General features: G+C 38.3%; 1 long non-coding RNA gene across 1 annotated transcript; it reads right to left on the bottom strand.

Annotated features, from left to right (window-relative positions):
* Positions 1-15499: 15499 nt before the first annotated feature.
* LOC144581940 (uncharacterized) lies at positions 15500-68476 on the bottom strand. The gene is made up of 2 exons (XR_013533421.1): positions 68356-68476; positions 15500-18541 (listed from the first exon to the last, which is right to left on the bottom strand). It is a non-coding gene; the product is annotated as an uncharacterized LOC144581940 (long non-coding RNA).
* Positions 68477-72089: the final 3613 nt, after the last annotated feature.

Genomic DNA, 72089 nt, shown 5'->3' with positions numbered 1-72089 from the left:
GGCATACATCATTCTTAGCGAGTGCCTGTTCAGTCTCTGAGAATTCACTTATATTTTAGAGTCTGCTAAATTTACAATGGGCATACTCCTTTACATTCATGAATAAACAGTACTGTCTGTATAAAGAAGCCACTTCATCGGTTTTACATTTGAACATCTAGAAAACTCTATCACAGATTCCTCTGTGTCTAGAGGTTTCCTAATTATGCAAACTTGATTTGATTGGATGTATATGGCACAGCAGGTCGGAGAGGATATTTGAACAATAATATGATTCCCACACAGAAGATTTTCAACCTGTTTTCTAACAGTTCTCTCAATTCTCAATAATGCTTTTTCTCTATTTACAAAAGTAACACATACTTAAATAATTTCCAGTATTAGAGAAAATAAAAGCAGAATGAAGAAGGAATAGTCAGAGATATCTGTGTACTCCTTACATTGCAACAAATTTAATGTAACCTTTATATTATGTTATAAAGGTAATTACTCATTACAGTGTAACAATTATAATATAGCCATTTAAACTTTTAATACAGAAGTGTTACTACCACCACATCCAAGGGTGTTTGAAACCAAAGAACTGTTTGAAACCCACTATTTTAGACAGACATGTCTAACTTGGAGAAATACCTACATATGGTCACACCTGAGATTTTCTTCTCTAAAATAGTTAAGAAATATCTATCTTATACTTCCTTTTGCATTTTTATGCAGTTGCTTACTGATGTCTCCAATGGAATTGAACAATAAATTATGACCTTGTTCCAAGAAAGACTCTGATGATAGACTTTAGCTATCTTATTAGAAAGTAATACACATAAGTTGCCCACTATGTTATACAATGAACTATTTAATTATCTTGTTCAGTAGTACTAATTTAACATGTATTCCCATTTGGCTAATTGCCTAAGGAAAACACTGTTAGTGGATTAGTGGTTTCCTAGCTATCACTTAGAACAGCAAAATCTATCCTTGAGTTACTATGGAAACCAGTCTGTCTATCTATTAGTTAGTGTGAAAACTCTTCTGAATAATAGATTGGTGCTTTCCCTTTGGGGATTTCTTTGTCTATCATCTGGCTTCAATTTCTTCATGGGCTTTGTGCCTTGGTGAATGTATGTATCTGCTTATGCTTACCTAAAACACATAATTAGCCTAAACATATCACTGTGGATTCAAATATGTATGAATGTACATCCCTATATTTCAAACTAAGAATCTTATATTAAAAGACATAGTTATAAAGTCAGGATTAAGCTTATAAATTTCATTATAATTAAATTATAAAACATTTTGAATAATATAGTTCTATTAATGAACCTATGCTTTCTTAATGACAAGAACAGGTTTCTATGTGTTACTCACACCATACATCTGAAATTTATTAGCTTCTTTTTGTATAAATTTAATATATTAGTTCTAAAGTAGCCACTGCAAAACTAACAAAATGAAAATTAGAGACCAAGAGTGAGCCTAATTTGTATAAAATTAGTACAAACATTGTCATTCCACAAGTAGCTGCTTACCTCATAAATGTATTACTTTATTACAGATCTGTGTGCACTTATTAAATGCCACTATTGTTCTAGTCTTTAGAGATACAGCAGTGTACAAGATGGACCAAGTCCATGCCCTAGAGAAGCTTATAATCTAGCAAGGTAGACAGAGAAAATGGGTAAATAAATAATTACATAATTTCAGAGCATGATTATTTTTAAAGAAAAATAAAGCAGAACAGGGAATTTCAGAATAACTCTGGGGTAGAGGGTACAGAGTACATTAATAATATTTGAGCAGAGACCTAAATAAACTGATGGAGTTAGGCTTGCAGATGTATGAGGCAAAAGTGTATCAGATGGAGAGGAAAACAAACACAGAGGAGAAGCATGGTATGGTCAAGAATCAGCAAGGTAGGCCGGGCGCGGTGGCTCAAGCCTGTAATCCCAGCGCTTTAGGAGGCCGAGGCGGGTGGATCATGAGGTCAAGAGATCGAGACCATCCTGGTCAACATGGTGAAACCCCCGTCTCTACTAGAAATACAAAAAATTAGCTGGGCATGGTGGCGCGTGCCTGTAATCCCAGCTACTCAGGAGGCTGAGGCAGGAGAATTGCCTGAACCCAGGAGGCAGAGGTTGCAGTGAGCCCAGATCGCGCCATTGCACTCCAGCCTGGATAACAAGAGCGAAACTCCGTCTCAAAAAAAAAAAAAAAAGAATCAGCAAGGTCAGTGTGGTTGCAGGAGGAGAGTGGGAGGAAAGAGGTAAATACTAAGATACGTGAATTGGGCAAGAACGGATGGGGACCTCTCAGAACAGGGAGGAGAGGCAACAAAGAAGAATGAGAGTCAGTAGGGTAGAAGAGTGTAAGACCATGATAAAAAAGAGTTTTCAGAAATAAGTCATCTAGTGTGTTTAATGATGCTGAGAACCTAGTAAAACAGGGACCAAAAACTAACCATAGGATTGGCACACTGGAGTTCTTTCAACAGATAGGTGGAAACCCTTTCCAAGAGTTTTTCCTAAATAGAAAATAAAGAAAAGGAGTATCAGCTTCAAGGGAACATGAGATCAAGAGAGGTGTTTTTCTTTTCTTTTTATTATACTTTAAGTTCCAAGGTACATGGCAGATTGTGCAGGATTGTTTTACAGGTATACACCATGCCATGGCAGTTTGCTACATCCATCTCCCCGTTACCTACATTAGGTATTTCTCCTAATGTTCTCCCTCCCCAGTCCCCCCACCCCCTGCTATCCCTCCCCTACTCCCCCACCCACTAACAGGCCCCAGTGTGTGATGGTCCTCTCCCTTTGTCCATGTGTTCTCATTGTTCAATACCCATTTATGAGTGAGAACTGTGGTGTTTGGTTTTCTGTTGTTTTGTTAGTTTGCTGAGAATGATGGTTTCTAGCTTCATCCATGTCCCTGCAAAGGACATGAACTCATCCTTTTTTATGGCTGTGTAGTATTCCATAGTGTATGTGTGCCACATTTTCTTTATCCAATCTATCATCGATGGGCATTTGGGTTGGTTCCAAGTCTTTGCTCTTGTAAACGGTGCTGCAATGAACATATGTGTGCATGTGTCTTTATAATAGAATGATTTATAATCCTTTGGGTGTATACCCAGTAATGAGATTGCTGGGTCAAATGGAATTTCTATTTCTAGATCCTTGAGAAATCGCCACACTGTCTTCCACAATAGTTGAACTAATTTAAACTCCCACCAACTGTGTAGAAGTGTTCGTATTTCTCCACATCCTCTCCAGCATCTGTTGTCTCCAGATTTTTTAATAATCATCATTCTAACTGGCGTGAGATGGTATCTCAATGTGGTTTTGATTTGCATTTCTCTAATAGTCAGTGATGATGAGCATTTTTCATATGTTTGTTGGCCTCATATATGTCTTCTTTTGAAAAGTGTCTGCTCATATCCTTCGCCCACTTTTGGATGGGTTTGTTTGGTTTTTTCTTGTAAATCCGTTTTAGTTCTTTGCTGATTCTGGATATTATCCCTTTGTCTGATGAGTAAATTGTGAAAACTTTTTCCCATTTTGTTGGTTGCCAGTTCACTCTAATGATAGTTAAGAGAGGTGCGTTTCTAAGATGAGAGACATTATAATACATAGACAATGCAACAATGCAAGATCAACAATAACTAAGATAAATCTTGTGCCATTTATTACACTACATTAATATGTACATATCAGATGCATGCACGCACACACACACAGTTTCCCAAATATCAACTTGTTTAATACTAGTTCAGCTCTTTAACTTTCCATCCTTTTTTTTTTCTTTACCCTGTACCATAATCTATAGCATTGCTTCCCTAGGATAGTGTATTAACAACATAAATTGTTATATAAATTATCAAAATATGTATCATCTTGTGGAGAAACTCCAAAATAAGTTAAAAATTTCATTTCAGTCACAATTGACTGTTTTTATAGAATCTCTATCAGACTGTAACTGATTTTAATATAACTTTTTTACTCTGAGCACTGTTTTGGAGGAGGGATGTGTGTGTGTGTGTGTGTGTGTGTGTGTGTGTGTACGTACACAAACCAATTTGAAGCATGTTGGCAGAATATGTAAATCAGCACATATAGAAAAACAAGTGGTTTTATGGAAAGAGTACAAGTACGAAACCAGAGAGAACTAGGGTAGTATCCCAGTTCTGCCAGTTACTAGCATGTTACCATGGGCTCCCTGCACCTCAATCCCACCATTTGTAAATAGAGATAATAAGGAGGTAATAATGACCAGCTCATAGAGATGATATAAGAATCCACTGAGTAAAAAATAAAAGTAGAGGATCCGGCATATATACCATGTGCTTAATAAATAGTACCCTGATTTTTATTATTAATTCAACTAAGTATGCTTTGATATTATGTTATTACAGTTTTCCATTCTTTCTCTCAATATCCTCTATTGCATAGAAACACAATGGTGTATAATAAGGCATTTGATTATTAGGAATTCATTTCTTACAATCAGTTCATGCTGATAAACCATGAGAAAGCCATTATCTCTTGAGTGGTAACTAATCATTCTTTCAGAAGAAGGCAGAAAAATGATATGGGTCTTTGCACATTCAACTCCCTACCAAAATGAAAATCTGTTTGGGAAATAACGGTGTAGGAAATGTATCCTTGTAAATGAACTTGAAAGGCTATAGAGCAGTGGTTTCTAAAGTGTGCTTATCAGACCTAGGCATTCCTCTGGAGTGTCCCAAAGGCCAGAATGGGGGCAGGGAATGGAGAAATGATGCTTGGCAGTGGATGGGGTTCACTGATTCCATCAGAGTACCTCCACTCTCATCTGTGTATACGTGGAAACCACTATAAAGTTGACTTGAAGAAAAGGCTCCAACGCTAAAAGAACGTTTGAAATTCTTACTTTAAATAAAGAGTTAGAGGCTACAGTGATTCTCATGACCTCACTCATTCAAGTCCTTTTCACTATAATTCTGTGTCAACAAATAGGTTTTAAACAATCACTAAAACCAGACCAAAAATTAAATCACAAATACAATGCATAGTCCAAGTTAGAAGTGAGGCTTGAAATCGAGTAAGTGGCACTGAGGAGAGAGTTGGTAGATATCTCAGTGTTTATTCATGAAACACCACACCAGGGAAGACACAAGGAAAAACTTGCTTCGCTTCTTTTCTTGCATACCATCCTATACAGTAATCAGATTTCTTTCCTTCAACAATCCCCAATATAATGCTAAGCTGAAAAATTAACTCAAATTTTCCTCTTTTCAAAGGCCCGTAACTCATCCAACCCCTGAGGGAGAAATTCTCACACACTTTCTCAGGGAGAGGGCCATATGATTTCCATTGTTTTTAATAGAAGTCACACTTCTTAAATCCTACAAAAGGCTTTAGCAATTTAGGTATTCACATTTTCATAGCCAAAGCTGTGGCTTTTTAATTTCTCCTGGGTGTTTCTTTCTCCATTAAAACTATTGTAAGATATTTATGGTGTGTATCCATGAACAAAATACCTTATAGAGCTTTTTGTTCCTTCTCCCACTGTGTCTGTGCAGCATGCTATGGCTGCATCACTCTAAGACTCTTTTACTTCGAACAGGAAATATGTACAAGTCAGTTCATGTATGATAGACATAGTCCTATAATCATAGAGGATTATGAACTCATGTTGTTTATGACATCCAAAACTTTTCAAATATAAAGATCGTTTTAACTTCAAAAATATCTATGCATTTCCATTTAAAAGTAACTGTACTTTTGGTATTTGAACACTGAGAAAAATACATGACAAGAAGACATTAGGGATTATGTAGTCCTATTAATGATCCTATACTTTCTTAATTACAAGAATAGATTTCTGTGTGTTAATCAAACCATACATCTGAAATAGTACATATATATGTGAAATAGATTATACTTTCTGTTTACACACAAGGCTTAGCATAACCACAGATTTGCACAGCTTTCTTTACTAATTCTTTACTAATTCTCAGAAATCACCATACTACATGTTACAAACTGCTGGTAGAGGAGGAAGTACATGGTCTCCAGAGTCAGAAAAAACTGGTTTAAATCAGAGGTTAAATCTTTTACCAGCTACATGAACTTAACCCATCTGACTCCTAGTTTCCCTATTTAAAATCTGTACATTAAAATATATATAGCACTTGATTTGCAATAGTAATAATGGTTAATAATGATCATGTGTTTACCATGTATTATACACTGGGCTACAGTAAAATGCTTTAGACCATTTGCGTATCTGTACGTTTTAAGACATAAAACATAAAATTGTTGTAAACAACAATTCCATAAAGTATACTGTGGTGGTCAGTAGAATACACATTAGAGTCCAAACACCTGGGTCCAAATCCAGTCTCTGAACTCTAATACCCACTAGCAGCATGACCGGGTACAAGTTATTTAACTTCTCCAACATTTTTCTTCCTCATCTGTAAATGGGAATAATAATAATCTTTATCTTATATTAGTAACATTTGGCAAGTGCTTAACACAGTACCTGGAACATAGAATATATAAATATTAGATAATATTATAATTTTAAAGGTGAAGCAACTGGTTTCGGTAAATTAACTTGTCTAAGGTCACATCATTGCTAAAAGGCAGAGCTAGGGCTCTAATGCAGACCTGTCTCTCTAATACACATTCTATAGGTGATGGCTTACTCTTCTTTCCACTATTCTCCTCTAGGTTTAACCCTCCTGGACAATGACAAAGGACAAACAGCTCAATCTAAGCAGTAGGCAGCTATGAGGACTCCAGTCAGAAGCCAGCTTACCAGGAGAATAAACTCCCTTTCTTACGTGAAGCCCCTTCCAGGAAACAATGCATCCAGCTAGAACCAGTGAAGCCATGCAGATTTGCAAACATTGACTTAGTGTATTGGTTGCAACACAGCAGTGGGTGAAACAAGCAATAGGCACAGTACCCAGAAGCACTTGAACCCATAGACTCAATAAGTCCTATCACATACAACGCGGGCCCATACCCTATAATTTATCATTTTTCTCCCTTTCCATCACTTTTGACAAATTTCCCTCAAGGTAGAGGTAACCTAATCAGGTTTTTGCATCTTTCCTGAATATTAATCCATGTATTTACATAACTATTATCTCTCCATAATCTGATTAACAAAAGAAAATGCCAAGTCAGAGTAGTGCAGGCACAGTTGAGTCTCTGCAGAAACCTCATCTCATTCTTAGGGTACAAGTATCCAATGACAAAGCAGAACACTTTCTCTATATCTCATAGGCCAGAAGTTCCTTATTCCTAAAGGTACTTCCACTCAAAATCCCCAGCCCAATATACTTGAGTATTAATTCAATGTGAAACTAAAATTGAGAACCCAGCTTTAACGTCCTTCATATGACCTTCTACCTCATCCAAATGTGGCTTTTAATCCTTAAGCTACAGTTTTATTTTAATATACCCCACTTCTACCAAGTAGCCTTGATAAAAACATCTCTCCTCTAATACAATGACATCTACTTCTCATCAATGCTATATGGGATTTTCTATTTAAACTTGACCTCAGAAATATTTAAAAAATTCTAAGGCACAAACTATGGTAGGCCCAACAGACTCAGAGCTCAATGAAGCTCTCAGTATCAATGAACTTCTGAACATTAGTATGATGTAAAAACTAAACTTTGATTATATGACCCCAAAGACCTTCACAATCCACTTTCTATCTGTATACCCTGAAGAGTACTTAAACTATTTTTAGACATTCCTCCTTAAAATTATTCACAGATTAAATTTTGGGAGTTGGCCTGGAGCTTACACGTCTCCCAGAGACCCTCCTTTTTTGAACAATATCTTCCTTTGCATTAATAGACAATGTTTTCTGATAAGTTAATCAGTCCTGCAGCCTCATCAATCTGTGCCTCCATTTAACACAGTTGTCTGTTAACTATAAGCAAAGTGGATTGACAAGCCCTCAGTAAATGAGAGATGAATAGTGAATCAAAAACTAGGTCTTTATGACTACTGAAGTTGTCATTATAGTGTTTTTTTAAAACTTAAAAGTTGTGCCGGGCGCGGTGGCTCACGCCTATAATCCCAGGACTTTGGGAGGCTGAGGCGGGTAGATCACCAGATCAAGGGATTGAGACCATCCTAGTCAACAAGGTGAAACCCCGTCTCTACTAAAAATACAAAAATTAGCTGGGCATGGTGGTGAGCACCTGTAGTCCCAGCTACTTGGGAGGCTGAGGCAGGAGAATTGCTTGAACCCAGAAGGCGGAGGTTGCGGTGAGCCGAGATCATGACATTGCACTCCAGTCTGGGTAACAACAGCAAAACTCTGTCTCAAAAAAAAAACCCTTGAAAGTTCCATTAGAAATACAGAAAGCCGAGAGGACTCAAGATGGCGCTGTGAGAACAACCCAGGATTGAAGCTCTCGCTGGACGTACGGAAAGGGTGAGTCGGGGAAGCATTTCCAGACGGATCTTAGTTGCCCACAGAACGGGGAAATTCCCAGGTATAAAAGAGACGCGGGACGCCAGGCAGAGGTCTCCACTGGCGTAGCTGGCAGCCGGTGCGGCTCCGGCCCACGCCGGAGCGCAGAGGCGCTCCACAGCGCTCCATACAAAAGCGCACTGTTAAGGGTGACCTGTTGAACCGGCAAACTAAGACCCGAGAGGGCTGAACTTGAGACTGAACGGGTCTTGAACTGTGACCCAGCCCAGGAAATCCCAGGGACTCAGCCTTTGGGGGAGCGCAGTGCGACAAACAAAACAGCGATTCCAAACGCTCTCGGTGAATAGGTTTTTTTTTAAAGTGCAGCTCCGCGGGGGAGGGGCGTCAGCCATTACTGAGGCAATCAGCCCCTACTGAGGTACACGCCCATTGCTGACTCAGCCTGCCGCTGCCGAGGCAACCCGGTACAACAGAGAGACTCCACCGCAGGGCATAGCCCGTGGCAACAGGGCGGAGACCACAGCAGAAGGGTGGAGCATGCAGGAAAAGGGCGAACCTCACACCAGCAGGACTGAGCCTCCGCAGGCAAAAAGTGACTAGACTGCCTCCTAGCTGGGCAGGACAGTGAGGTGGACACTCACAAGGAAAGCCCCAACCCCCCCCAGACAGAGCATCTGAGGGAAAAAAAAGGGGTTTTCTTATGAGTTAGATTGCAGCAGAACTAAACATAGCAGCCTAGCAGCCCTGAATGAACAACAGAGCTCACAGCTCAGCACTTGAGCTCCTACAGACTGTCTCCTCAAGCAACTCCCTGACACCTTTATATCCATAAGACTGACATTTTGGCAGACATCATCCTGGGACAAAGATAGCAGAAAAAGAAACTGGTAGCATCCCTCGCTGTTCCGCAGCCACTACAGGTGCACCCCAGACAAGCAGGGCCTGGAGTGGACCTCAGCAGTCATACAGCGAAGGGGCTAGACTGGTAGAAGCAAAACCAAGTAACAGAAATACTTCATCATCAACATTCAGGGTGTCCACTCAGAGATCCAATCAAAAAGTCAGCAACTACACAGACGACAGGTGGATAAATCCACAAAGATGGGAAGAAACCAGCGCAAAAAGAAGGAAAACACCCGAAACCAGAACACCTCGCCACCTAGAAAGGACCAAAACTCCTCACTAGCAAGGGAACAAAGCTGGACGGAGAACGACTGTGACGAAATGATGGAATTAGACTTCAGAAGGTGGATAATGAGAAACTTTTGTGAGCTAAAAGAACATGTTTTAAATCAACGCAAAGAAGCTAAGAACCTTGAAAAAAGATTTGAAAAAAGATTTGAGGAAATGATAACAAGAATGGATACCTTAGAGAGGAATATGAATGAATTAAAGGAGCTGAAAAACACAATACGAGAACTTCGCGAAACATGCACAAGTTTCAATAGCCGAATTGATCAAGCAGAAGAAAGAATATCAGAAGTCGAGGATCAACTCAATGAAATAAAACGAGAAACCAAGATCAGAGAAAAAAGCGCAAAAAGGAATGAACAAAGTCTCCAAGAAATGTGGGACTATGTGAAGAGACCTAACCTACGTTTGATAGGCGTACCAGAATGTGATGAAGAGAATGAATCCAAGCTGGAAAATACTCTGCAGGACATTATCCAGGAAAATTTCCCCCACCTAGCAAGACAGGCCAACACTCTATTGCAGGAAATACAGAGAATACCACAGAGATATTCCGCAAGAAGAGCAACCCCAAGGCACATAATCGTCAGATTCAACAAGGTTGAAATAAAGGAGAAAATACTAAGGGCAGCCAGAGAGAAAGGTCGGGTCACCCACAAAGGGAAACCCATCAGACTCACAGCAGATCTCTCGGCAGAAACTCTACAAGCCAGAAGAGAGTGGGGGCCAATATTCAACATCCTTAAAGAAAAGAACTTTCAACCCAGAATTTCATATCCAGCCAAATTGAGCTTCAGAAGTGAAGGAAAAATAAAATCCTTTGCGAACAAGCAAGTACTCAGAGATTTAGTAACCACCAGCCCTGCTTTACAAGAGCTCCTGAAAGAGGCACTACACATAGAAAGGAACAACCAGTACCAGCCATTCCAAAATCACACTAAGTGCTAAAGAGCATCAACATAATGAAGAATCTACAACAACTAACGGGCAAAACAGCCAGCTAGCATGAAAATGGCAGTGTCAGATTCACACATAACAATATTAACCCTAAATGTAAATGGACTAAATGCACCAATCAAAAGACACAGACTGGCAAATTGGATAAAAATCCAAAACCGATCAGTGTGCTGTATCCAGGAAACCCATCTCACATGCAAGGATACACAAAGGCTCAAAATAAAGGGATGGAGGAAGATTTACCAAGCAAATGGAGAGCAAAAGAAAGCAGGAGTTGCAATTCTCGTCTCTGATAAAATAGACTTTAAAACAACAAAGATCAAAAGAGACAAAGAAGGCCATTACATAATGGTAAAAGAATCGATACAACAAGAAGAGCTAACGATCCTAAACATATATGGACCCAATACAGGAGCACCCAGATACATAAGGCAAGTTCTTAAGGACTTACAAAGAGACTTAGACTCCCACACAATAATAGTGGGAGACTTTAACACTCCACTGTCAATATTAGACAGATCAACCAGACAGAAAATCAACAAGGATATCCAGGGCTTGAACTCAGACCTGGAGCAAGCAAACCTGATAGACATTTACAGAACTCTCCACCCCAAATCCACAGAATATACATTCTTCTCAGCACCACATCATACCTACTTTAAAATTGACCACATAATTGGAAGTAAAGCACTGCTCAGCAAATGCAAAACAACTGAAATCATAACAAACAGCCTCTCAGACCATAGTGCAATCAAGCTAGAACTCAGAATTCAGAAACCAACCCAGAACCGCACAGCTTCATGGAAACTGAACAACTGGCTCCTGAATGTTGACTGGATAAAAAATGAAATGAAGGCAGAAATAAAGAAGTTCTTCGAAACCAATGAGAATGAAGATACAACATGCCAGAATCTCTGGGACACATTTAAAGCAGTCTCTAGAGAAAAGTATATAGCAATAAGTGCCCATATGAGAAGAATGGAGAGATCCAAACTTGACACCCTATCGTCAAAATTGAAAGAGCTAGAGGAGCAAGATCAAAAAAACTCAAAACCCAGCAGAAGACAAGAAATAACTAAGATCAGAGCTGAACTGAAGGAGATTGAGACACGAAAAACCCTTCAAAAAATCAATAAATCCAAGAGCTGGTTTTTTGAAAAGATCAGCAAAATAGACAGACCGCTAGCCAGATTGATTAAAAAGAAAAGAGAGAACAATCAAATAGATGCAATAAAAAATGATAAAGGGGAAATCACCACAGATTCCACAGAAATTCAAACCATCATCAGAGAATATTACAAACAACTCTATGCACATAAACTAGTAAACCTGGAAGAAATGGATAAATTCCTGGACTCCTGTGTCCTCCCAAGCCTAAACCAGGAGGAAGCTGAAACTATGAATAGACCAATAACAAGGTCAGAAGTCGAGGCAGCAATTAAGAGCCTACCACACAAAAAAAGCCCATGTCCAGACGGGTTCACAGCCGAATTCTACCAGACACACAAAGAGGAGCTGGTACCATTTCTTCTGAAACTATTCCAAATAATCCAAAAAGAAGGAATCCTACCCAAATCATTCTACAAGACCAATATCATCCTGATACCAAAACCCGGCAGAGACCCAACAAGATAAGAAAACTTCAGGCCAATATCCATGATGAACATAGATGCAAAAATCTTCAATAAAATATTGGCAAGCCGATTGCAACAGCAAATCAAAAAACTTATTCATCATGATCAAGTAGGATTCATCCCAGGGATGCAAGGCTGGTTCAACATACGCAAGTCTATAAACGTAATTCACCACATAAACAGAACCAAAAACAAAAACCACATGATTACCTCAATTGATGCAGCGAAGGCATTTGACAAAATTCAACAGCCCTTTATGCCAAAAACCCTCAATAAACTCGGTATCGATGGAACGTATCTCAAAGTAATAAAAGCTATTTATGACAAACCAACAACCAATATCATACTGAATGGGCAAAAACTGGAAGCATTCCCTTTGAAATCCGGCACTAGACAAGGATGCCCTCTGTCACCACTCCTATTCAATATAGTACAGGAAGTTCTAGCCACAGCAATCAGGCAAGAAAAAGAAATAAAGGGTATTCAAATAGGAAAGGTGGAAGCCAAATTGTCTCTATTTGCAGACGACATGATAGTATACCTAGAAGACCCCATCACCTCAGCCCAAAAACTCCTGAAACTGATAAGCAACTTCAGCAAAGTCTCAGGATATAAAATCAATGTGCAAAAATCACAAGCCTTCCTCTACACCAATAACAGACTTAAAGAGAGCCAAATCAAGAACGAACTGCCATTCACAATTGCTACAAAAAGAATAAAATACCTTGGAATACAAATCACAAGGAACGTAAGGGACCTCTTCAGGGAAAACTACAAACCACTGCTCAATGAAATCAGAGAGGACACAAACAGATGGAGAAACATTCCATGTTCATGGTTAGGAAGAATTAATATCATGAAAATGGCTATACTGCCCAAAGTAATTTACAGAATCAACGCTATCCCCATCAAGCTACCATTGACTTTCTTCACAGAACTGGAAAAAACCACCTTGAACTTCATATGGAACCAAAAGAGAGCCCGCATAGCCAAGTCAATTCTAAGCAAAAAGAACACAGCGGGGGGCATCACATTACCGGATTTCAAACTATACTATAAGGCTACAGTAATCAAAACAGCATGGTACTGGTACCAAAACAGAGATATAGATCAATGGAACAGAACAGAGGCATCAGAGGCAACACAACATAGCTACAAGCATACAATCTTTGATAAACCTGACAAAAACAAGCAATGGGGAAAGGATTCCCTGTTCAACAAATGGTGCTGGGAAAACTGGCTAGCCATGTGTAGAAAGCAGAAACTGGACCCCTTCCTGACACCTTACACCAAAATTAACTCCAGATGGATTAAAGACTTAAACATAAGACCCGGCACCATAAAAACCCTAGAAGGAAATCTAGGCAAAACCATCCAGGACATAGGAGTAGGCAAGGACTTCATGAACAAAACACCAAAAGCATTGGCAACAAAAGCCAAAATAGACAAATGGGACCTAATGAAACTCCACAGCTTCTGAACAGCAAAAGAAACAGTCTCTAGTGTGAATCGGCAACCAACAGAATGGGAAAACATTTTTGCAGTTTACCCATCTGACAAAGGGCCGATATCCAGAATTTACAGAGAACTCAAACAGATTTACAGGAAAAAAACAAGCCCATTCAAAAGTGGTCAAAGGATATGAACAGACACTTTACGAAAGAAGATATATATGAGGCCAACAATCATATGAAAAATTGCTCATCGTCACTGGTCATCAGAGAGATGCAAATCAAAGCCACATTGAGATACCATCTCACGCCAGTTAGAATGGCGATCATTAAAAAATCTGGAGACAACAGATGCTGGAGAGGATGTGGAGAAAAAGGAACACTTTTACACTGTTGGTGGGAGTGTAAATTAGTCCAACCATTGTGGAAGACGGTGTGGCAATTCCTCAAGGCCTTAGAAATAGAAATCCCATTTGACCCAGCAATCCCATTACTGGGCATATATCCAAAGGACTATAAATCGTTCTACTACAAGGACACATGCACACGAATGTTCATTGCAGCACTGTTTACAATAGCAAAGACCTGGAATCAACCCAAATGCCCATCGATGATAGACTGGATTGGGAAAATGTGGCACATATACACCATGGAATATTATGCAGCAATCAGAAATGATGAGTTTCTGTCGTTTGTAGGGACATGGATGAATCTGGAGAACATCATTCTCAGCAAACTGACACAAGAACAGAAAATGAAACACCACATATTCTCACTCATAGGCGGGTGATGAAAAATAAGAACACATGGACACAGGGAGGGGAGTACTAAACACTGGGGTCCATAGGGGGGAAAGGGGAGGGTCAGTGGGAGGGGGAGGTGGGGAGGGATTGCCAGGGGAGAAATACCAAATGTGGGTGAAGGGGAGAAAGCAAACAAAACACACTGCAATGTGTGTACCTATGCAACTGTATTGCATGCTCTGCACATGTACCCCAAAACCTAAAATGCAATAAAAAAATTAAAAATAAAAATAAAAATAAAAAAAAAGAATTTGCAGGGCACAGTGGCTCATGCCTGTAATCCCAACATTTTGGGAGGCTGAAGTGGGCAGGTCACTTGAACTCAGGAGTTCAAGACCAGCTATGCAAGATGGTGAAACCCCGTCTCTACAAAAAAATACAAAAATTAGCCAGATGTGGTGGTACACACCTGTTGTCCCAACTACTTGGGGGACTATGGTGGGAAGATCGCTTGAACCTGGGAGGCAGAGGTTGCAGTGAGCCGTGATCGCACCACTGAAATCCAGCTGGGGCAATAAAGCCAGACCTTGCCTCAAAAATAAAAGAAAACAAAATAATTGGTAAAAGAAAAAAAAAATAGAAAAGTAAAAACAATACCTGGCAACTTTGTCACCTCCAGGACTCCACTGCATCAATGGTGTGGTGACTCTGCCTGGAAGGCCTGGCATATTCCCGCCAAAGTCACATGGCACCAGGAAAGAGAGAGCCATCAGAAGGAACAGCTGTGCAGGGCTGGGTGCTCTGAGTGACAAGGCCTGCAGGGTGGTTCTACCTGGGCAGTATCTAGGTGACCAGAGGACAAAGTGGGTCAGTCAGGCCCAGAGGAAGAAGTCACCCTGTAAGCTACCAGACCATGACTCCCTGGGGATTCCTAGCTACATCCACAGAAGGACTATTCAGAGAACCTGGAGCTCACATGAGTTTGAAGCAAGACTCAGGGAAAAAACTGGTGCAACACAAAGTTTTGCCTTGGAAAACAATAGCTCCTGAAGAGATCATGAAATTTATATGACTAAAATTACTTGTATAACTTTCTTGCTTTATTGAAATAAATAAATCATGTTTTAGAAAAAAAAAAAGAAGAAATACAGAAAGCCCTCTTTGTCAAATTGAAAAGGACAAAACTGGTACAAAGAAAAGTTTCCAGTTTCTGAAAGGTCATTATAAACAAAATTTTTTAAAAACTATTAAAATTTTCACCACAGCCCTTTGAAGCAAGTTGACAGACCAAAGAAGCTATCATGTGAAGCCTGGAACCAAGAACCAGGATGCTCAGGCAGCCAGTTCTTTATAAAAATAATCCCAGAATCAGCATTCTTGACTTTCAAGTCTGAAGAGTTTTCTTTCGATTCGCTTCCTTTCAGTGTGGGCGGCTCCACAGTACTCTGAAGGCGAGCTTGGGACTTGAGATAACTAATAACAGGGCAGTTTCTCATGGGCAAGCTTCTAAGAAGAGGCGGATGGATTTCCTCAATTCAGAGCTCGTTTCTCAAGGAGTCCCAGGATCTAACCATCCGAAAAAAGGGGTCAGGAAGCAACAAAAGGCTCATTCTGGTGACACATCCAGTCAAAGCTATTTTCTTCTCTCAACATTTGCTCAGAACAGTCGTGCAACTTTTGTTTTTTCATGTTAACTCACTGAATTTTCTGCTTGTATACATAATCCCACCAATGGCTACATTTAATCACTAATTCAACCACATGATTGACAATTAAGTCAATCACTATTATGGATTGCACAATACTATTATGCAAGGTCGCTGTAGTCACAGAGGAGTTTCAAAAGTGCCTCTGTTCAGCTAAAGCCCAAGAGAGTCAATCAGCCTTGCATAGGCATATCTTAGGAAGTGGAGGAAAGAAATTTTTGTATTCTTATAATCAGAATTCCAGGCAACTCAGCTTGTAAACAAGGTTGAAAATTAATCAGCTGGCCTGCCAATCTTGCCAATAATCTATCTTAAAGTTTAGGAAGATAGCGTGTAAGAAGTGATAATTTATTTTAAAAGCTATACCAGGCATCACTCTGTTAAAACGAAATAGAAATAAGGACTGTGGACTAAAAAAGCTGATGATTAAGAGTAAAATGGCTTCCTGGCAAGTCACTTTCTAAACAAAATCCTGTTTTTCTAAATTACTGAATGGTCAGCACCATCCCCAACACACACACACACACACACACATGCACACATATTCTTAAGTCACTAGCTACCCAATTCTACCAAATAATAACAATGATCATATATTGAGCACCAGGCAAATGCTTCCCATGTTTTATATCATCTAAATTTTATAACGCCCCCAGAAGGGAAATCTTTTTTTTGAGACAGAGTCTCGCTCTGTCACCCAGGCTGGAGTGCAGTGGCTCGATATCAGCTCACTGCAACCTCCACCTCCCTGGCTCAAGTGATTCTCCTGCCTCAGCCTTCCGAGTAGTTGGGACTACAGGCCCGTGACACAACGCCCAGCTAATTTTTTGTATTTTTAGTAAAGACGGGGTTTTGCCATGTTAGCCAGGATGGCCTTGATCTCCTTACCTAGTGATCCGCCCACCTCGACCTCCCAAAGTGCTGGGATTACAGGTGTGAGCCACCGCCCCTGGCTGGGAAATGATAGATGAGGAACATGAAAACCAACTTGTAGAGAAGTTAAACAACTTCTTACTAAGCAAGTTTGCTCAGGTAGTAAGTTGCAAAGGTAATATTTGGACCCTGGTTTCTCTGGTTCCCAAGTCACCTCTAATTACAATTAAGTCTAAAATAAGAAATAAGTATCTAGTAAAACCTTATAACAGTATACTTCACTTTTATAATTTCTTATCGTCTTAATATCACATCATGAAAGAAAAGGCTTCAAACAGAAAAACAGCATTTTTTAACATGCTCAAAGTGCTCCTAACATGAATTAGCATCAACAAATCATAAGCTGTGGGTTCTAATTTGACTGGCAAAAAGCTTATCGCTCCTAATCTCAGTACAAAAAAACTCTTCGGGGACATTTCTGATTTGTAAGAAAAGAGATATCATTCCAGTGGCTGAGTTTCAGGGGCAGTGGAAAAATTATCTATTTCTTTTTTTTTTTAATTGTACTTTGGGCTCTTGTGTACAAGTGCACATCCTGCATCCTGCATATACCCCAGAGCCCAAAGTACAATTAAAAAACAAAACTTCCTTCTGACAACTAAAATTTTTTAATCCTTAATTGGGGCAAGCAAACATATCTTAGTATGAATTAGTTGTGTGTGTATACACATATATATAATGTATGTATACACATAAATTGTGTGTGTGTATATACACATAATGTATATAACGAGTTTATGAACTCATTCATACTAAGATATGAGTGACAGCTCACACCTCTTCTGAAAACGTCTTTGAGATGGAAGAGTGAATCGGGGCTGCAGAACAGTGGTTCTGAAACTTTAGTGTCTATCCAAATCACCTGGAAAGCTTCTTAAATACAGCCTGCTGGGCTTTACCCTCATTACCAATTGAGTACATTTTGCATAATAAGGCAAATAATTTGTATTTCCAAAAAGTTCCCAGGTGCTTCTGATGTTGTTAGTCCCAGCACTACACTTGTAAAGACCTCTACTGTAGAACACTGGAGTCAACTGAAGCAGAGGTTGTGTTTCGGAAGATGCCAAATGCAGATGTCCCAGAAAAGCTTTCAAATTCCATGTAGATATGTGCTGGTCTTGTCCTGCTTTAAATGTGTGAAAATTATCGCCCTGAGTAATCTGGGGCTCTGACCCCACACTCAAGTTGTCGTTTGCCTGAAGCCTCTTTTTCTACCTCCGAGGCCTACTCAGTTTTCTAAACTGGGCACATCTCCTCCCTGCATGTCTTTAAGTCACAGTGCCCTGCAGCGTGCCAACAACAGGCATAAATTGTTTCACCCAGTTCTTCATTTGTCAGCAATTCCAGGTGTCAACTTCGTCTGTAGTTGTCTGTTCCTCACATTCAAAGGAAGGGCAGGGGGGAGGACAAAGGAGCAGTAAAATTCATCAGGGGAAAGAGAGCACTACTCCAGAAGGCCTGTGAAATTGTTGTTACTGCTCCTGAAAGAGAAATGGGTTTGAGATGAGCTTAGCTTATAATATGGGCCTTACTATTTATAGTTTGAACTATGTCATCCTCTAATATTACCAATTTTTAATGTGAAAAAACTTGCAAAAATTTATTGGTCAGGAGGCATCAATTGTTGGTCATTCATTGAAGCACCGGAGACCAACATTTTTCTTTCTTGCTCACGAATATGAGAGTAGGGAAACCCTCCATGGAATGCACAACCACAAGTAAAGTCAGTTAAGGCTTCTTGTAGGGAAGGACTGATCCTACGTTAACATAACGTATTCCTGACAAGTCTGGGTTTTGACAATATAGAAAATTTTTCCTTTAAAGATGAATTATGTAATTGGAACAAATAAAATAGAAAACAAAATTTTGTATGAACTTTTTATTTCTTATTTCTAAAAATAGCTCTAGCGTTTCCTCTTTCTTGGTCTTTTATGTTTCACCTCTCTTTAAATTTGCTCACTCCAATACTAAATACTAGTTGACAGAATATTTATTGGATACCTGAAGCAACAGCACAACCAAAAATAACTTCAGAATACCCAATAAAAGCAGACACCTTCATTTGTTCATTCAATAAGTGTTTACTCAATGCAGGGCATGTGGGCCAAGTGTGGGCTGGGCATAAGAGAGCCAGTGGAGAGCAAGACTGACCCAGTCTCTGACTTCAAGAAGCTTTCAGTCTAGTAAAGCATCCAGATACTCTATAAGTAAATTGATAAGTGAGGAAGTATAGATTGTAATAAATGCAATGAACAAATAAGCTGAGTGATAGAGAAGAGCTGGAATAGGAGAGAAAGAAAGACACAAGGGCTGCTTTTATCTAGTAGTGAGGAAAAGTCTCTTTGAGCAGGTGATATCTGAACACATTCTTAAGAGAAGAGAAGCAGGCAACCCTGTTGGGAGGTAAGAAGAAACGGTACCAAAAACCCTGACATAAGAAGGACTTGAAGTATTCTATTAACAGAAAGAAAGGCCAGCAAGGCATAGGTCATGAAGGTTGGTAAGGTCAGCAAGGGACATCAAGCCCAGGGCAAGGAGTTTAGATTTTATTCTAAAAGCAATGAGAAGTTACAAACAAGCAAGCTATTCTGAGATATAACGTAATGTATTTCTGGCTGTGGTGTAGAAAATGAATTGTGAGGAACAAGAGGAGAGGCATGGAGACCCATTAGAAACTATGGCAATAGACAAGATAGGATGATGGTGTTGATTACAGTCCTGTGACAGATAATTAATTGTATGTGTCAACTTGACTAGGTAGGCCATAAAGTGCCCAGACATATGGTCAAACATTATTCTGAGTGTGCCTGTGGAGCGTTTTGGGATGAGGTTAACATTTGAATTGGTAGACTGAGTAAAGCAAATTGCCCTCTTTAATGTGAGTGGGCCTCATCTGATCAGTTGAAGAAGACCTGGATAGAACCAAAAGGCTTCAGATAAGAAAGAACCCCACCTGCCTGACTGCCTTCAAGCTGGGGCATAGGTATTCTATACCTTTGGACTCAAACTGAAAAATCTGTTATTTCTGGGTCTCCAGCCTGCCAGCCTTCAGACTGGAACCACACCTCAGCTCTCATGGGTCTCCACGTTGTCAACCCACCATGGAACTTGTCAGCCTTCATAATCGTGTGAACAAATTCCTTAGGATAAATTTTCCATTTTTTTCTATTGGTCTGTTTCTCTGGAGGATCCTAAGAATACAAATGAACCTGGGGAGACATGGACAGATACAGGACATGTTCTGGAGACAGAATTAATCAGGACTTGGTTTTGCATTAATGTAGGGATGAGGAAAAGTTCATATTAGTGTCTAAATAATGAAGTCTTTCTCATTTTTACCTACCAGTCAGTGATATGTTCTTAACCCCATGGCTTTTAAAGAGACTAAAGAAAGTATCTTTGCACAGTCCTTGACAGCCACATTCTATTTCTGCCACCCAAATGATCTACTCTGTAACCTCAGGCAAATATTTCTCTAAAACTTAGGGAGTAAGGGGAAGCATATGCTATCTCTACTTAAAAACTAGACATCCCCCACAAAAGCCATGTGATACTCCTTTATTGATGTTATGATGAACTCCTTAAGAAATTACTCAAACAAAATCGCAAGTATTTCAGACTTCTTTTATCCTTTGTTATGTACAGAGTAGAGCATCCCTAAAGTGCAGTGAAACATGAGAGTCATGTATGACTGTACATGGTGGCAAGCAATGGACCGTCTCCCCAAGTATGAGAGCATCACAGTATAACTTAAGGCTCCAGAAGCCAAGAAATTTGGCTTATTTTATAACTGTTTCCACAAGTATAGAGGCCAGAGCTCACAGATACATACATGCAGCCTTTTAAAGCCATGTAGGCATTTCTGATACATGTCTACAGTGTCATTGGTGAAATTAGTGGAATCCTAACTCAAGAGAGCAGGAGCTGCTGCCAGTTTTCCAGGCTCTCCCCTTAGACCCCTCTGGGTCTCTTGGACCTCAGGTCTTACTATGAGCTGCCCAAATAGTAGCTAAATCTATTTTAAAATAGTAATTTGAAAAATACTACTTCCTTGTATCAAAACACTTCATGCTTCACCAGGAGTTAAAGGGAGATAGGGGATGGCCCATTTAACCACAAATAGAGAAGAATTAAAACGCAGAAGCTTGGATTTCTCTGGGAATAAGTGTGTTTTTGGTTGCATTGTGTTTATTCTTGGAAAAATGTGGCATCCCTTTTTCATTCTCAAAGGGTTTTACATGCTTATTTAAAAATGTTCTTTGAAATCAAATAGCTCTGTAAAGGCTGCATTTTGATGATTTGATTGTAAATGAATGAAAAGCATATGGATTAAGTCACACATGGTTTTAAAGAATTACAGGCAAAAGTGTCTAACAGGACACATTGCAAGTTTACCAAATTCAAACAGTTGAAAGAAAATGTCACAGGCAGAGGAAAACAAGCTGACTTTATGCTAATTGAAAGGCTTACAGATGTGAGTACCTACATCTTAAGAGTTTGATCACCACCATTAGGTATCTCCATTTATCATATCTGCCAAAAGTCTAGTATATTCCACATTTATAGTGTTCTAGTTTAAGATGACCACCCAAATGTATAATTATAAAAAAGAAATATTATTCTAAAATGGGGTTAAGATTAATATTTTTCCTTCCAGCCATGGCTGAAATTCAGCTCAGGGTGGCTATTGTATTATGATTAATAAATTATCTACATGTACAAACACATGTGGAAAAGAATATTTTCAGTTGTTCATTAATGCTGTTTTTTCTCTTAGAGATTTACTTTTTCCCTTCCCAAATCACATACAAAAGCAATACTCTCCCGTGCTTATTGCAAAGTGAAAGGCTAAAACACAGCAGAAGAGATTCAAAGGGAGGATCTACTTGGCTTTGTATTTTAAAAACAATGAATTTAGGAGAACCAAAAAATAAAAATATAAAGGGTTAAAATTAGGGGCTTAAACAGATAAGGTTTCTAAGTGTGTAGGGAAGGAAGTGGAAGACATATAAAGATAGAAGGGAGTAGCCAGGCTAAAAGGCTGGACCTAAAAGGACACACAGATAGAAATACAGAACCCATCATAAAAGCAGTCAGCATCTGGGCTCTACTTGAGTGAATGCTGAACATGACCTCCACTCCTTAACACTGTCATTCTTCCCTGTATGATAGTTATAGTACTTTTGCTTGTGGTGTCTTTAATATGACTGATTTATTCCCTTGGTTTATTTTTCATGGTGAATCTTTCCAGAACTACATAAGTACGTTTCTCAAAGAACCAGATTTTGGTTTTGATGATCATCTCTGCTGGTTTTTAGTTTTCTGGCAAGCAAGCTTGCTTTTTATGTCATCTTCATCCTTTCTTTTCTTCTACCATTTTTGTGTTTCTTCTGTGTTCTTTTTACAGCTTTGTGAGCTAAATATTTAATATGTCTATGCTAATTTTTTAAAGAAATGCATCTTAGGCTATAAAGCTCCCTCTGAGTGCTGCTATAGCTGTATCTTGCTAATTTCAACATGCAGTAGTTTTATATTGCCATCTATTACAAATATTTCAAAATTCTAATTTTTATTTCATCCTCAACTTTTACTGTTATGTTTTCTAAATTCTAAATGTGTAATTGGTTAAATATATTTTATTATTGATTTTTAATCAAAGGTTATTTGGACAGAGAATATAACCATATTATTTCTATGAAATCAAATAGTTGAGCAGATTTTATGTATTTTCATGTTGTACTTAGAAAAAATGTGCTTTCTAATTTTTCAGCTTACTGGTATCTACATGTTCTCTAAATCAAGCTTGTCAATTGTATCCTTAACATTTTCTATATGTTTACTAAATTTTGCTTTATTGATCTATTATCTGTAATCCCCTCTAACTCATATGTGAGCAATTGTATTAGTTCCTCTTTTATTTCTCCTGTATTTCTTTTTGCAAGTATAAATAGATACATGTAAGTTTTTTACTTCCCCCTTTTCTTAAACAAAAAAATTTGTGTGTATACAAACACACACAAAGTGTGTGTTAATTTTTTGTTTAACAATGTAATCTAAAAATTACTCCATATAAGTTCACAGTAGAATCTTAACTCAGGATCCTTATCTTTTTTTATAGCTACATTGTGTAAATGTGCCACAGTTTAGCCAACTAATCTCTAATATATGGACATTTAGGTTGTTTGCAGCATCCTGCAGTTAAAAATAATGCTGCAAAAAAAAATTCTATGCATACATTGTTTATATTTTGGGAGGCTAATTTCAGAGTAAATTTCTAGAAATTGGGTTGCTGGGTCAAAGAGTAAATATATATGTAATTATGTTATATATTGAAAAATTCTCCTCCATAGAGGATCTTTCATTTTTGTATTCCCATCTACAGTGGAGAAGATGGGATGTTTCCTCATAGCCTTGCCAATAGAATGTGTTGTTATATTTTTTAATTTTTGCCAACCTGAGAAATATTATCTCAATGTAGTTTTGATTTGCATTTTTCTTATTATGAGAAAAGTTGAATGTGTTTTCATATATTTGAGAGCAATTTTGTATCACCTTTGTGCTGTCAGTTCATACATCTTGCCCATTTTTCTTTTGAATTTCTGATCTTCTTTCCTTAATTATTAATATTTGCCTATATATTAAGGATGTCAGCACTTTATCTGTGATACATGTTGAGATTTTTTTTTTTATTGCATTTTAGGTTTTGGAGTACATGTGCAAAACGTGCAAAGTAGTTGCATAGGTACACACATGGCAGTATGTTTTGCTGCCTTCCTGCCCCTCACCCACATTTGGCATTTCTCCCCAGGCTATCCCTCCCCAGCACCCCCCGACTGGTGTCCCTCGCCATTCGCCCTAATAGACCCCGATGTGTAGTACTCCCTTCCCTGTGTCCATGTGTTCTCATTTTTCCTCACCCTCCTACGAGTGAGAATATGTAGTATTTCATTTTCTGTTATTCTGTCAGTTTGCTGAGAATGATGTTCTCCAGTTTAATCCATGTCCTTACAAAGGATACAAACTCATCGTTTTTGATTGCTGCATAGTATTCCATGGTGTATATGTGCCACATTTTTTCAGTCCAGTCTATCATCGATGGGCATTTGGGTTGGTTTCAGGTCTCTGCTATTGTAAACAGTGCTGCAGTGAACATTCATGTGCATGTGTCCTTATAGTAGAACGATTTATAGTCCTTTGGATATATACCCAGTAATGGGATTGCTGGGTCAAATGGAATTTCTATTTCTAAGGCCTTGAGGAATCGCCACACTGTCTTCCACAATGGTTGAACTAATTTACACTCCCACCAACAGTGTAAAAGTGTTCCTTTATCTCCACATCCTCTCCAGCATCTGTTGTCTCCAGATTTTTTAATGATCGCCATTCTAACTGGCATGAGATGGTATCTCAGTGTGGTTTTGATTTGCATCTCTCTAATGACCAGTGATGATGAACATTTTTTCATATGTTTGTTGGCCTCATGTATGTCTTCTTTTGTAAAGTTTCTGTTCATATCCTTTGCCCATTTTTGAATGGGCTTGTTTGTTTTTTCCTGTAAATTCGTTTGAGTTCTTTGTAAGTTCTGAATATCAGCCCTTTGTCAGATGGGTAAACTGCAAAAATTTTTTCCCATTCTGTTGGTTGCCAATTCACTCTAGTGACTGTTTCTTTTGCCGTGCAGAAGCTGTGGAGTTTCATTAGGTCCCATTTGTCTATTTTGGCTTTTGTTGCCAATGCTTTTGGTGTTTTGTTCATGAAGTCCTTGCCTACTCCTATGTCCTGAATGGTTTTGCCTAGATTTTCTTCTAGGGTTTTTATGGTGCCAGGTCTTATGTTTAAGTCTTTAATCCATCTGGAGTTAATTTTAGTGTAAGGTGTCAAGAAGGGGTCCAGTTTCTGCTTTCTGCACATGGCTAGCCAGTTTTCCCAACACCATTTATTAAACAGAAAATCCTTTCCCCATTGCTTGTTTTTGTCAGGTTTATCAAAGATTGTATGGTTGTAGATAAGTTGTGCTGCCTCCAATGCCTCTGTTCTGTTCCATTGGTCAATATCTCTGTTTTGGTACCAGTACCATGCTGTTTTGATTACTTTGATTACTGTAGCCTTGTAGTATAGTTTGAAGTCTCGTAGTGTGATGCTTCCTCCTGTGTACTTTTTGCTTAGAATTGACTTGGCTATGCGAGCTCTCTTTTGGTTCTGTATGAAGTTCATGGTGGTTTTTTCCAGTTCTGTGAAGAAAGTCAATGGTAGCTTGATGGGGATAGCGTTGATTCTGTAATTTCGTTGAGCAGTGTTTTGTAGTTTTCCTTGAAGAGGTCCCTTACATTCTTTGTAAGTTGTATTCCTAGGTATTTTATTGTTTTTGTAGCAATTGTGAATGGCAGTTCATTCTTGATTTGGCTCTCTTTAAGTCTGTTATTGGTTTATAGGAATGCTTGTGATTTTTTCACATTGATTTTATATCCTGAGACTTTGCTGAAGTTGCTTATCAGTTTCAGGAGGTTTTGGTCTGAGGCGATGGGGTCTTCTAGATATACTATCATGTCGTCTGCAAATAGAGACAATTTGGCTTCCTCCTTTCCTATTTGAATACACTTTATTTCTTTTTCTTGCCTGATTTCTCTGGCTAGAACTTCCAGTACTATATTGAATAGGAGTGGTGAGAGAGGGCATCCTTGTCTAGTGCCAGATTTCAAAGGAATGCTTCCAATTTTTGCCCATTCAGTATGATATTGGCTGTTGGTTTGTCGTAAATAGCTTTTATTACTTTGAGATACGTTCCATCGATACCGAGTTTATTGAGGGTTTTTAGCATAAAGGGCTGTTGAATTTTGTCAAAGGCTTTCTCTGCATCAATTGAGATAATCATGTAGTTTTTGTTTTTGGTTCTGATTATGTGGTGAATTACGTTTATAGACTTGCATATGTTGAACCAGCCTTGAATCCCCGGGATGAATCCTACTTGATCATGATGGATAAGTTTTTTGATGTGCTGTTGCAGTCGGTTTGCCAGTATTTTATTGAAGATTTTTGCATCTATGTGCATCATGGATACTGGCCTGAAGTTTTTTTTTCTTGTTGAGTCACTGCCGGGTTTTAGTATCAGGATGATGTTGGTCTCATAAAATGATTTGGGAAGGATTCCCTCTTTTTGGATTATTTGGAATAGCTTCAGAAGAAATGGTACCAGCTCCTCTTTGTGTGTCTGGTAGAATTCAGCTGTGATCCCATCTGGACCTGGGCTTTTTTCGTGTGGTAGGCCCTTAATTGCTGCCTCGACTTAAAACCTTGTTATTGGTCTGTTCATAGTTTTGGCTTCCTCCTGGTTTAGATTTGGGAGGACACAGATGTCCAGGAATTTATCCATTTCTTCTAGGTTTATGAGTTTATGTGCATAGAGTTGTTTATAGTATTCTCTGATGATGGTTTGAATTTCTGTGGAATCTGTGGTGATTTCCCCTGTATCATTTTTTATTGCATCTATTTGGTTGTTCTCTCTTTTCTTTTTTATCAGTCTGGCTAGTGGTCTATTTTGTTGATCTTTTCAAAAAACCAGCTCCTGGATTTATTGATTTTTTTGAAGTGTTTTTCATGTCTGTATCTCCTTCAGTTCTGCTCTGATCTTAGTTATTTCTTGTCTTCTGCTAGGTTTTGAGGGTTTTTTTTTTATCTTGCTCCTCTAGCTCTTTCAATTTTGACAATAGAGTGTCAATTTTGGATCTCTCCACTCTTCTCATGGGGGCATTTATTGCTATATATTTTCCACTAGAGACTGCTTTAAATGTGTCCCAGAGATTCTGATATGTTGTGTCTTTGTTCTCATTGGTTTCGAATAACTTCTTTATTTCTGCCTTCATTTCATTGTTTATCCAATCAACATTCAAGAGCCAGTTGTTCAGTTTCCATAAAGCTGTGCAGTTCTGAGTTAGTTTCTGAATTCTGAGTTCTAACTTGATTGCACCATGGTCTGAGAGACTGTTTGTTATAATTTCAGTTGTTTTGCATTTGCTGAGGAGTGCTTTACTTCATACTATGTGGTCAATTTTAGAGTAGGTGTGATGTGGTGCTGAGAAGAATGTATATTCTGTGGTTTTGGGGTGGAGAGTTCTGTTAATGTCTATCAGGTTTGCTTGTTCCAGGTCTGAGTTCAAGCCCTGGATATCCTTGTTAGTTTTCTGTCTGGTTGATCTGTCTAATATTGACAGTGGAGTGTTAAAGTCTCACATTATTAGTGTGTGGGAGTCTAAGTCTCTTTGTAAGTCATTAAGAACTTGCCTTATATACCTGGGTGCTCCTGTATTGGATCCATATATATTTAGGATCGTTAGCTCTTCTTGTTGTATCAATCCTTTTACCATTATGTAATAACCTTCTTTGCCCTTTTGATCTTTGTTACTTTAAAGTCCATTTTATCAGAGACAAGAATTGCAACTCCTCCTTTTTTTTTTTTTTTTTTTTTTTTTTTGCTCTCCATTTGCTTGGTAAATCTTCCTCCATCCCTTTATTTTGAGCCTTTTTGTATCCTTGCATGTGAGATGGGTTTCCTGGATACAGCACACTGATGGGTTTTGGCTTTTTATCCAATTTGCCAGTCTGTGTCTTTTGATTGGTGCATTTTGCCCGTTTACATTTAGGGTTAATATTGCTATGTGTGAATTTGATACTGCCATTTTGATGCTAGCTGGCTGTTTTGCCTGTGGTTGATGCAGATTCTTCTTTTTGTTGATGCTCTTTAGCATTCGGTATGTTTTTAGAATGGCTGGTACTGGTTGTTCCTTTCTATGTATAGTGCCTCTTTCAGGAGCTCTTGTAATGCAGGCCTGGTGGTGACAAAGTCTCTGAGTACTTGCTTTTTTGCAAAGGATTTTATTTTTCCTTCAGTTATGAAGCTCAGTTTGGCTGGATATGAGATTCTGGGTTGAAAGCTCTTTTCTTTAAAGATGTTAAATATTGGCCCCCACTCTCTTCTGGCTTGTAGAGTTTCTGCCGAGAGATCTGCTGTGAGTCTGATGGGCTTCCCTTTGTGGGTGACCCAACCTTTCTCTCTGGCTGCTCTTAGTATTTTCTCCTTCATTTCAACGCTGGTGAATCTGAGGATTATGTGCCTTGGGGTTGCTCTTCTTGTGGAATATCTTTGTGGTATTCTCTGTATTTCCTGGACTTGAATATTGGCCTGCCTTGCTAGGTTGGGGAAATTTTCCTGGATAATATCCTGAAGAGTATTTTCCAGCTTGGATTCATTCTCTTCATCACATTCTGGTACACCTATCAAACATAGGTTAGGTCTCTTCACATATTCCCACATTTCTTGGAGACTTTGTTCATTCCTTTTTGCACTTTTTTCTCTGATCTTGGTTTCTCATTTAATTTCATTGAGTTGATCTTCGACTTCTGATATTCTTTCTTCTGCTTGGTCAATTTGGCTGTTGAAACTTTTGCATGCTTCGCGAAGTTCTCGTGTTATGTTTTTCAGCTCCTTCAATTTATTCATATTCCTCTCTAAGTTGTCTATTCTTGTTATCATTTCCTCGAATCCTTTTTCAAATCTTTTTTCAAGGTTCTTAGTTTCTTTGCATTGATTTAGAACATGTTCTTTTAGCTCACAGACGTTTCTCATTATCCACCTTCTGAAGTCTGATTCCGTCATTTCGTCACACTCATTCTCCTTCCAGCTTTGTTCTCTTGCTGGTGAGGAGTTTTGGCCCTTTGTAGGAGGTGAGGTGTTTTGGTTTCGGGTGTTTTCCTCCTTTTTTGTTCTGGTTTCTTCCCATCTTTGTGGATTTATCCACCTGTCATCTGAGTAGTTGCTGGCTTTTCGAATGGGTCTCTGAGTGTATGCTCAGATTGTTGATGTTGAAGTATTTCTGTTACTTAGTTTTCCTTTTAACAGTCTAGCTCCTCTGCTATATGACTGCTGAGGTCCACTCCAGTCCCTGCTGCTGTGGGCTCCGCCCTGCTGCTGTGGGCTCTGCCCTTCTGTTCTGGGCTCTGCCCTATTGCCTGTGTGCTCTGCCCTGCTGTTGTGGGCTCTGCCCTGTTGGCAGAGTCTCTCTGTTATGGCGGGTTGCCTTGGAAGTGGCAGGCTGCATCAGCAATGGGCGTGTACCTCAGTAGGGGTGGAATGCCTCGGTAGTGGCAGATGCCCCTCCCCCACGGAGCTGCACCATCTTGTATTCAGCTGTGCCTGCAGTGAAACTCTCAACCCCAAGTGTTTCGAATTGCCATTTTGTTTGTCCCTACGGGGCTGGGACCTGCGGAGCCTGATCACCTGGCTCCCTGCCTCAGAGCCCTTTTTCCCTCTTTTTTCTTTTTTAAGTTGAATGGATGACTCTCTCCCAGGTCTTTTAGTTGCCTGCTGGTAGGGCACTGGGATCTGTGTGATTTCCCATGCAGGGGCCCACTGCACCGGTTCAAATGTTGCTTCCCGGGAATCTCCTTGTCTGGCTCACTGTCCAAGTCCTGTTTAATCAGATGGATATGCTAATCTGCCCTCCCAATTCTCAGATTGCCAGTTTAACGGGGCACCCAGACCAGCGCGTTTTGTGCAGGGTGCCACTGCACTGCGGCACCAGCCGAAACCGCTGGCGCAAACCGAGAGGGCTGTGCTGGCTTCCCGTGACTCTCCTACACCTGGGAATTTCCCAGTTCTGTGGGCAACAAAGATCCATCTGGAAATGCAGCTAGGACTCACCCTCTGCACCTTCAGTGAGAGCTGCAATCCCGAGTTGTTCCTACTGCGCCATCTTGTTCTTTTTTCCTGAGATATTTTTTCGCAACTTGTCATTTATCTTTTAACTTTGCTAACCAGACCTTGTTTGCCTGGGAATCAACAGCAGAGGCTGCAGAATAGCAAATATTGTTAGACAAAATACTAGCTAGAATAACCAGTTTAGAGAAGAACATAAACAACTTAATGGAGCTGAAAAACACAGCACAAGAATTTTGTGAAGCATAAACAAGTTTCAATAGCCAAATCAATCAAGTGGAAGGAAGGATCTCAGAGACTGAAGATCAACTCAATGAAATAAAATGAGAAGATAAGATTAGAGGAAAAAAAAAGAGTGAAAAGAAATGAAAGAAGCATCCAAGAAATACGGGATTATGTGAAAAAACCAAATTGACATTTGATCAGTGTACCTAAAAGTGAAGGAGAGAGTAAAACCAGGTTGGAAAACTCTCCTCAGGTTATTATCCAGGAGAACTTGCCCAACCTAGCAAGGCAGGCCCACATTCAAATTCAGGAAATACACAGAACACCACAAAGATACTCCTTGAGAAGAACAACCCCAAGACACATAATTGTCAGATTCACTAGAGTTAAAATGAAGAAAAAATGCTAAGGGAATCCAGAGGGAAAGGTCAGGTTACCCACAAAGAAAAGCCCATCAGACTAACAGCAGATCTCTCTGCAGAAACCCTACAAGCCAGAAGAGACTGGGGCCAGTATTCAACATTCTTAAAGAAAAGAATTTTCAACCCAGAATTTCATATCCAAACTAAGCTTCATAAGCAAAGGAGAAATAAAATCCCTTACAGACAAGCAAATGCTGAGAGATTTTGTCACTATCAGGCCTGCCCTACAAGAGCTCCTGAAGGAAGCACTAAACATGGAATGGAAAAACCAGTAGCAGCCACTGCAAAAACATACCAAATCGTAAAAACCAATGATGCTAGGAAGAAACTGTATCAACTAATGGGCAAAATAACCAGCTAGCATCATAACAGCAGGATCAAATTCACATATAACAATATTAACCTTAAATGTAAATGAGCTAAGTACCCCAATCAAAAGATGCAGACTGGCAAATTGGATAAAGAGTCAAGACCCATCGGTGTGCTGTATTCAGGAGACCCATCTCACATGCAAAGGCACACATAGGCTCAAAAAAAGGGATGGAGGAATATTTACCAAGCAAATAGAAAGCAAAAATAAAAAGCAAAGGTTGCAATCCTAGTCCCTGATAAAATAGACTTTAAACCATCCAAGACCAAAAGAGACAAAGAAGGGCATCACATAATGGCAAAGGGATTAATGCAACAAGAAGAGCTAACTATCCTAAATATATATGCACCCAATGCAGGAGCACCCAGATTCAAGTTCTAACTCTAAGCAAGTTCTTAGAGACCTACAAAGTGACTTAGACTCCCACACAATAATAATGGGAGACTTTAACACCCCACTGTCAATATTAGACAGATCAACAAAACAGAAAATTAACAAGGATATCCATCCAGAATTTGAACTCAGCTCTGGACCAAGCAGACCTAATAGACATCTACAGAACCCTCCAATATAAATCAACAATACATTCTTCTCAGCACCACATTTTTGTCTTGAGATCTATTACATAGCAAATCATATTAATAAATTTTTTAATATTAAATCATCTTTTCATTATTTATATAAATCACATTTGGTCATGATTTATTGCCTTAATGTGATAATTGACTCTATGCATTAATATTTTTTTAATTTTTACATTAATATTCATGAGTCATATAGTACCACTATTTTATCAGACTTAGAGATCATTTTACTCACTTTAAAGAATTTGGATGGTCCTTATTTTCTTCATTGTCGGTGCTCTAAAACAAATTAAATAGCATCAATTTACCTGATGTTTAAGATCTGGCTACAATTCCCCATTGAAAACTTCTAGGGTTGGTGGTTTCTTGTGTGTTAGTTCCTTGATAACTTTCTCTGTTTCTTCTAAGAACATTATTCTATTAAAACTTTCTCTTTCTACTACAATCAATTTTGGTAAATTTACTGTTAAGTTTATTTGCATAGAGATATGCAAATTATTCTTTAAAGATATATGTTTCCTCTTTATTAATAATTATTTTCCTTTTTTTATTTCTTAATTTGTATATCTGTATATTTTTCTTGATTAATTTAGCTATTGGTGATTGTATATTTATGATTTTTGAAAATAATTAGAATTTTTATTTATTCATTTGTCCTGCTATTTCTCTGTTTTCTTCCTCATTAAATTCTGCTTAGAATTTATTATATCCTGGTCCCTGGGCAAGATGACCAAATAGGAATAGCTCCAATGTGCAGCTACCAGCGAGATCAACACAGAAAGTGGGTGATTTCTAAGTTTCCAAAGGAGGTACCTGGTTCATCTCATTGGGACTGGTTGAAGAGTGGGTGAAGCCCCAGGAGGGTGAGCCAAAGCAGGGTAGGGCGTTGCCTCACCTGGGAAGCACGAGGGACCAAGGAATTCCCTCTGCTAGCCAAGGGAAGCCATTAGGAACTGTTCCCTATATTCTAGCCCAGATACTGTACTTTTCCTGTGGTCTTCACAACCTGCAGATGAGGAGATGACCTCTGGTACCTATACAACCACCAGGGCCCTGGGTTTCCAGCACAAAATGGGAAGCCATTTGGGCAGAAACCAAGCTAGCTGCAGCAGTTTTTTTTCATACCCCAATGGCACCTGGAACACCAGAAGACAGAACCTTCACTCCCCTTGAAAGGGGGCTGAAGCCAAAGAGCCAAGTGGTCTGGCTGGGTGGGTCTCACGCCCATAGAGATCAGCAAGCTAAGATCCATTGGCTTGAAATTCTTGCAGCCAGCACAGCAGTCTGAGCTTGACCAGGTAAGTTTGAGTTTGGTGTGGGGAGGGGCAATCAACATTGCTGAGTCTTGAATAGACAGTTTCAACCCCACAGTGTAAGCAAAGCTGCCACTTCCGGGAACTGGGCAGAGCCAAACACAGCTCAGCAGCTGCAGGCAGTCTGTCTCACTAGATGTCCTCACTGGGCAGGACATCTCTGAAAAAAGGCAACAGCCCATCAGGGACTTATAAATAAAGCCCCCACATTCCTGGGACAGAGCACCTGAGAAAAGTGGTGGTAGTGGGTACAGCTTCAGCAGACTTAAATGTCCCTGCCTGGCAGCTCTGAAGAGAGCAGTGGATTTCCCCACACATTGCACCTATTCTAAAATTGACCACATAATTGGAAGTAAACCACTCCTAAGCAAATGCAAAAGAATGGAAATCATAATAGTCTCTCACACCACAGTGCAATCAAATTAAAACTCACAATTAAGAAACTCACTCAAAGCCTCACAACTACGGTGGAAACTGAACAATATGCTCCTAAATGACTACTGGATGAATAATGAAATGAAGGCAGAAATAAAGATGTTCTTTGGAATCAATGAGAACAAAGACACAATGTACCAGAATCTCTGAGACACACATAAAGCAATGTATAAAGGGAAATTTAGAGCACTAAATGCCCAAAAGAGAAAGCAGAAAAGATATAAAATTGACACCCTAACATCAAAATGAAAAAAACTAGAGAAGCAAGAACAAACAAATTCAAAAGCCAGAAGAAGACAAGAAGTAACAAGATCAGAGCAGAACTGAAGGAGATAGAGTCACAAAAAAAACCCTTCAAAAAATCAATGAATCCAGGAGCTGGTTTTTTGGAAAATAGATAAACTGCTAGCCAGACTAATAAAGAAGAAAAGACAGAAGCATTAAATAGGTGTAATAAAAAATTATAAAGGCAATATCATCACCAATCCCATAGAAATACCAATTACCATCAGAGAATACTATAAACACCTCTAGCAAATAAAACAGAAAATCTAGAAGAAATGGATAAATTTCTGGACACTTATATCCTCCCAAGATTAAACCAGGAAGAAGTCAAATACCTGAATAGGCCAATAACAAGGTCTGAAATTGAGGCAGGAATTAATAGCCTAACAATCAAAAAAAGTCCAGGACCAGATAGTTTCACAGCCTAATTCTACCAGACATTCAAAGAGGAGCTGGTATAATTCCTTCTGAAAGTATTCCAAACAATAGAAAAAGAGGGAATCCTCCCTAACTCATTTTATGGGGCCAGCATCATCCTGATACCAAAACCTGGTGGAGACATGACTAAAAAAGAAAATATCAGGCCAATATCCCTGATGAACATTGACATGAAAATGCTCCATAAAATACTGGCAAACCGAATCCAATAGCACATCGAAAAGCTTATCCGCCATGATCAAGTTGGCTTCATCCCTGGGATGCAAGGCTGGTTCGACATATGCAAAACAATAAACATAGTTCATCACATAAACAGAACCAAAGACAAAAACTACATTATTATCTCAATAAATGCAGAGAAGGCCTTCAACAAAATTCAACAAAGCTTTATGCTAAAAACTCTCAATAAACTAGGTACTGATGGAACATAACTTAAAATAATAAGAGCTATTATGATAAACTCACAGCCAATATTATACTGAATGGGCAAAAACTGAAAGCATTCCCTTTGAAAACTGGCACAAGGAGAGGAGAGAGAAGATGGCGCTGTAGGACCAACTCAGGATTGCAGCTCCCAGTGAAACTGCAGATGGTAAGTGGACGCCACATTTCCAGACAGATCTTTATTGCCCACAGACCAGAAGATTCCCAGGGGTAGAAGCCCCACGGGCTGTCAGCGCGGCTGTTTGGGCCAGTGTGGTTGTTTGGGCCAGGGCTGCAGCGCAGTGGCACTCCATACAAAATACACTGGTTTGGTTGCCCTGTTAAACCAGCAATTGGAGATTTCAAAAGGCAGATTAGCACATTCATCTGATTAAACGGGACATAAACAGAAAGCCAGGCCAGGAGATTCCCAGGCAGCAATGTAGTTCCAGCCGGCGCAGTGGGTTGCTGCATGGGAAATCACACAGATACCGGCACCCTTTCAGCAGGCGACTGGAACACCTGGAAGAAAGTCAACTGTTCAACTTAAAAAAAAAAAAGGGGGGGGGCTCTGAGGCAGGGAGCCAGGTGACCAGGTTTGGCAGGTCCCACCCCCACAAAAACAAACAAAACAGCAATTGGAAACGCTCAGGGTTGAGAGTTTCACGGCAAGCACAGCTGAACCCAGGATGGTAGAGGTCGGAGGGGGAGAGGCGTCTGCCATTACCAAGGCACTCGACCCCTACGGAGGTACACTGCCATTGCTGATGCAGCCTTCCATTGCCGAGGCAACCCGCCATAACAGAGAGAGTCTGCCACTACACAGGTGGGCCATCATCACCATGGCAGCTCTAACCACACCCATATAAACAGGACTACAGGGAATTACACATGGCAGCAGGGAGGAGCACATGAAAACAGGGCAGAACGCACAGCAATAGGGCAAAGCCCACGGCAGCTCAGCATAGGCACTACAGGCAGGCAGTGATTAGACTGCCTCCTTGCTGGGCAGAACAGTGCAATGGATACTCATAAATAAAGCCCTAATCCTTGGGTCACAGCACCTGAGGAAAAAAAAGAAGCTTTATGAGTTCTGCTGCAGCAGACTTAAACGTACCTGCCTAGCAGCCCTGAATGAACAATGAAGCTCACAGCTCAGCACTTGAGCTCCTATAAAGTACAGACTGTCTCCTCAAGTATAAAGTACAGAAAGTCTCTTCAAGCAGCTCCCTGACCCCCGTATATCCAAAGAGTCACCTCACAAAGGACTGATCAGACTGACATTTGGCGGGCATCATTCAGGGACAAAGATAGCAGAAGAATAAACGGGTAGCAACCCCCACGGTTCCACAGCTGTGACAGGTGATACCCAGGCAAGCAGGACCTGGAGTGGACCTCAGCAGTCCTAAAGCAGAGGGGCTAGACTGTTAGAAGGAAAACTAAGAAACAGAAATACTTCATCATCAACAATTTGGATGTCCACACAGAGATCCAACTGGAAAATCAGCAACTACTCAGACGACAGGTGGATAAATCCACAAAGATGGGAAGAAACCAGTGCAAAAAGGAGGAAAACACCTGAAACCAGAACACCTCTCCTCCTACAAGGGACCACAACTCCTCACCAGCAAGGGAACAAAGCTGGAAAGAGAATGAGTGTGATGAAATGACAGACTCAGACTTCAGAAAGTGGGTAATGAGAAACTTTCGTGAGCTAAAAGAACATGTTCTAACTCAATGCAAAGAAACTAAGAACCTTAAAAAAAGATTTGAGGAAATGATAACAAGAATGGACAACTTAAGAGAGGAATATGAATGAATTGAAGGAGCTGAAAAACACAACATGAGAACTTCACGAAGCATGCATAAGTTTCAACAGCCGAATTGACCAAGCAGAAGAAAGGATATCAAAAGTCGAAAATCAACTCGATGAAATAAAAGGAGAAGCCAAGATTAGAGAAAAAAGTGCAAAAAGGAATGAACAAAGTCTCCAAGAAATGTGGGACTATGTGAAGAGACCTAACCTACGTTTGATAGGTGTACCTGAATGTGATCAAGAGAATGAATCCAAGCTGGAAAATACTCTTCAGGATATTATCCAGGAAAATTTCCCCAACCTAGCAAGGCAGGCCAATATTCAAGTCCAGGAAATACAGAGAACACCACAAAGATATTCCACAAGAAGAGCAACCCCAAGGCACATAATCCTCAGATTCACCAGTGTTGAAATGAAGGAGAAAATACTAAGAGCAGCCAGAGAGAAAGGTCGGGTCACCCACAAAGGGAAGCCCATCAGACTCACAGCAGATCTCTCAGCAGAAACCCTACAAGCCAGAAAAGAGTGGGGGCAAATATTCAACAGCCGTAAAGAAAAGAACTTTCAGCCTAAAATTTCATATCCAGCCATACTGAGCTCCATAACTGAAGGAAAAATAAAATCCTTTGCAAACAAGCAAGTACTCAGAGACTTTGTCACCACCAGGCCTGCATTACAAGATCTCCTGAAAGAGGCACTACACATAGAAAGGAACAACCAGTACCAGCCATTCCAAAAACATACCAAATGCTAAAGAGGATCAACAAAATGAAGAATATGCATCAAGTACAGGCAAAACAGCCAGCTAGCATCAAAATGGCAGTGTCAAGTTCACACATAACAATATTAACCCTAAATGTAAACAGGCTAAATGCACTAATCAAAAGACACAGACTGGCAAATTGGATAAAAAGCCAAAACCCATCGGTGTGCTGTATCCAGGAAACCCATCTCACATGCAAGGATACACAAAGACTCAAAGGGATGGAGGAAGATTTACCAAGCAAATGGAGAGCAAAAGAAAGCAGGAGTTGCAATTCTCGTCTCTGATAAAATGGACTTTAAAGCAACAAAGATCAAAAGAGACAAAGAAGGACATTGCATAATGGTAAAAGGATCGATACGACAAGAAGAGCTAACAATCCTAAATATATATGGATCCAATACAGGAGCACCCAGATATATAAGGCAAGTTCTTAATGACTTACAAAGAGACTTGGACTCCCACACAATAATAGTGGGAGACTTTAACACTCCACTGTCAATGTTAGACAGATAAACTAGATAGAAAATTAACAAGGATATCCAGTACTTGAACTCAGAACTGGAACCAGCAAACCTGATAGACATTTACAGAACTCTCCACACAAAATCCACAAATATACATTCTTCTCAGCACCGCATCAAACCTACTCTAAAATTGACCACATAATACGAAGTAAAGCACTCTTCAGCAAATGCAAAAGAACTGAAATCATAACAGTCTCTCAGACCATAGTGCAATCAAGTTAGAACTCAGAATTCAGAAACTAACTCAGAACTGCACAGCTTTATGGAAACTGAACAACTGGCTCTTGAATGTTGATTGGATAAACAATGAAATGAAGGCAGAAATAAAGAAGTTCTTCAAAACCAACAAGAAGACACAACATACCAGAGTCTCTGGGACACATTTAAAGCATTCTCAAGAGGAAAATATATAGCTACAAGTGCCCACATGAGAAGAGTGAAGAGATCCAAAATTGACACCCTAACATCAAAACTGAAAGAGCTGGAGGAGCAAGATCAAAAAAACTCAAAACCTAGCAGAAGACAAGAATTAACTAAGATCAGAGAAGAAATGAAAGAGATAGAGACACGAAAAACCCTTCAAAAAATCAATAAATCCAAGAGCTGGCTTTTTGAACAGATCAACAAAATAGACAGACCACTAGCCAGATTGATAAAAAAGAAAAGAGAGAATAGCCAAATAGATGCAATAAAAAATGATACAGGGGAAATCACCACAGATTCCACAGAAATTCAAACCATCATCAGAGAATATTACAAACAACTCTATGCACATAAACTAGTAAACCTGGAAGAAATTGATAAATTCCTGGACACAGGTGTCCTCCCAAGCCTAAACCAGGAGGAAGCTGAAACTATGAATAGACCAATAACAAGGTCTGAAGTTGAGGCAGCAATTAAGAGCCTACCACACAAAAAAGCCCAGGTCCAGATGGAGTCACAGCTGCATTCTACCAGACACACAAAGAGGAACTGGTACCACTCTTTCTGAAACTATTCCAAATAATCCAAAAAGAGGGAATCCTTCCCAAATCATTTTATGAGACCAACATCATCCTGATACCAAAACCCGGCAGAGACTTAACAAGAAAAGAAAACTTCAGGCCAATATCCATGATGAACATAGATGCAAAAATCTTCAATAAAATACTGGCAAGCCAATTGCAACAGCACATCAAAAAGCTTATCCACCATGATCAAGTAGGATTCATCCTGGGGAGGCAAGGCAGGTTCGACATACGCAAGTCTATAAACTTAATTCACCACATCAATAGAACCAAAAAAAAAAAACCACATGATTATCTCAATTGATGCAGAGAAGGTCTTTGACAAAATTCAACAGCTCTTTATGCTAAAAACCCTCAATAAACTCAGTATTGATGGAACGTATCTCAAAATAATAAAAGCTATTTACTACAAACCAACAGCCAATATCATACTGAATGGGCAAAAACTGGAAGCATTCCCTTTGAAATCTGGCACTAGACAATTTCTGTACTATAGACTTCCTGTACTATATTGAATAGGAGTGGTGAGGAGTGGTCCTCTCTCACCACTCCTATTCAATATAGTACAGGAAGTTCTAGCCAGAGTAATCAGGCAAGAAAAAGAAATAAAGGATATACAAATAGGAAAGGAGGAAGCCAAATTGTCTCTATTTGCAGACCACATGATAGTATATCTAGAAGACCCCATCGTCTCAGCCAAAAAACTCTTGAAACTGATAAGCAACTTCAGCAAAGTCTCAGGATATAAAATCAATGTGCAAAAATCACAAGCATTCGTCTACACCAATAACAGACTTAAAGAGAGCCACATCAAGAACAAACTGCCATTCACAATTGCTACAAAGAGAATAAAATACCTAGGAATACAACTCACAAGGAACATAAGGGACCTTTTCAAGGAGAACTACAAACCACTGCTCAACAAAATAAGAGAGGACACAAACAGATGGAGAAACATTCCATGTCCATGGTTAGGAAGAATCAATATCATGAAAATGGCCATACTACCCAAAGTAATTTACAGACTCAACACTATCCCCATCAAGCTACCATTTACTTTTTTCACAGAACTGGAAAAAACCACCTTGAACTTCATATGGAAAGAAAAGAGAGCCTGCATAGCCAAGTCAATTCTAAGCAAAAAGAACACAGCAGGAGGTATCATGCTACCAGACTTCAAACTATACTACAAGGATACAGTAATCAAAACAGCATGGTACTGCTACCAAAACAGAGGTATAGACCAATGGAACAGAACAGAGGCATCAGAGGCAACACAACATATCTACAACAATACAATCTTTGATAAACCTGACAAAAACAAGCAATGGGGAAAGAACTTGCTGTTTAATAAATGGTGTTGGGAAAACTGGCTAGCCATGTGCAGAAAGCAGAAACTGGACCCCTTCCTGACACCTTACACTAAAATTAACTCCAGATGGATTAAAGACTTAAACATAAGACCTGGCACCATAAAAACCCTAGAAAATAATCTAGGCAAAACCATTCAGGACATAGGAGTAGGCAAGGACTTCATGACCAAAACACCAAAAGCATTGGCAGCAAAAGCCAAAATAGACAAATGGGACCTAATCAAACTCCACAGCTTCTGCATGGCAAAAGAAACAGTCACTAGAGTGAATTGGCAACCAACAGAATGGGAAAAATTTTTGCAGTTTACCCATCTGACAAAGGGCTGATAGCCAGAATTTACAAAGAACTAAAACAGATTTACAGGAAAAAAACAAACAAGCCCATTCAAAAATGGGCAAAGGAAATGAACATACACTTTACAAAAGAAGACATACATGAGGCCAACAAACATATGAAAAAATGCTCATCATCACTGGTCATCAGCGAAACGCAAATCAAAACTACATTGGGATACCATCTCATGCCAGTTAGAATGGTGATCATTAAAAAATCTGGAGACAACAGATGCTGGAGAGGATGTGGAGAAATAAGAACACTTTTACACTGTTGGTGGGAGTGTAAATTAGTTCAACCATTGTGGAAGACAGTGTGGCGATTCCTCAAAGACCTAGAAATAGAAATTCCATTTGACCCAGCAATCCCATTACTGGGTATATATCCAAAAGACTATAAATCATTCTACTATAAGGACACATGCACATGAATGTTCATTGAAGCACTGTTTACAGTACCAAAGACCTGGAACCAACCCAAATGCCCATCAATGATAGACTGGACTGGGAAAATGTGGTACATATACACCATGGAATATTATGCAGCAATCAAAAATGATGAGTTTGTATCCTTTGTAGGGACATGGATGAATCGGGAGAACATCATTCTCAGCAAACTGACACAAAAACAGAAAATGAAATACCACATATTCTCACTCATAGGTGGGTGATGAACAATGAGAACACATGGACACAGGGAGGGGAGCACTACACACTGGGGTCTATTGGGGGGAATAGCAGAGGGATAGTGGGGGGGGAAGTTAGGGAGAGATAGCATGGGGAGAAATGCCAGATGTGGGTGAAGGGGAGGAAAACAGCAAATCACACTGCCACGTGTGTAGCTATGCAACTATCTTGCATATTCTGCACATGTACCCCAAAACCTAAAATGCACTTTAAAAAAAAAAGAAAAGAAAACTGGCACAAGAAGAAACCTTAGGAGAAAACCCAGACAATACCATTTAGGACATAGGCATGGACAAAGACTTTCTGACTAAAACACCAAAAGCAATGGCAACAAAAGCCAAAATGGTCAAATGGGATCTCATTAAACTAAAGAGCTTCTGTACAGCTAAAGAAACTATCATTGGAGTGAACAGGCAACTTACAGAATGGGAGAAAATTTTTGTAGTCTAGCCATCTGACAAAGGCTAATATCCAGAATGTACAAAGAACACAAACTAATTTACAGGAAAAAAAAACAACCCCATCAAAAAGTGGGCAAAGGATATGAACAGACACTTGTCAAAAGAAGATATTTATGCAGCCAACAAATATATGAAAAAAAGCTCATCAACACTGGTCATTAGAGAAATGCAAATCAAAACCACATTGAGATAATATATCACACCAATTAGAATCGCGATCATTAAAAAGTCAGGAGATAAAAGATACTGAAGAAGATGTGGAGAAATAGGAACGCTTTTACACTGTTGCTGGGAGTGTAAATTAGTTCAACCACTGTGGAGATAGTGTGGCAATTCCTTCAGGATCTAGAATTAGAAATACCATTTGACCCAGCAATCCCATTACTGGGTATATACACAAAGAATTATAAATTATTCTATTATAAAAACTCATGCACATGTATGTTTATAGCAGCACTGTTCACAATAGCAAAGACTTGGAACCAATCCAAATGCCCATCAGCGATAGACTGGATAAAGAAAATGTGGCATATATATGGAATGCTATGAGGCCATAAAAAAGGATGAGTTCATGCATGTCCTTTGCAGGGACACAGATAAAGCTGGAAACAATTATTCTCAGCAATCTAACACAAGAACAGAAAACCAATCACATGTTCTCACTCACAAGCAGAAGTTGAACAGTGAGAATACATGGACACAGGGAAGGGAACATCACACACTGAGGCCTGCCAGGGGTCAGGGGTCCAGGGAAGGGATAGCATTAGGAGAAATACCTAATGTAGATGACTACGTGATAGATGCAGCCAACCACCATGGCAAGTGTATACCTATGTAACAAATCTGCATGTTCTGCACATGTACCCCAGAACTTAAAGTACAATTTAAAAGAAAAGAATTTATTATATCCTGCTGGATGCTTTCTTTTTGCTTTATTGTTCTGTTTCTGGATTTTTTTTACTTAGGATTTAATATGTTTCTTTTTATTCCTTCATTTTTATTAATACAGATGTTCGGGACTATTCTTAATAATTGTTTAGTCTGATCGCTGCTCTAAATATGTCTCACAGATGTGTTTATGCAATGTTTTATCATTATTTTTCAGAAATTCTGTAAATGCTGTTTGCAATTCCCCTTTCACTCAAGATTTGTTTTTTTCAAAGGCTTTCTAATATCCACATAAAATATTGTTTTTGGTTTTGAACTCCTTTAAAATTTCTATGTTCTTTGGCTTTTCTATATTCTTACCTTTTCCTTTGTCTACTTCATCTATTTGGTATTTTGGGTGGTGAATTCTAGTCTCATTATTAATATGTTTCTATGTATTCTCCCTTTATCTTTTGTAGTTTCTGCTTTATAATACTGATAATTGTGCTGTTTAAAACAGAGGTATTCATAACTATTATTTCTTAGCTGTAAACTGTGGCTTTTAGTATTACAAAGTGTTTTTTTTAATCTTGATTAATTATTTCTGGCATGAAATCTGTTTTGCCTGATAATAGGTTTACATCAGCCTAGTATAAATTTGCCCATCATTTTATTTTTAGCTTTTTAAACTCCCATTGCTTTAAGTATGTCTTTTCTAATCAGCATAGAGTTAGGGTTGCTACAAGAGACAATAAGAAGCTTTTTTTTTTATGGACAAGTCTATTCACATTTATTGACACAGTTGATCTAAACATAATCGTCTTACTTTATGTTAAAATTACTGCAAAGTTTATGTAAAATTGACTGTGTATCTTCTATATAGCATGTCTTACTTACTTTGTTTCTTAATATTTATTCTCAATTTCCTGATATTTAGGAGGATTTCAATTTTGTTCTACTGGTTGCCTTTGTACTTATGTTCTAATTCCCTCTTACTTTTTCTTATCATCAGTAATCAATTTATAAAATGGTATCCCTTGACTCCTACCTATTATCTATAGAGCGGTCAATGACCTTACTCCACTTTCCCTCTCTCTCACCCCACTCTTCCCATGTTTAGTTGTATTCTTCCTCCTCTATATAGTGTTTGCATACCGTCCTTTCACCCACATCACCAGCCTCCTTTAGTCTTAGGTATACGACTAAATTTATTAAATATCCAACATTAGTCCTCTTGCTAAAGCTTTTCCTGTCATTTTTCTGTTAAATAAGCTCAGTGAAATGAAGTTAGACTTCTTAAATGTTATTTCTCTGTTAATAAAGCTAGATTCCTCAGTAATAGCTTGTTAGTATTTTCAGAGTTCTTGTGATTTTTAAAAATATGTATGTTTATTAAATATATAAATGCTTATATATTTACTAAATATATATTTATTTATATATATTATTTACTAATATATATTTCATATAATTAGTAAATATATAAATATATATATTTAGTATATAAATATTTTATATACTAAATATAAAATATAAATATATGATTATATATAAATATATAAAATAGTATATAACTATATATTTACTAAATATATAAATATGTAAATGTATATTTATTAAATATATAAATATATATTTAGTAAATAGTAAATTTTAATATTCAGTAAATATTTACTAAAATGTACATTTATTAAATATAAATATAAATATATATATTTAGTAAACATATTTATATAAATATAACATTATTAAATTTATATGTTATATTAAATGTTTGTTTATATAAATATATATTTAGTAAATATACATTTTATAAATATATATTTAGTAAATATACATTTACTAAATATTAACTATTATGTTTGTAAAAATTTAATATTTATATATAAACATATAAATATATATACAATATCTATATTTATATATTTATTAAATATATACATTTTTGCTTTGGCACTTCTAGTGGGTTGAATTGTGACCACCAAGGAGATATGTCCAAGTCATAATTTCCCACATCTGTGAACATGATCCAATTTGGAAACAGGATTTTTGCACATGTAATTAGTCAAGGATCTCAGATGAAATCATCCCAGATTGAGAATGAGCTCTAAATCCAATGACTTGTGTCTTTATAAGCATAAAGAAGGTAGATTTAGGCATAGGCACATAGAGAGTGATACTTTCTCTCTATAAGAAAAAGTCCATGTGAAGATAAAAGCAGATTGAAATGATATAGCCACAAGCCAAGAAACGCCAAGGACTGCCAGAAGCCACCAGAAAAGCTAGGAAGAGGCATGGAATATTCTTTCTCGGAGTCTTCAGAGGGCACGTGGCCATGCCAACACTTTGATTCAGATTTCTGCTTTCTAAACTGTAAGAGAATACATTTCTGTTTTATACCACCAAGTTTACAATAAGTTGTTAATGTATCCCTAAGAAACCAATACAGCACTTAGATATAACTTGGCTGAATATAAAAACACTTATCTCTCATTCTTCTTGAGTTATCCGAAGTGCTGCTCAACTGTTACCTTATTTAGATAAATCTGATACCAATTTAATTTTTTAATAATTTGGACCTGAGGATTTTGAATTAGTCTTTAGAATTTAGTAACTTTACTAGAGTTTATTATTTCAAATTAAATTTCTCAAGTTCACCATAGGTCTTTTCAATATTTAGATTTAAGCTTTCCCTAATTTTTATAAAGTTTTCTTGGATTACAGCTTTAACTATTAATTCTATTTCATTGTTATCTCATTTTAGTTTTTAAGTAACTCCAATTATATTTAATTTGGATTTTTATTGTCTTTTTAATTTAACCACCCTTTTACTTTCTTTTTTATATCATTTAATCTTAGCTGTTTTTCTGTCTTCTTAAAATGCCTCTTATTGAATGGCCATTTGCATCTACTCTCCATTGGATAGCTTGCTACTTAATCTTCATTTCTGAGATTGTTTTTACCCCTTTAATTTATTTCCAATTTCAATCAACCCTCATTACATTTGTTACTTTTTAAAAATAGTTTCTGTTCTTATTATTTGAATGTTTTATTCTGTTTGTTTTCATAATAGCTTCAAATGTTTACCTGATTATATTAAATTCACTGTAGAGTATGATTCAGCTTAATGATTGATTCTTTGGTGGAAATTTTCATCAGTTGAAGTACTTTCTTTTCATTTTCTAATTTTCTTCTTATAGTACCTTTTATGGTGTTAGTCTGATTTTTCTGTGTTAGACCTAAGAATTGCTAGTTCAGTATCATCCCCCCTTCCATCAAAATAGTGAAGCACAGTTTCTGTAATGAATAACATTAGTTGTTGGGAGTGTGAAATCAAATTTAGCCTAAAGCTGTTGCCTTACATATTTTAAGTTCTGCCTAAAGGTTTTCCTGTACATTGGGAACTATAACAAGTGGAAGGGTAAACAGACCATAGCTTACGCTTGTGCCAATCACTGAGTTTTGGCCAATAAAATGTAGCCAACTGTTCAAACCGTGTTCAAATAAGGCAAACATTGAGCTGTAACCAATCTGGCTGTTTCTCTACCTCACTTTCCTGTTCTGTACATCACTTCCTTTTTTGTCCATAAATCTTCCACCACATGACCACACTGGAGTCTTTGAGCCCGCTCTGGCCCAGATGGCTACCCAATTCATTCCAAGTCATTCATTGCTCAATTAAATGCCTTCAAATCTAATTCAGCTGAAGTTTTTCTTTCATCAGGAGGAAGAGAAGAGCTTTTCTTTTCTGTATGATTCTTAATTTTCCCCTTGCTGCTTTCTTTTCCCTCCATGTTTCTTCCCTAAAAGAAAATCTTTTTCTATTTACCTGCTTTTCCCTCAAAAGGAATGCTTCTCTCAGCCTGCTACCTCCAATTTCACTCACATTCCAGACCCCCCTTTGTAGCTGGTGCTGTGAACAAAGTCCCAGACCTTAATTTAATAAATTAGGACTTTTTGGTACAGTAGATTTTGGTTATTGTTCTTTTAATCTATGCTACATCTATGACCTCCATGTTCCTCCCTCCCACCATGGGCACCCACAGACCACCTGTAGCAGTGAGAACTGCAATGGTAACTCCGTATGAACTGGTATTTCTCTACGTACAGGTAATTTGGAATTTGTAATATTTTGTTTCCTACTAAGGCTGTAGGCATACATCATGTACAGCTCCTTTGGGTTCATTTTTAATTTTAGGATATGATGGAGAGTTTTTGGAGACATCTAGATTTAAGTGGCCATCATTTTTCTAGAGCCAACCAAAACTCTCTATTATCCCTTTAAATGTTTTCTCCCTCTTTTTTCTCCCTTCTCTCCTTTTAGACCCCTTATTATATGTCTATTAAACTCTCTCATTTTGCTTTCCATGTCTCTTGTTTCTTTGCGTTATATAATTTTTCTTCTGCATTTTTTCATTTTTATTTTTTCTCTGTATTTCTGTTGTGTAATATTCTCTAATAAATCTTGTGATTTATTCCTCCTCTTTTCAACTGTGGCTAGTCTAACATTTAACACTCCAATGGAGATTGTTTCCCAAGTTATTGTTTCATGATTAATGGCTTTAAGATAACAATAGTATATACTTCATAGGATTATTGGAAGCATTAAGAATTTTAAAAGGCTACAGTGCTTCAAATAGTTCTGGTACATAGTTGGTATTTGTTTTAGACCATTTAGGCTGCTATAAAAAAATACCATAGACTAGTTAGCTTATAAAACAACGGCAATTTCTCACAGCTCTGTAGGCAGGGACATCCAAGATCAAGGTACCTTTAGGTTTGGTGTGTGGTGAAGGTCTGTCTCCTCGTTCATAGATGACACCTTCTCCTGTGCTTTCACATGGTGGAAGGGGCAAGGCAGCTCATTAGGGCCTCTTTTATAAGGACACTAATCTCATTCATGAGGGATCCATCCTCCTGGCCTAATCACCTCTCAATGGCCCCACGCCTAATACTATCCCCTTGGTGATCATGTTTTGACATCTAAATCTGGTAAGACACAAACTTTCAAACCATAACAGTACTCACTAATTGTCAGCTATCACTATTATATATTTTGGATACTCAACTCTAGCTCTCATTATTATTATTATTATTTTTTTTTTTTTTGAGACAGAGTCTTGCTCTGTCGCCAGGTGCCAGGCTGGAGTGCAGTGGCACAATCTCGGCTCACTGCAACCTCCATGTCCCGGGTTCAAGCAAATCTCCTGCCTCAGCCTTCTGAGTAGCTGGGACTACAGGCGTGCACCACCACGCCCAGCTAATTTTTATATTTTTAGTAGAGATGTGGTTTCATCATGTTGTCTAGGATGGTCTTGATCTCTTGACCTCGTGATCCGCCCGCCTCGGTCTCCCAAAGTGCTGGGCCACCACACCCAGCAAGCTCTCATTTTTATAGGACCTTCAACCTAAACTTCTCTTCCACTCCTGATGTCAAAATCCCAGGCCATAGCCATTTAAACCTTTAACTACTTCCTGTAACTCCATCATCCAATTTAAATTCAACTCCCACATACTCCTTTAACTTTATGGATTTCTTTTGGATTCTAGTTTGGCTACGTGTCCAAAAATTTATTATATTTTATAATCATGATAATAATGAATTATAAAAGATTTATAGCACTTTTCGTAGCATCCATTTGAAGCCCAAGGTAACTGTCTTTTCCATTCATATCTGATAAGAAATTCCCTGCAGCAGCACTTAGGACTTAGTTTGAACGCTGCCCAGTGGAATTTATATCTGTCCAAACTCTGAGAATATATCTGGCCCCTGTCTTTCCCAATCATTTTGAATAATCCTTTTGCAGTATCCTAGAACAGTCTAAGTTCCAAAGGAGTAGGTGAAACTCTTGACAGCTGCATGTAGGATTAGTGGGGATACCCCCACTCCCACATGTGTGTAGGACCAGCTTAAGTATTTTCAATATACTTGCTTTATACTATAATTTTGGCCAACTATACAAAAAGCACTTTATTAAGAAAAAAAAGTTCACACTCAAATTCCCTTTAGAGAAATTATTTTACTTTTTTTGAAACATGAAAACAAGTCATTTGAGCCAAATAATTGATAAAAAATAAATTGGCATCAAATAGAAGATTAAAAAAAAAAGAGATGGAATAGAAAAAAGAAAAGGGCACTTCCAACATGCTGTAGTGTAAGGATCAGGGAAAATTTATCATATCCATTTTGATCAACAAACTTTGCTGTAAAACCTTTTCTTAAGTCAAAGTCAGCCAGGTTTCCAGATAAAAAGGGAACTTATTATGAACAATGTGGAGAAGAAAAAGAGGAGTCAAAAAAACCAACACTAGTACTGGGCAAAGGATAAGGGAAAAGATGATGCTGGAGGCCAGGGCTCTGAAGGAAAAGGAAACAAACACTTGAGCTATTGTAATAGGGATGTGTTAAAGTGAAATGCAAAATAATATGAAAACTATCAAAAAATAAGCTTGGATTTTGTTTTGTTTTTTTTTTTTGTAAAACCCAGTGAAAAGACTGAGTTTTGCATCAAAGCTTACATAAAGCTGAAAAGAATTCCATGCAGATAGGGAGAAATTTCTACATCTGGGTTATGGTAGAAATTAGGTCTCTTAAAAGGTTATAATAGACATTGTGTCTTGACATAATAAAAATTTTAACATATGTAGCGAGAGGAAATAAATGTTTTATGCAAGAAAAGATGAAAAATCTAGAAAACAACATTATAAAATGTTGCCATTATTGTTGTTTTACCAGGGCCTCTTTTTAAAGTTCCCCCAGTGGCTTCAGCTAGGGACATTGGCCCTGAAACACTTTTGATAGGTATTGAAATTATTGGTTCCATCTCCTGGGACCATCATCAGTAGGAATAGAATTAATCCTTGCTAATCAGCCAAGCACTGTATTTGCCTTAAGCAGTACAGGTGGCCACATCTAAATGAAATGCAGAAATTACACATCCCTTCTATTCCTGTGTGTTCTTGCCTAGTAATCTGTAATTCTCCAGTCTATAAACTGTTCCTTTCTAGCAACAACATGCGATAATTTCACTGGCCATTCTTATTCATTAATACCAGCTGCTTAGCAGTGCCTGAAGGTATCAGAAGAAATATGTGTAGATGGTTTTACCATATGGTTGTTAAAAGCTGATGAAGCCCTTTCATGTAAAGCTAGGGTCAACCGGACACCATATGCATGAAGCAAAGGCCAGCAATATGAAATGAGGATCAAGGTTAGCTACAAAAAAAGAATTCTTTTCTCTTTGTCACTTTTGACTTATGACCTTCTTTGTACCTAGGCATTAAGTATAACTACTACAAACATCTAAGGCACAGTCACCACTGTGAATTTAAACGTTGTGTTCCACAGATCACACTTTATTGCAAACACTGAAACTAAAGGCACAGGGTATGATAAATCAAGAAAAATCAAAGCTATTACAAAGTCATTTTAGGATAACAGTCTGACAAGTGGACACTGTTCTGATCACAGTAAGAGTACTGGACTTTATGCTGAGGTCAAATGGGAAGCAATGGGAATAGGGGAGTGACTTGATGAGGTACACATCTTCAAACCATCCCTCTGGAAATAGTTGGAAAATGTGCTGAAAAGGAGTAAGAGTGGATGAGTTGCTGATGGTTTGGACTAGACAGTAACTGTGAAGATGGAGAAATGTTGCAATCCTCTGAAGTGTGGGAACAACAAATTGCATTTCAGTTCCCAGGCACTGATTTCTCAGTTCTGCCAAACATCTCCAACCCTGAAACTACAGTCATTATTTATCTCATTATCTGTGCTAAAAAGGCCCTGCCAGGTACCAGCCACCATGGCTACTGATAATAAAAAGGCCAGAGCCTCAGCTGCAGCTGCCAGAGCAAATGGAACTAAAGCAGATGAAGGCAAGGCCTAAAGGAACAGGATTATGTTACTTACTGTGAAATCAGAACAGAGATGACAGCAGCTAGAGGAAAGGAGTCAACAGAACAAAGAATCAGCAGGGTACCAGTCGCCCTTATCTGTTCCCCAAACAGTGATAAGAAGGGCATTCCTTTGATCAGTATACACCTAGGAAGCCCTACACAGCCAGATTTCCTTCTGCAGAATAGGTCTTAAAGCCTTATTGAATATGATTATCTAAAAAACACTCTCTGTTATAAAGATCTAAGAAAGTAAAAAAAAAAAAAAAAAAAAGTCAAAACAATCCAAAAAACTTCTTTGGGAAGCCATTTGACATTATGGGAGCTGGATATGGGACCAATCCCAAGACTACTGAAGACCTTTCATTTGATAAAAGTACTAACTAACCCTCCATATAATGCAGAGACCTAGACATGAAAAATCCAGATTCATCCAGCTTATGCACTTATGCACTGCTTATAGAAACTGATGAGTTTTTGTTAACATGGGATTATTAATTATTTTTGTAAGAAAAAATGCTGAATGTTACAGTACAACAAAAGTTTAATTTAAAAAAACAACCCCAACCACTTAAGCTTCCCTAACTAAACAAGAAATCTCAACAATCAGAAATAAAAACAGCAATTACATGCACACAGTGTGGCGAGGACTTCTAGCCAGAATTTCATGTTCTCCATTTGAGAATCATGAAATTAACCACATAAAACAGTATTTTCTCCTTTCATGAAAATCAATCCTAGGTTAAGTTTCTCCTCGAGTTGAAATTCCCCAATACAGTTTAGACAAAACCAAAAGCATTATTTTTTCTTGTCATTTCTTGGTCTCAAGATAGGAAATTGAAATTATTGATTAGGTACATGCATTTGTTTCTTACATTTTCATTGGTTGCAATTAGGAGAATGTGTCACTCTACAGAGCAGCTATGGAAAAAAAATAGCCACAAATCTGGCTTTCTTCCCAACCATGCCACTTCCTTTTAAATCTGAGCAGGCTAACTGCATGGATCAACAGATAATAGAAGTGACATTGTGGTGGTTTCTGTGTCTAAAAGACATGGAAGCCCCAACTTCCGGTCTCCTCAAACACTTACTCTAGGGAATGCCAAAGACCATGTAAGAATTTGAGCTTCCCAAGATTCCCATGCTGTGAGAAACCTCAAGCTAGACATGTGTAGATGCTCACTGAAGAGCACTGAGTCAAACTAGCCCACGCACATGACATGGAATAAAAAGCTATCTTGAACATCAGTTCAATTAACCTCTCAGATGACACCATCCTCATTTGATATGTAACTGCAACCACATGAGGGAGCCTAGGTGAGAATTGCCCAGCTAAGAACATTCAACCCACAGAATCATGGATAATAATAAATTGCTATTTTAAGTCATTAAGTTTGGGGTGGTTTGTTATACTAATAAATAGTAAGAATGGTAGCATTTTGCCAGAATCTCAGTGCAATTTTCAGAGTTAAATTCTATACTGTTTTCACCTTAAGTTGATTTTTTATTTTTGAGGCAGAGTTTCGCTCTTGTTACCCAGGCTGGAGTGCAATGGCGCGATCTCGGCTCACTGCAACCTCCGCCTCCTGGGTTCAGGCAATTCTCCTGCCTCAGCCTCTTGAGTAGCTGGGATTACAGGCACGCGCCACCGTGCCCAGCTAATTTTTTGTATTTTTAGTAGAGACGGGGTTTCACCATGTTGACCAGGATGGTCTCGATCTCTTGACCTCATGATCCACCCGCCTCGGCCTCCCAAAGTGCTGGGATTACAGGCTTGAGCCACCGCGCCCGGCCAAGTTGATATTTTATAAGTGTAAGTTGTTTTATGTAAGGCTCAGGGTAGCCATAAAGCAAAAGCCTATAAAAAATATACAACAGATAGAAAGAATCAAAGCATGCCACTATAAAAAGACCATCAAACCACAAAGGAAGAAAACAAGAGAGGAAGAGGAAGATGAAAGATATACAGAACAACTAGAACACAATTAACAAAATGGTAGGAGTAAGTACACACCTATCAATAATAACACTGAACATAAATGAAATAAATTCTCTAATTAAAAGATATAGAATGGCTGAATTGATTTTTTAAGACCAAGACCTAACTATATTCTGCCTACAAGAGACTCATCTCACCTGTAAGGACACACAGACAACATGCTCCTGAATAACCCCTGGGTCAACAGAAAAATTAAGAGGTAAATTTTAAAATGCTTTGAAGCAAATAAAAATGTAAACACAAGATACCACAACCTATGAGATACAGCAAAAGCAGTACTGAGAGGAACGTTTATAGCAATAAATATCTATGTCAATAAAGCAGAAAGATTTTAAATAAAAAAATATAGCAATGTACCTCAAGGAACTAGAAAAGCAAGAATAAATCAAGTCCAAAATTAGTACATGAAAAGAAATAACAAAACTTAGAGCAGAAATAAAATAGAGACAAAAAATGAAAAAAAATCAACAAAATGAAAGGTTTGTTTCTTGAAAATATAAACAAAATCAAGAAGACTTTATCTAAAGAAAAAAGAAAGAAGACCCAATAAATAAAATCAGAAATGAAAAAGGAGACATTATAGCTGATACTACAGAAATACAAAAGATCACTAGAGACCATTATAAACAACTATAGCCAACAAATTGAAAAACCTAAAGGAAAGAGGTAAATTCCTGGACACATACAACATACTACAATTGAATCATAAAATAAATAGAAAACCTCACCAGACCTATAAAAAGTAACAAGATTGAATCAGGAATAAAAAAATCTCACAACAATGAAAAGCCCAGGAACAGCTGGTTTTACTGCTGAATTCTACCAAACTTCTTTTAAAGAAAAACTAATACCCATTCTTCTGAAACTATTCCAAAAAAATTGAATGGGAGAGAATTTATCCAAACTTATACTACAAGGCCAACATTACTCTGATATCAAAAGTAGACAAGCACACAACAACAACAACAAAAACTACAGTCCAATATCCCTGATAAACATAGATGCAAAAATCCTCAACAAGAAACTAGCAAAGTGGATCCAACAGCACATCAAAATGATGATAAACCATGATCAGATCAAGGAGGATTTATTCTAGGAATGTGAGGATGGTTCAACATACACAAATTAATAATCACAGATCACATCAACAGAATAAAGGACAAAACCATATGAGAATCTTAGTAGATGCAGAAATTATTTTACAAAATGTCAATACCTCTTCATGACAAAAACTATCAACAAATTAGGCATAGAAGGAACATACTTCAAAACAATAAAGGCTATATATGACAGGCCCACAACTAACATAATACTATATGTTGAAAAGTTGAAAGCCCTTCTGCTAAGATTTGGAACAAACATGGCTGCCCACTTTCACCACTTTTATTCAATATAGTTTTTGAAGTCCTAGTCAGAGCAATTAGGAAAGAGAAAAAATAAAGGACATCCAAATTGGAAAGGAAGTCAAATTGCTGCTATATGCAGATGACATAATTTTATATTTAGAGAAACCCAAGGAGTCCACCAAAAAATTGCTAGAACTCATAAATGAATTCAGTAAACTTGCAGGATACAAAATCAGCATACAAATATCAGTAGCATTTTTATATGTCACTTGTGAATAATATGAAAAAGAAATCAAGAAAGCAATCCCATTTATGATAGCTATAAAATAAATAAAATGCATAGAAATAAATGTAACCAAAGAGGTAACAGGTTTCTACAATGAGACTATAAAACATTAATGAAAGAAAGTGAAGAGGACACCAAAAAATAAAAAATAATATTCTATGTTCATGGATTGCAACAATTAATATTGCTAAAATGTCCATACCACCCAATGCAATTCACAGATTGAATGCAATTACATTAAAATACAAGTGATAGTCTTCATATAAATAGAAAAAAATCCTAAAATTTGTATAAAACTTGAATAGCCAAAGTAATCCTAAGCAAAAGTTAATAAAGCTGGAGGCATCACACTATATGACTTCAAAATACAGTATAAAGCTATAGTAGCCAAATCAGCATGGTGCTGGTGTAAAAGTAGATGCACCAACCAATGGAACAGAATAGAAAATGCAGAAATAAACCCACACATTTACAGCTAACTGATTTTCAACAAAGGAGCCAAGAACATAGTTTGGAGAAAGAACAGTATCTTCAATCAGCAGTGCTGAGATAACTGGATATCATATGCAGAAAAACATAACTAGACCCCTATCTTTCTTCATATACAAAAATCAACTCAAAATGGATTAAATAATTAAATCTAAGATCTGAAACTATAAAACTACTGGAAGAAAATGGGAAATGCTTCACAATTGGTCTGAGGAAAGATTTTTTTTTTAGTGTGACCTCAAAAGCAAACACAACAAAAGCAAAAAGAGACAAACGGGAGTGTATCAAATTTGAATGCTTCTGGACAGAAAAGGAAACAATCAATAGAGGAAAGAGATAATCTAAATAATGGGAGAAAGTGTTTGCAAACGTCTCTCCAACAAAGGATTAATATCCAGAATATATTAATATAAAGAACTCATCCTTACCTAGCAGGGGAGATGTGATGATCACTATATAATAAACTCAAACAACACAACAGCAAAAAAAAAAAAAAAAAAAACCTGATTTTTTAAAATGGGAAAATGATCTGAATAAACATTTCTCTAAAGAAGACACACAAATGGGCAACAGGCATATTAAAACATTCTCAACATCACTAACCATCAGGAAAATGAAAATAAAAATCCACAATGAGATATCATCTCACCCAAGTTAAAATGGCTATTATCAAAAAGGCAACAAAAAAAAATGAAGATACGGGGAAAGGGGAACACTCCTACCCTGTTAATGTCTATTAGTGCAGCAACTATGTAAGACAGTGTGGAGGTTCCTCAAAAAAACTACAAAGAGAACTACTATATGACCCAGCAATCCCACTAATGGCATATGTCAAAAGTAAAGGAAATCAGTACATCAAAGAGATCTCTACACTCCCATGTGTATTGCAGTTCTATTCACAATAGCCAAGACATGGAATCATCCTAAGCGTCCATTAACAAATGAATGGATAAAGAAATTGTGGTATATATACACAATGAAATACTATTTAGCCAAAAGCAGCACAAAATTCTGTCATTCATAGAAACATGGATGAAATCGGAGGACATTATGTAGGGAACTATGTCAAGCACAGAAAGACAAATGCCACCTGTTCTCACTCATATGTGGAAGCTAAAAGAGTTACCAGAGACTGTGAAGGTAGAGCTAGAATGAGACTGGTTAATGGGCATAAGATTATAGTTAAATAAGAGGAATAAATTTTAGTGTTCTATAGGGTGACTGTAGTTAACGATAATGTATTGTATGTTTCAACATAGCTAGAAGAGAGGATTTTTGACAGTTCACAATGCAAATAAATGGTAAATATTTGAAATGATGAATATCCCAATTACTCTGATCTGATCATTACACACTGTATGCATGTATCAAAATCCCATAAATATGTACAATTATTATATATGAATTAAAATTTTTAAATAAATTTTAATGGGTTTAATTCTATAGACCTCAGTGTGAAATAGAGTAGCCTCTAGCCATATGTAGCTATGTAAATTTGAATTAACTAACTTTAAATTATATTCAAAATGCAGTTTCTCAGTCACACTGGCCATATTTTCAGTGCCCAGCAGCTGCAGTGGATAGAGATATCATGCAAAACGATTATAGAATATTTGATCACAGAAAGTTTTATCAGATAGTGCATTTACAGACCAATCCAGAGCTCTGTCCATGCTTCTCTGTAGAAAAATTAGGCTGAGAAAGAACATTTTGGCAATGTAGTCTGTCTGCTTAAGCATAAAACTAATTCAAAGCACAGTTCTAAAATCTATATGTAGCTGAACTGAAGAAAGAAATGAAAAACTAGGTATGGATTTTAAACAAAATTGGTAAAACTTGTCCAGGCAGAATTTTTTAAAGCACAAGTTCTAAAAAGTAAAACTTTTTTGTTAATCATGTTCCTCCAACAGTAACTGATCTCATTTTGTCACTGAATATGGGAGAGATTCTTAGAGGAAAAATCATCTCAAGCTTAACCTTGCAAACCCGAGGCAAGCATGCTGCTGTAATTGAATAGGACATTATGCAAAATTCATAAAGACTTTTGCCTGACAGAGAATCATTAAGATAAATCAACTGGAAAAGAACAAGGATCCGGTACCTTGGCGTGGGTCCATGAAAAATGTTGTTTTTCATTATGAGATTCCCTTTGTTCCTTGCGGGGAATTACGAATCTACACAGATGTATATGTATCTGTCTTCATGGAAGAGACACAGAAAGAGAACAGACAGGTACACAAACCAGTTATGCATATACACATATATAGGTATGCTTTTAGAAAGAGGATATACTTAAGATATCATCTTTTTAAAGGCCCTCTAGATACCTTGATGAGTTTTTTTGGTTTTGTTTTTACATAAAGATCAAACAACAGAATTTCCAAAGTGATGACTTTCTAACGACACTGAAGATGGGAATAGAGTTTAAGTGTTAGGTGAAGATTTATGACATATGAGAATATAAGATAAAGGGTATTTCATTTTCTCTTGTATGATCTCAAAAAGAATTTCTATTTCTACCTCCCCCTAATTTTTTTTACCTCAAGAAGGCCCTTTATTCTTATATAACAACACACTTTGGCTGCCAAAGACCTCTATGAGGGCAGCATGCTCACTATTTTTTGTTAAGAGGGGAAGGGCGCACCTACCACTACAATTCTAGATTTGCTATGAAAAAATAATTATCTGTAGGACACCTCTGAGACTCGTTTGACAATGTGACTATCAGAACTAAATCCAGAGAGACATCTTTTCCAATATAAACACCTTAAAAGCTATAATTATTGATATTTTCCAATAAAAACCACCTTTAATTTTCTAAAATAATATTGCATTTGCTCCATGGGCAGGGAAGGGATGGAGGAAAAGAACATGATGGAGGCCTGAACTCCCAACCCAAAAGCCTCAGAAACAGGGCATTGTGTGTAATTCCTCACAATAATTAAACACACATCTTTCAATGCCGTGGGAATCTAATCTCTAAGTATCTTTTTATCTTCTGTTTCCATGCAGAGGACTAGTTGCTACAACAACAAAAGCATACCAGATAAGAGCAAGTGTGGTACTCCAGTTACTTTAGGAAACGAGCTGGATGACAGGATCTTAGGTATAGGTTATAAAGGCCTTTTTATGGTTCTAGTCGAACATACAAATAGCATATCCATTTACCTCAATCTTTCCTCTTTTTTCTTCTCTCGCCTACATTGAAATGAGAAGAGGAATATGTGATAGCGAGAATTACCCTGAAACTAAAAGATAATTTTTTTTTTTTTTACAAACATTTGCACTTGGGCTTTTCTTCCTGTTTGCTCCCTGGCAGCAGGGTACACAGTGAAAGCTCCAGCTAATACCTGGAGTGTGCATATCAGCATAATCTAAGGGCTCCTTGTGCATCCTTTCATTTTATTCCTTACCATGCTCTGAAGTAGCTACTGTGAGTGTCCCCACTTTCTCAACAGGTTAAGAAACTTGTCTAACATGATATAACCAAACAACAGAGCTGGGATTTGACCCTAGATCCTTCTGATCCCAAAGCCCAGGCTCTAAATCATGATTCAATGGGGCTCCTCTGCAAAGTGGGTGACGGGTAATTCCTCATCCATTTCTCCTGTGAGATAGTTCAAGCAGAAATCACAAATTCCATCTTACAGATGGAGAAGGAAAAGCCCAGGAGTATTTTTTTTTCAGAAAGAGAAAAAAAGAAAGAAAAGAAGAAAGAAAAAGAGAGAGAAAGAAAAAAGAAGAAGAAAGAAGGAAGGAAGGAAGAAGAGAAAGAGGGAGAGAGAACGGGAATCCTGCTCCACCGCCCAGGCTAAAATGCAATTCAAAAATGGGTAAGATAATTCTTAAAATACCTTTTAGCTTAAACAAGGCATGGAAAATTTCAAGCCAAAAGATTAAATTTAGAGAAAGTTACTAGCAGATGAGGACTAGGGCTCTAATAGAAACCATATTGCAGACACTATTAAACATGAGTCATTACTAAAAATGTTGCTTTATGTACATCTGTATAGTAAGCTATATATATGGTATGCTGCAAGTTTATTGAGATCAGATCTAGACATTATCTTGAAAATGCCCACTAATATTTGCAAAGCATTTTAACATTCATAAAAGAAGGACACTATATTTCCCCATAGAAGATATTTAATACAAATTTGTCACATTGAATTAAATTTGGATTTTATTATATTAGCTTTTGGGACAGGCTTACTGGTGCTAATACTGAAGTTACCTTTTGTAACTACAAAGAAAAATTGATTTCCTTAGTGCCAGCAAAATGCTGGAGATTAAAGTGAGCATATTTAATTTAAAAGCAATTTTTAATTTAATAAATTATGTGCAAATACATGTTGCTGATAGCAAACTCTATACTACTATAAAGACAAAATATGCATCTACATTTAGAGATGTAGCCTTCTACTTTGTGTGTCTGAAACTTAAACTCTCCTCCCCAGTCTTCAATAAGGCAGAGAACTAAGGGGAGGAGGATGGGACAAGGAGGACTGGTCATCAAAATACTTTTCCCTGAGTTGATGTTACAATCCCAAATGACTAAGGCACAGCTCTTTGCAGAGACTCTTAGTATAAGCCAGACACAGGAAAGGGTCCTAACACTCCAAAGCATGTAAGCATCATGAACACAGGGATTTTTGTCCATTTATTTATCACTATATCCTCAACAACTATAATAGTGACTAACATTTTATTGGTGCATTATTTATTACATTCTCCCAGGAACAATTAAGTAACACCAACATTATCATTTCACTAGGAAAGGAGCAGCATTAAAGTTATTTTAACAGAAAAAAAAATGCCTTTCCTCTTGTACTGTCTGAGATGAGATTAATAATGATCTTGGAGACATGTGCTTGGTCCTTTAGTGACTAGTGAGGAAGCGGTAACAATTCCAGCTGGTGGAGAAGCCAAACTGGAATTAGAATCTACATTCCAGGCAGAACCTCCCCTAATATCTGCAAGACCTAGAGCAAGGGTATTGGCAATGCCCTTCAGCCAAAGACCACCAAGAACATCCTTGTAGCATGTTGGAATTATTGATTTGTTACAAGGAGGGAGAATGTTTATCATGAAGGACACGGGTCTTCTTATTATGAGGGCAACAGAAAGGACTTACAGGATTTGGGCTCAGGGTAAGTAATTTTGAAAAGAGTGTAAGGAAGTGAGATTTTGCTGAGTGTTGAGGGCTTTCAGGAAGTGAGTGGAATTTTATATTTAAGAATCTTAATGATTCTTATCTAGAAAAAATAAGAAAGTAGAGATGAAGTTACACTGATAAGGAAGTAGTAGTCTCTACTCATCTTGGTCACTTCTCATCTTGAAAACTTTCCTTTTTTTTTTTTGTGAGACGGAGTCTTGTTCTGTCACCCAGGCTGGAGTGCAGTAGCATGACCTCAGCTCACTGCAACCTCTATCTCCCGAGATCAAGCCATTCCTGCCTCAGCCTACAAGGTAGCTGGGACTACAGGCATGTGTCACCACAGCTGGCTAATTTTTTATTTTATTTTATTTTATTTTTGTATTTTTAGTAGAAGTCCCCAGGAAGAGGAGCAGGGATGAAAGAGAGAGAAAGCCCATTTGGATTATTCTGCTTTCAAATGCCTAAATCAATAAGGCAATATGTAGCACAGGGGCATACAATAAGTTATAGGCATGGTTCCCTCTTCACTGAACTACTCTTTTTGAGGTACATCTGACCCTTTAGTAAATAACTTTTCATATCTGCTTCCTAGATTGTTAGATGTTTGACATGAGGAAATTAGAAAGTATTGGGGAAAAGAAGGGTAATGACCCCATTCTGGGAGGCTCTGATGGAGACTGAGGGCAATTGTTGGAGAAGAAAGGGAATTGCCTCCACTCTGTGTATTATCTGGCAGTTTTCACTGGTCATCAACCATAGCAAAGGGACCACAGAAACCAATTAAATTCCCTGAGTTACACCAAGCCCTGCCACCAGCCCCCATCATCTATTAGGAGGAAACTCCATATGAGCTAGTCCTAACCCAAGTTACTCTTGAAAGTTTCTTTAAAACATGTAATATCAACTTTTTGCAATTCAGAACCCCGCATCCACCCCATTTCTTCCAAACATGTAAAATTTTTACATTTATAGGGGGTATATTTTTGACATTTTTGAACAGTCAAGCTCAGGAAGTAGCTTCTGAGATAAGCTAGAGACAAGTTTCATCAAACAACATTGACCTCATAACCTCCACTCTCCCTAGATCGCCACAATCTTCTTTTATTCACTTTAGAAAGATTTAGCACATGGGTTCAATGTGTCAGGCATTGTGATCATCTGTTAAAGCTACCTGATATGACAGCCTTCAGCCTAGAGTAGTTCAGCAGAGTCTGTCAAAAAATGCTATTCCTTCTACATTAAAACAATCCACTCTTTAAAACCATAAAGGAAATTAGATCTCTGGCCTTACAGGAAGCATCACTGTCTATTGTAATCTTTAAAAAATTGCGTTAAGTGGAAGGGAAAACTATTTTAAATCATTTTTGTGTTATTATAATAGTTAATGAATTGGGGAAATTTATTCAAGCATGATGATATTTCATCCTATCAACTTACTGGGTGGTTACTGACATTGGCTGGAGGCTTTTGGCCATGGACATGCAGATACTAACCTCAGATAACTCCTGTGTTTGAGACTTTAGTCTTCATGAGTTGATGTATTAGTCAGGGTTCCCCAGAGAAATAGAACCAACGGGACATGTTTGTGCTTTATTTCAATCTACCAACACTGAGAAATGTGATTTGTTGATGTTTCCTATGTACCATCAGTCAAATAGAGGTTTGCTCCTGAAAACTTATGTGAAATGCTATGTAGCAGCAGTTCCTGGTTCCAACTTTCCTCCTTAGAGTTATGTATCCAATTCTCCCCAGATACCCAAAGATGAACAAAAGTAACAAAATCTCAAGATGCACTGCTCCTATTTTGTAAGTAGGCTAAAGGACTCTGGCGATTAAGGAAAATAGAGGTAGAGAAGGAACTAGCTTCATTATGAAATAGCACATGCATGTCTGCAATGTAAAATTGACTGCTCCTACAAACTACCCAATGATAGTAAACATACCAATACCAGAATTTAATCAATTAATGACTATACAATTAAAATGAGTCATCCATAATCATAGCTCTCAGAACATCTCACTGGCTAATGTTTTGTTGTGGAATGTCTTTTGATATTTAATACCCAGCTTTCATAAAACATATGTATCTTACTACACAAATTATTTTGGCTGATGTTTACATAGGAAGGTTTTATATTTATATCCCTAAATCTCATTACAACATATTAAACAATGTAATCAAATTCAGTGAGTCCAAATACAACTGTTAAAATGTCAGACCTTACACAGACTCTTTTAAAAGCTGAAGAGTGCCCAAAGAAGAAAAGCGCAGTGTATTACTGCTTGCAATGCAATTGCTTTTTAACCACTGCTCCTATTGTTTGATGATCAGAAGGCAATACTGTAAGCATTTTACAATATATGTAATTACTGCTTTAGTTCCATTTAAGAAAACAGGTGGAATGGGAGTGCTACAGCATACTTTTATTTTCTATTTAAAGTAATTTTCTATTTAAAATGAGCTACAAGTTAGCACTTGCTGCACAGAACATGTACAATTCGGAAACAAAATACTGATGAGCAATTTGCCAGCTATGTGCAACATAAATGAATCTTACAAATGTAAAATCAAACATGAGAACACAGACGAAAGAACACACATGATATGACTGCATTTATATAAAGTTTTAAAAGCAGACAAAACCAAACTTTAGTATTTAGGGATATATGCTTCAATGGTAAAACTATAAATAAAAGCAAGGAAGCAAATTCCAAAAAATAAGATTGTGGTTTCCTTTGCAAGGAAAGAATGAAATAGTGATTGGGAGGGCACATTACAGGCACATCTGGAGCAATGCTAATGTATGTAAACTGGTATTCGCTTTGTAATAAATAAATGAGAAATGAACTATGCTTGCATGTGTATAGTTTTCTGTTTTTGTTCTTTATCTCATAATGTAAATGTTGGGAAAAATAATTTGTGGATATAATTATATTTCAAGAGTCTGTTTTAAGAAGGCTAATCCTCTGATGCACTAATTCCACCACTACAAATCTACCTTATAGACATAATCTTTTTTAAAAAAAAAGTCTTATCCCTGGGGGATAAGGGCCAAGCTAGCTAACTAGAAACAGCTGCAGTTGGAGGCACCCACTGAGAAGAAAGAAAATGGCTAGTGAATCTTGAACTGGCAACTGAGGTATCCAAGTTCTCTCATTAGGACTGATCAGACAGTTGGTGTAACCCATGGAGAGTGAGAAAAAGCAGAGTGAGTGATGGCCCACCAGGAAGCAGCATGGGGCGAGGGGAACTCCCAGCCCAGTCAAGGTAGGCAGTGAGTGATTGTGTTACTCCACTGGGGAAACCATGCTTTTTCCATGGATCTGTGTAACCTGTGGATCAGGAGATCCCCTCGTGAGCCCATTACACCAGGACCTTGGGTCCCAAGCACAGAGCTGTGCAGATTCTTGGCTGCCACTCTGCTGCAGACTGCCTAAGACTACCCAGTTCCTGGCAGGAGGGGCGGCAGTCATCACTGCCACTGCCTGCTGCCTAAGACTGAGCTCCCAGGGTGAGGTGCAGCAGCCATCCCTGCAGCTCCAGTCTGCTGCTTTCCCTACTGGTACCAGGAAGACTGGGTGGTTTGGACCCAGGATGAATTCTCCACAGCACAGTAGCTGTGATAGATCATGGTCAGACTGCCTTTTTAGGCCAGACCCTGACCCATCCCTCCTCACCAGGTGGGACCTCCCTATGGGAATTTCAGCAACTCCATCCAGGGGGTTATAGACAGAACTCTGATCTCCCTGGGATGAAGCCCCTGTGGGGAGGGGCAGCTAGCATTTCCATGGATCAGCAGACTTAAGTCTTTCCCTCTGCTGGCTCTGAGGAATCATAGCTGTCCCCAACCAGTGGAATTCCCTGCAGTGCACCGCACCCCCTCTGCCAAGCGGCAGCCAGAGTGGTTTATTAAGTGAGTCCCTGATCCCTTGCCTCCTGAGGGCGAGACCCCACCAACAAAAGTCACCAGATACCTTATACAGGAGCATTCCTGCTAGCATCAGGTTGGTACCCCTCTTGGATGGAGCTCCTAGAGGAAGGAGCAGGCAGTCATCTTTGCTGTTTTGTAGCATCCAGGAGTGACACCTCCAGGTGTAGGATGGACCCAGGTGAATAGGATCTGGAGTGCACCCCCAGCAAACTGCAGCAGCCCTGCAGAAGAGGGTCCTGACTATTAAAAGAAAAACAAACAGAAAGTAGCAACAACAAAAAAGGTCTCCACAAAAAACCCACCCAAAGGTCAGCAGCCTCAAAGACTGAAACTATGAAGATGAGAAAGAATCAAAGAAAAGACACTGAGAGCTCGAAAAGCCAAATTGCCTCTTCTCCTCCAAATGATTGCAACACCTCTCCAGCAAGGGCACAGAACCGGGCTGAGGCTGAGATGGATGAACTGACAGAAATAGGCTCCAGAAGGTGGGTAATAATGAACTTCACTGAGCTAAAAGAACATGTTCTAACCCAAAGCAGAGAAGCTAAGAACCATGATAAAACATGATAGGAGATGTTGACCAGAATAACAAGTTTAGAGAGGAACATAAATGACCTAATGGAGCCAAAAATCACAACACAAGAACTTCACAATGCAACCACAAGTATCAATAGCTGAATAGAGCAAGCAGAGGAAAGAATTTGAGAGCTTGAAGACTACCTTGCTGAAATAAGACAGGTAGACAAGATTAGAGGAAAAAGAATGAAAAGGAATGAACAAAGCCTGTGAGAACTATGAGATTATGTAAAAAGACTGAACCTACAGCTGATTAGGGTACCTGAAAAAAACATGGAAAAGGGAACCAAGTTGGAAAACATACTTTAGGATATCATCCAGGAAAACTTCCTTAACCTAGCAAGACAGGCTAACATTCAAAAAATCAGAAAATCCAGAGAACTGTAGTAAGATACTCCATGAAAAGATCAACCCCAAGGGAGACCTTTTTTAAAAAGGTTGTGACAGAGATTAGTTAAATGGTCATCAATCCCTTTAACTCTTTCAGAGAATTCAGAGAAACTACATTTCCTACCCTCCTCACAGTTGGATTGGTCATGTGACTGATATGGGCCAGTAGAATAGAGATGGTAAGTGGTATTGTCCATATTCAGACCTGGCCCTATCATCCTTGCATAATCATCCCTGCTATCATTTCTCTTCCACAGTGATCAAGCAAGCCACATATTAAAAGCTGCAGTATCAAAAGATAGAATGATTTAAATCCACCTACAGATTGTGATAAGTACAAAAAATAAACACTTTTGTATTAAGCCACTGAGATTTTGTAGTAATTAGCATAGTTTATCCTAATTTTGTGGTAAAAAAATTCATGTAGTTCTACTGTTTAAGACTGACAACCAAGAGTTAGAAAAAAATTTTTTTTAACTCTAGGAAAAGACTGTACAAACCTGTGACCAATTAAGCCTCCAGCCATATTTCAAGTTCAGGCACAATTCCCAATATGACCCTCTGTTACTCATTCCTGGTTACAAATATTTAGCTCTTTTCTTTTGAAAAGCTACCAAAACCATTTTAACATCTTGGGATTTGTAGTTGGTTGAATGGGTCCCCCTACCTTTCAAGAAAAAGACATGTTCATGACCTAATCCCCACAACTCGTGATTATAACCTTTCTTGGAAAATGTCTTTGCAAATTTAACTAAAGATCTTTGTATTTGGCAACCAAGTTCTTCTTGCCCATGGCCCATAAAAGACAACACACTGAGAACAGCAGGTTTTTCAGCAAAGAAAGAGTTTAATGATCACAAACAGCAGATTATTTTCAAATGTGTCTCCTAGAGAGCTCAGAGGTTAGAGTTTTTAAGGATAATTTGGTGGACAGAGGCCTAGAGAATGGATGCTTCTGACTGGTTGGAGATAAAAATCCTAAAAATGGCCAGAGGCCAGGCATGGTGGCTCATGTCTGTAATCCCAGTACTTTGGGAGGCTGAAGCAGGTGGATCACCTGAGGTCAGAAGTTTGAGACAAGCCTGGCAAACATGGTTAAACACCATTTTTACTAAAAATACAAAAATTAGTTGGGTATGGTGGCAGGTGCCTGTAGTCCTACTGGGGAGGCTGAGGCAGGAGAATCACTTGAACCCAGGAGGCAGAAGATGCAGTGAGCGGAGATTGCACCACTGTACTCCAGCCTGGGTGACAGAATGAAACTCCATCATAGATAGATAGATATAGATAGATAGATAGATAGATAGATAGATAGATAGATAGAGCCAGACTATCTTTGTACACTCAGTTTCTGAGTGGGGGGTAACAGGACTAGTTGAATCAGCTTTTTGATGTGAGTCCCTGGTCCTCATGGTGTCAGTTGGGCTGCCCAAAAGCAACAGTCTGAAAAATGTCTCAAATACCAATCTTAGGCCTTATAGTGATGTTACCTACAAAAACAATTGAGGAAGTTACAAAACTTCCCAGTGGTGTGACTTCCAGCCTACAGGACTGCTGAGCAAAAGCAAAGGCTAGTTATCACTTATGCAGAATTCAGGCCCTTACAATAATTCTACTATAATTATAAACTCATGGCCTTTCATTAGTCTTACAAAAGCAGTTTTAAACTCCAAACAAGGAGGGTGTTTGTTTTGGGAAGGGACTATTATCATCCCTGCTTTAAGGTTAAACTACAAACTAACTTCCTCCCATAGTTAGCTAACAGCCAGGACTGTTAGCTTGTGAGGTTAGAAAAAAAAAAGGAGTCAGCTATGTTAGATTTCTCTCACTGTCATAATTTCTGCAAAGGCAGTTTTATCTGGAGATAAAAATCATTCTGGATTACGCTAGTGCACTATTAAGCTCCAAGTATCCTTATAAGAGACAGAAGAAAAGACATAGACACAGAGAAGACAGCAATGTAAAAGAGGCAGATAATGGAGTTAAGCACTCAGAAGCCAAGGAATGCCTGGAGCTACCAGAAGCAGAAAAAAGCAAGAAAGAATTCTCTCCTTGAGCCTTTGGTGGGAGCACAGCTCTACCAACACCTTGATTTCAGACTGCTGGCCTCCAGAACTATGAGAGAATAAATTTCTTTTATTTGATGTCGGATACAAGAAGGAATTCCTCTTCAAAGAGTTGGGCTGTTTAGGTCTCTCATTCTTTGTTCCTCACTTTCAAGGCCAAACTCCCTTGTTCTTTGTGCCTCCCTGCCCTGGTTTCAGTAAACAACTTTCCTGCCAGTGCTAATCTACAGAAATTACCCCTCCTGCCATAACAGCTCTTCCCATTGAAACTGTCCTTCTCCCCAGTGTAACCCACACCACTGCACTCTTCAAGTTAGCCAATCAAGTTCAGCTTAGATTGCACAGTCCAACTCCACCCAATAGAGGCAAGACACAGTAGCAGGGACAAACTGCGTTAGGATAAAAACTCCTTCCCTTCCTTGTTTAGTGTGCTCTTGTGGTGACCAGACTTGTGAGCAGCACCCTTCTGCAGAAATAAATTTGCCTTGCTGAGAAATCCTTTGCTTGAGTGCTCGTTTCCTTTGCAACTCTGAGCTTTTATTTCCAACATTTTATGCCACCTCGTTTGTGATAGTTTGTTATAATAGACCTAAAAAACAAATTACAGGGGTCCATCCTCCTTGAAGGCTGACCAAGGCATACAATGCAGTATTCCCAGTTTCCCCTGGCCTTCTGAAGACAATCTCAAGGGCCTGAAGAAGCACAGGGAACTTCACCTCAAAATGTGGCACCCTGGTATAATGAGTATTCTGAATTAAAGGCACTTTAATTTGATCTTCAAATTAAAGGTCAAAAGATGATGGAAGATACGTTTCTCCTATCTACATGAAGACCTGATGGGTTTTCATGTGTTCCACCAAGGAAAACAATTGTTTTTCTTTCTCTTCCCTGTTATTTTATTATCTACTGTAGAAAAGAAGACAAAGAATGTAACCACACCTGGATAGACCCTTTAACAAGATAGTGTCTGTATCTCAGGCTCATTTAGTTTGCAAAGAAAATCATTTACAAATTAATCTCTGTTCTCTGATCTATTCATTCTCCCCAATAATCATTTGTTGCCCCTCAATGGAACTAACTGTATTCTGCATCTCCCCTCACCCCCCATCCTCTGAAATAAGGTTATTTAAGTATCTGGTATATTGGGTAATCACTGCAATTTTCCCCCATGTACACTAACAAATTTATATGCCATTTCTTCTATTATTCTGCCTTCTGTCAGTTTATTTTTCAGCAAAACTTCAGAGAGCAAAGTGAAAATTTTCCTTCGGCTTCTACAGGCTCTTTTGTCATAATAGTTTTTTACTCTTGATCACTATTGGAAATAAACCAGGGATGACCAAAAGTGGCAACCCTGGAAAAATTACAAAGAAATCTTTAAACAGCTTTTATGTTACCATTCAGTTCTGGACTCTCTGACATCCCTAAGTGTGTAGCACTGAAAGCCTGTGAACTTCTACCTTCTACATTTATTTCTTAGGTGAAGCTCAACAAGCCCCCTCCCTCAGTGATCTCCAAATATTTTGATCACATATGTGTATGTATTGGTGATATTTTGGACACACATCCCCATAAATGTGTGAGTCTTCATTTATGTTTTATTATTATAAAACGTATGTAACCTAAATTTACCATTTTGGCCATTTTTAAGTGTACACTAGTGTCATTAAACACAAATGCAATAGTCACCACTGTTCATTTCCAGAACATTTTCATCATCCCAAACAGAAACTCTAACTATTGCTGGAAGGAAAACTGGGTTCTTGTCACATGACCAAGAAAGATTAGGTTTGCAGACTCGTTGGGAGAGGGGGATGGAATTAACTGAGCAAAAAGGAAAAACTACACAGCAAGGTGAGAGGGGTTCCTGTTAACAGGCCCTCATCTCACTGTCTAAATCCCAAATTACCACACAGGAACAGGAGTGGAGGGGCCAGGCTCCTCCCTGCTGCAAACAGTGTGAACTTCCCGAGGCCCCGTTCCATCCTCCCAGTGTGCAGGCCAGTTGGGGATTCCCCAGAGACCCCCTTTTACTTGGCTGTCTCTTTCCTCGACTGAAGAAGTACATCCAACTGCCGTTAGACTATGGATAAGGATTAGGATAAGAATGAACACTGACCTTAACTGTTTCCTGCAGACAGGTGGTGCTGTTTTGAGAAAATAGCAGTCAAAACTCCCTCAGTCCCCAGCAAAAGAGGCCGTCGTTCAAGGCTCCAGTTGCCTGACAGTTTGGAGTTTGATGGTCTGAAGGCAAGAACAGACAAACCAGGTTATTAGAAAACATGTATCTAGGGCCAGGCGTGGTGGCTCAAGCCTGTAATCCCAACACTTTGGGAGGCCGAGGCAGGTGGATCACGAGGTCAAGAGATCAAGACCATCCTGGTCAACATGGTGAAACCCCGTCTCTACTAAAAATACAAAAAATTAGCTGAACATGGTGGTGCGTGCCTGTAATCCTAGCTACTCAGGAGGCTGAGGCAGGAGAATTGCCTGAACCCAAGAGACGGAGGTTGCAGTGAGCCGAGATTGCGCCATTGCACTCCAGCCTGGGTAACAAGTGCGAAACTCCATCTCAAAAAAAAAAAAAAAAGAAAAGAAAGAAAAAAAAAGAAAACATGTATCAAAATGAAACAAGGTGGGGGCAAGGAGAGCTGAAAAATCCTGAGGCCTTTTACCAGTTTGTACAGGGAGAAGGTCATCAAAAGCCCAACTGGTAAAATAAAAATAAAAATTAAAAAACTTATTCTTTTGCCAGCATGCCAGCCTTCTGGGTTCTCTTGCCCTGAGTCCAAGCCTAAGCCAACCAGTTTAAGATTTGTGAAACTGACTCTTCCTAGTTTGGAGGATGTATCCAATGGGAGTGTCCCATAGTACGGAGACACAATTACCTAACTTCGAAGAGGGGATCGAAAAAAGGTGAAAGGAAAAAAGGAGACTTCTTTTTTTCAAAGGGATCCCAGGGGTTCAGGATGCATTCAAAAGGGATACAGATTGAAGATGAATGGCTACCCATATAGAAGAGGGGAGTAGGTATCCCTGGTTCCCTTCTTTTCCTAGAAAATACTTGGGGTACATGAGGGAGGAAAAGTGAGGTATTCCTTTTTCTTTCCTCCTTCCTTGAACACCCATGTCCCGGCAACCGCAACAAGGTGCCACCCACGGATGTTAAAGTGGCTTTCACCCATGTTAATGGAGGGGAGGGGTCTTGGGGTTGAGACTTTTATCCATTATGTCTTATCTCCCCTGCTGTCAGTAGCCTTTGAATTCCCTAGACCTCATTTATGCCATGGATACTAGCATGACCTTTACCCATGAAATGGAAAGCTTGGCTCAATCAGTAGAAACCAGCCACACTCACCTGTGCTGTGTCTTTTAACTTCTATTATTGTCTGCCTCTGGATCCCTCAGATTTAATTTTCTTTACTAGGGCTTTGGCCCAAAGCTTGTAACTGGGTTTTGGACAAAATTGTATCTCATGAGGCATTGCATGAACTCCTTATCATAAGCTGAATGCTAAGGCGAAGCTAAGGAATTGAGTCCTCCCCCAACAAGGGAGAGAAAAGGATGTCTTGTGACATGTCCAGATAACTAGTGGCTACAGCTATGCTTGCTAAGATTTGAGTACATGGCTTTGGTTAGTTTCTTTTGTCTTACTTTCCCAAAAGGGAAACCTCTGGGTGATGGGCATCCTATTATTCCTATCACCTGGCAGGATTTGCAAGATTTTTGCAAGATAATTGCTCAGAACTAGAATATCAATAATCCAGATTTTCACATTAACCATCCCTCTTATTCCTTCTGAGCTGCAGCTGATTCCTTCTGATTGGTGGCTGGTTCAGAGGAACAAGCAGGGTTAGTCTAAAATGTAGGGAAAAAACTTAAAAACAACTGAGTTTAGAATTTAATAACAAATGTATGATAAGTTTTGAAACATCTCTCTCCAGTCCTCATTTTTGTTAAAAAAAAAAAAAATCATGATAGCTCTGAGTTATTTGCAAAATATACTCCAGTATTATACTTGGCTTGGTTATTTGCATAAAGTGCAGCAAGAATACCTATTTCTACATAGGTCTGTTACTTGGCTTTGATGGAATTCTGTTCAAGAAGGAATCTCAGATAGGATCTTTGAAAGCTGAACCTAGCTATGGGTTTGTATCCTCAAATACCTGAGAGTTGAGTAATGCTCTCCTCTTAAGGTCCCAAAATAAACTTGGAGCTCCTGGGCCTGTTAGAAAGTAACATTCTTTACTTCCCACAGGTCAGAAACACTGCACAAGAACTGTATCAACAAGTGTATGAGGCCGGTTTTTTCTTAAGCAGCTTTTATCAGCTCTACAGATTGAGCTTGACTCGGTAAAGGGAAGCATACCCTTCCAGTCAAAGCCTTGGTAAAACAACCAGTTTCTCCAACTGCATTCTGTTGCAAAAGACAATTGATTTTATTGCACTTATGCAAACAACTATATTGCCATAAGTTCAGAATACTCACAGATAGTTTCCAAATTCTAGAGAACCAGGCTGAGAGAAACAAACATGCTCCAAATTTTGTTCACAGGAGTATACCTTACTCAATTATGAAAGGCTATAATTTAAAATAAGTATTCTTGACTCTGAAAAACAAAACAAGGATCAGCAATATTCCAAGCCAAAGTCAAAAGATTGTTTCAGTTTTCTGAGTCCAGTCAATTTAGTTCCTGATTTGCTTGATATTCATAAATATTCAGCTCTTCGTGAGTCCTGTACATTTTTCCTTTATTCAAATATCACAATTTACAAAGTTATCAGAAACCTGTATTTGAGCACACTCGTCAGAGTTTTATAGCTTATTATAAATCATCTTCTGAAAAGGATTAAAACAGGACAATTGTCTGTGAATAACAAAATATCCAGGGTAGTTACAGTTAGAAACTCAACTGACAAAGAAATTTTATTATCTTTGTGGTTTACAATAACTTAACAACTTTAATTATGATTAATAGCATATACTCGGATATTCGAATTTTAGAAATCCCAGACAATTTTGGAACATATATTAGTATTATTCACCAAAATATAACCTAAAGAATACTGAACACCTTTTTGGCAATCCCATATAACGAGTTATGTCAAATAATCCTGTTTACTTCTTTTCTGTATATTTCAGGGGCCCTCCTGATGCATCTAAAAGTTCAGGTGTCGGCAAAGCCAATTTTGAAACTGAAGTTTGATTTTGGGAAGCCTGTTACATAGGTTAGGGGTTTAGAACATTTGATGTTATGAAACAGAATTCCAGATTACATAAATTGTTTATTTTACCAAAATGATGACTCAGAAGCTGTAAAAAAGCAAAAAACTTTTATAACTCTTTACAAATTTTGGTAAAGAGGAGATAAGTGTCTTGAGAGTACCTTGTTTTGCTTTTATTTTAATGCTCAATTTACAGAAAAACCATTTAATACCCTTTTGAATTTAGTATGTTCAAACTTGGAATTTTTGCAAGATTAATTTTTATAATCCTTCCATCACTTGATTGAACTTTTAGCTACATCTTACTTAATTTAAAACAATTCTTTAACCCTAGGCAAGAATTTACATTTTTATGACTTTTTTTTTTTGAGATGGAGTTTCGCTCTTGTTACCCAGGCTGGAGTGCAATGGCATGATCTCGGCTCACCACAACCTCCGCCTCCTGGGTTCAGGCAATTCTCCTACCTCAGCCTCCTGAGTAGCTGGGATTACAGGCACGCGCCACCATGCCCAGCTAATTTTTTGTATTTTTAGTAGCGACGGGGTTTCACCATGTTGACCAGGATGGTCTCGATCTCTTGACCTCGTGATCCACCCACCCCAGCCTCCCAAAGTGCTGGGATTACA

The sequence above is a fragment of the Callithrix jacchus genome, chromosome 3 (genome assembly GCF_049354715.1).
Source record: "Callithrix jacchus isolate 240 chromosome 3, calJac240_pri, whole genome shotgun sequence".
In the NCBI taxonomy this organism is placed as follows: Eukaryota; Metazoa; Chordata; class Mammalia; order Primates; family Cebidae; genus Callithrix; species Callithrix jacchus.
This window is presented reverse-complemented; position numbering and strand designations above follow the sequence as displayed.